This window comes from Lactuca virosa, chromosome 2 (assembly GCF_052849685.1).
Source record: "Lactuca virosa cultivar CGN04683 chromosome 2, Lactuca_virosa_CGN04683_v6, whole genome shotgun sequence".
Classification (NCBI taxonomy): domain Eukaryota; kingdom Viridiplantae; phylum Streptophyta; class Magnoliopsida; order Asterales; family Asteraceae; genus Lactuca; species Lactuca virosa.
The window spans coordinates 198759317-198830711 of NC_136427.1; the positions used below are offsets into that span (position 1 = coordinate 198759317).

The 71395-nt window shown below is 35.8% G+C and overlaps 6 protein-coding genes across 8 annotated transcripts; 4 read left to right on the forward strand and 2 right to left on the reverse strand.

The window, feature by feature from the left end:
* Positions 1-8561: 8561 nt before the first annotated feature.
* Positions 8562-10266, forward strand: NIC1 (nicotinamidase 1). The gene is made up of 5 exons (XM_079079045.1): positions 8562-8749; positions 9093-9276; positions 9339-9472; positions 9540-9725; positions 10003-10266. The coding sequence occupies exons 1-5, from the start codon at positions 8606-8608 to the stop codon at positions 10090-10092; spliced, it is 738 nt and encodes a 245-aa protein (XP_078935171.1). The 5' UTR covers positions 8562-8605; the 3' UTR covers positions 10093-10266.
* On the reverse strand, positions 10237-12796 carry LOC145159990 (protein NETWORKED 2C-like). The gene is made up of 2 exons (XM_079079043.1): positions 12447-12796; positions 10237-12347 (listed from the first exon to the last, which is right to left on the reverse strand). Exons 1-2 carry the CDS (start codon positions 12538-12540, stop codon positions 10237-10239), a joined length of 2205 nt encoding a protein of 734 aa, XP_078935169.1. The 5' UTR covers positions 12541-12796.
* Positions 12797-15919: 3123 nt separating this feature from the next.
* Positions 15920-18789, forward strand: LOC145159992 (basic helix loop helix (bHLH) DNA-binding superfamily protein). Its single transcript, XM_079079046.1, has 2 exons — positions 15920-16048; positions 16626-18789. The coding sequence occupies exon 2, from the start codon at positions 16647-16649 to the stop codon at positions 18630-18632; it is 1986 nt and encodes a 661-aa protein (XP_078935172.1). The 5' UTR covers positions 15920-16048; positions 16626-16646; the 3' UTR covers positions 18633-18789.
* Positions 18790-26060: 7271 nt separating this feature from the next.
* On the forward strand, positions 26061-30679 carry LOC145159993 (mechanosensitive ion channel protein 2, chloroplastic-like). 2 transcript variants are annotated; one of them, XM_079079047.1, is made up of 14 exons: positions 26061-26218; positions 26740-26919; positions 27012-27071; positions 27171-27328; positions 27420-27534; positions 27624-27721; positions 27810-27923; positions 28006-28066; positions 28168-28317; positions 28404-28514; positions 28605-28772; positions 28856-28969; positions 29062-29118; positions 29892-30679. In XM_079079047.1, exons 2-14 carry the CDS (start codon positions 26839-26841, stop codon positions 30474-30476), a joined length of 1872 nt encoding a protein of 623 aa, XP_078935173.1. In that variant the 5' UTR covers positions 26061-26218; positions 26740-26838; the 3' UTR covers positions 30477-30679. The 2 variants fall into 2 exon arrangements, with proteins under 2 accessions (XP_078935173.1, XP_078935174.1); XM_079079048.1 differs by lacking the exon at positions 27012-27071.
* A 1990-nt stretch (positions 30680-32669) lies between these two features.
* LOC145159994 (O-fucosyltransferase 31-like) lies at positions 32670-36091 on the reverse strand. Of its 2 annotated transcripts, XM_079079050.1 has the most exons (10): positions 35890-36091; positions 35650-35805; positions 34848-34910; positions 34641-34722; positions 34476-34546; positions 34301-34389; positions 34020-34223; positions 33673-33916; positions 33171-33596; positions 32670-33082 (listed from the first exon to the last, which is right to left on the reverse strand). In XM_079079050.1, exons 2-10 carry the CDS (start codon positions 35770-35772, stop codon positions 32855-32857), a joined length of 1530 nt encoding a protein of 509 aa, XP_078935176.1. In that variant the 5' UTR covers positions 35773-35805; positions 35890-36091; the 3' UTR covers positions 32670-32854. The 2 variants fall into 2 exon arrangements, with proteins under 2 accessions (XP_078935176.1, XP_078935175.1); XM_079079049.1 differs by having other exon boundaries at positions 35650-36091.
* A 4053-nt stretch (positions 36092-40144) lies between these two features.
* On the forward strand, positions 40145-50603 carry LOC145158127 (uncharacterized). The gene is made up of 8 exons (XM_079077063.1): positions 40145-40798; positions 45723-45752; positions 45804-45816; positions 45885-45897; positions 45978-46265; positions 46364-47090; positions 47198-47796; positions 49907-50603. The coding sequence occupies exons 1-8, from the start codon at positions 40145-40147 to the stop codon at positions 50601-50603; spliced, it is 3021 nt and encodes a 1006-aa protein (XP_078933189.1).
* Positions 50604-71395: the final 20792 nt, after the last annotated feature.

Below are 71395 nucleotides of genomic sequence, written 5' to 3' on the forward strand. Positions count from 1 at the left end.
CAAATTTATTATTTATTAAGATGAGTATCTATGCTTGTAAGTTACATAAAAATATTCATTATTAAATTAAAATGTCATAAGTATGACATTATTAGAGTTTAATGGACACTTTAATGTTTTGAGCATAAATGTGGTTGGTCACAAGGTACAAAGATACACAAACATTTTATGTACAATCTTGATCACCATCAACTAATATTAGTTAAAGAAATACTAAGAGTCTTTGTTGAGGAAGATCATCAAAAAGTTCTAATTCGTCATCAAACTTCCACATAAGGATGGGGTAAGAAACGAGGGTGCGGGACGCCGACTCTAACACCATGTAACTTTTCTAAAAGGCCCCTTAGAGATAGAATGAGGAATCTTGTTATTGTATCTCAAATCGGTGCAACACAGTCTTATACATCTTTATGTATGTCGGAGGATCCCTTCTCGCCATAAAGGTTGTTTTGGATAGTAAAACACTAAAACCTATAACTCCAGTTATATCTTACATGGTATCATAGTCGACGTTTAGCACCCAATGATTTAACACATCATTGTCTATCCTCGTTGAGCCTCATCTTAGGGGCAGTGTTAGTGATCCCACGTTGGTGCTACATGATCTTATATGTCACTATATATATATATATATATATATATATATATATATATATATATATATATATATATATATATATATATATATATATATATATGTGTGTGTGTGTGTGTGTATGTGTGTTGGAATATCCTTCTCTCCATAAAGGCTCTTTTGGAGAGTAAACTAAAGATTCCACATATATCTTACAACTCCAATATATACATAAGATTGTCATATCGACATGACTATCTTTACACTAGAAGAATATACCGAAACTTAATTCCAATTGATAGTCTACATTGCATGAAATAATATATAAGGAGGTCAATGAAGTTTGGAAATTTTTTGTTAACAAACCATTCAACCAAAAAGATCAAATTTGGTATGAAATTATAAATGAAACCAATTTTAAAATTTATGATATTCTTGTTCTTTTTTAAATTCGGCAAATTATTTGGAATTTTTTATAAACTTTGAGAGAACTTCAAAAAGGTGATTATTTGTACACATAATTTTTTTAGCCATACACTAGAATTTATGTTATATATAATTATAAAGTGCACTCATCTAAAACATAAATTGTTGTATATGAATCACTCATCTTCAAAAAAACACTACAAAAATTCAAGACGAATATATATTTTGGAAAACAAAAGGTCAAAAACTAATAAGACGTGCTTTTATAAAAGTTGATTAATATTCGTTAATCTTTCTAGTGATATACAAGAATATATCGAATCCTGAAAATATCTCAATTTGAAATTAAGTGTTCTTGCATATGATAACACCAAAATGTCCAATTTTGATACAACTACATGGAAAATCCAACATCAAATTATTAGTAGCATATCAATTTGGGTGTGTTGTTATTCATTCTACATCAAACACATTATATTAAACATTTGACATGAAACCAACATATCACTACAAAATATCATCAAATGTTTTAAATTGAGTTCGATATAAAACATAATATATATATATATATAATTTGTCACGTTTCAAAACCTAACATTTTCTACATTAAGAAAATAACAAATTACATGTTATAAATGTTACTATAATTTAATAAAATAGAATAATAATAATAATAATAATAATAATAATAATAATAATAATAATAGTAACATAATAATAATAGTAACATAATAATAATAGAGTAAATTCGGCAAATGACCATAATTTAGGATGACTTTGAAGAAAATGACCACAAAAATGAATATTTCAGAAAATGGCCAAAGGTTCCGCAGAGGAGGTTCTGCGGAACCATAAACTCCTCTGCGGAACCATTAACTGTTCCGCGGATCGATAAAAACGCCGAAGAAAAGCCATTCCTCATTACTCGACTGCGGAAGGAAGGTAGGGAGCTGATGCGGACGTCGTCTGTGATTGAAGCGGACAAAAAAATGTCAAGGCGAACTCGATTTGTGGAGCAACTGCACTCCGATGTGTTATCAGATGGATATGGAACTCAAGTAAATTTTTTTCCTAATTTTTGTATAAGAACTCAAGTAATCTTTGTAGAAGTCGATTATATGATTTGGAAATTGATTGGTTAAATGTTATTTATAAACATATATGTTTGTTAGGGTGTAAGAATTGGAAATAAGAAATCAATTTATGCAGAGGAGCCCTTCTTTTCGTCATGAACAGATCCGCAGAGGTCCTCTGCTCAAGAACAGATCCGCAGAGGAGCCCTCTACGGAACGATAACCGCCTCTGCGGATCTCTTTTTTTTCCCTGATTTTCTATAATTATTATCTCTTAAATGGACCATTGAATATTGAGATCATTTTATGTTGATTATATCTCATATTAAAATTGATTTCCAATTATTTGTGTAATTAAAAAAAAAACATTGAAAATTGAAAATTTCTATAATTATTATTAAAATGGACCATTTATGTAAATTTTATAATATATATGAGACCATTTATGTAAAATTCTGTAAATTTGTTATAAAAAAGGGACAACTTATTTTGAAAGATAATTATTCACGTAGAGTATTGTATAAATACTTATAGAATAAAAACGATATTTTTATTGCATAAAATTGTTAAAAAACAATATATCAATATTATTTTGTTTAATTTTTGGCATATATGTTTAATCTTTTGCAGCATAGTTTTCGTGGATGACCTGCAGAATGTACTTTTAGAGGGGCGTTTGGGACTGTGTTGAAAAAGTACATTACAAAACTAAATAGTAGGCGACTTGAATTATATCTAGAGACAGCTTTTGGGATCTTCATTGGTATGCCCACCCCGAATGGTGACCCGATGCTCTGTCATTTGATGAAGTTGCATGAGGTTCGTGATGTAGAGGTAGTCAGGGCTGGGAGGTTTCGGTTCGAGTTACAAGGCAGGGTGGTTGAATATGGTGAAACATAATTTTGTTTGATTAGTGGTTTGAGATTTGGACCGTATGTTGATATAATAAATACAAAAGTCAGCAGAAGTTCAGCATTAAGGAATCGGTTGTTCCCTAATGTGAGAGATGAAGATTTACGGCTGAAAGATTTAGAAGACTACGTAAAAGGGCCAGAATTCTCGACGTGTAGCGATGAGGATGCAGTAATGGTTATGCAAATGATATTTTTGTTGAGGGGTCTCATAGGACGAGACGGCAATATGTGCATTCCGTCAGCAGTGTATGAGCTAGCCGATAGTCAATATAATTGGAACAGGTATTAAATTTATTATTTATTATTTATGTATAAATACTTGATGATTTATATTATTTATTAATGAGTACGACAGGTTTGCATGGGGTACGTATTTGTGGAGGTATAGTGAAACACAATTACGATTATGGTTTGGTAAAATCTCTAGATATTTACGAGATAATGACGGTGAGGGTTACACAAAGAGGATGAAGTATACTGTTTTAGGTTTTCAGTTTCCGTTTAAGGTTAGGTTTTCTGGTCGTCCCTGTTCAAGGAAATAAGTCCGTCGAATGGTAGGTGGACGATTATTAATCTTGAAGGCACGAATTTGGAACCTGGGAAACAACATTATTTGAGGCGTATAGCAGTCGGGATGGTTGATGGACCACATTGGAAGGATATTGATCGGGTAAGTGACCATATATGGACAACATTATTAGATATTTGAGGCGTATATATCTAATAACTTATAATTTTTTTGAAGGTTTTAATTCCAATCAACATATCGCAACTGCATTGGTATTTGGCTGATTTGGATCTCCTTACATGGAAAGTGACCATATATGATTCAGCTGAATGGTGTGGTTTCTTTAAAATATATGCGGGTGACAGTAGTTTCAAATCGTTGGGAGATAGTATATTAAGTGAACTAGACCACATATCATATTGGGCCCATTTTCCCAATAGACAGAAACCTACTGAGGTGAAATTCGTTAAATCTAAACATGTGCCGCAGCAGGAAAAAGTAGAAGAAGGAGAAAGACGAGATTATGGAGTTTTTGTGTGCATGTTCATGGAAATGCTTACATCGGGTGTACCAGTGGAGACACGTCAATCACCTAGAGATACGGGATTTACTTACTGTAATCGGATGGCAGAAATTATTTGGAATAGTAGATTTTGGTTGTGTTATTTGGAATAGTAGACTTTGATTGTGTTATTTGGAATACTGGCTTTTGATTGTGTTATTTACATACAACTACACCTATTAAAACAAAACAAACATGAGATACCCAACAATTAGAACAACTACCAACAGCTTGTACATACGTATGCTCTTCTTGGAATCACACATCCCTTTCTCCATGCTTGCCACTAGACTCTTCTCCTTACTCAGGAGAAACTCCAACTCAGCATTCTTAGTCCTCAAGTTTTTTATGACACCAAGATCCTCTTTGGAATCCAAGTGTTGCTTCATGGAATAGATGAGGTTTTTGTAGTAACCATCTTCAAGTGCAACATCTTTCCATTCAAAGTAATCACATTTCCTCAGTCTTGTCTGTATCAAACCCACATGAATAAAACATCAAAACACAATGACTAATCACCCAAGATGTATTTTAAACAATCGTTATTGTACATGTATTTTTAGAAACGAAGCTTACCAAGCTGTTGTTGCAGTTCCAAAAACGTCTGTTGGGGTTAGTGAGTTTCCAACATGTTCGTTCCTTAGTTGGAACATCGCAATCACAATTGTTAACATCGTCTTTAACAAACACACGAGCAACTTGGAGGCGGTTTCTTGCATTGGATGAGCTCATAGACATTGTGTTGAAGAATCGAAGTGGTAAGAAAGAAATAAATGAGGTCCAAATTGGGGTTTTTGACACATCACTTAAGAACTGTTTTCTGCGGATCAGTGCACACCTCTGCGGATCAGTGCACACCTCTAAGGAGCAGTGTGCACCTCTGCGGACCAGTGTACACCTCTGCGGATTACCAAACAACTCTGCGGAATAAGTAATATAAAATCACTTTACCATGCGTATCCTTTCATCGATTCTGTACCATTTCTTCTTGATTTCATTTTTTTAAAAAAATTAACCCTTATATTTTCCGCCATAATGGCTTCCATACCATGGAGCGCTGAGGATAACCTCCGTCTAACTCGTGCATATATTAATATCCACGAGACCACCAGGGTGAATGATCCAAGTTATTGGACGCGTTTAACTTATGCCTTCAACGCTGACCCTCAAACTGCCCCAGAAAACTACCGCAACACTGTTGACATCACAACAAAATTGTATGAATTAAAAACAGAAGTCTTGGTTTTCAACAATCTTTATACCAAAATTGATCACGCACGTCTGAATGAAGATGAAGAAGTCATCCTGTACGCGGCTAAAGCGGAATACATATCCATTAGGACGTGTTAGAATTCGAGTTTGAAGGCCCTTGGAATCTATTAAAAGATCTCCCGTATTTTTAATTTGTATTGCGTTTGTAGAATGATATTTTAATGTAGTTTGTTTTTATTAGGTTATTTATATGCACCAGTTTGTATTACGTTATTTATATGTATTTGGTTTGTATTATGTTATTTACGAAACTAGTTGAGTTAACTTCTACTTTATTCCATAGAACATAAAATATAAAACAGTACAAATACATGGAAAACATACATCAGTAGCAAACATATTACATAAAACATTTCACATAAAAAACCATTCTACATGAAATACTGGTGGTTCTTAACTAGATTCCAAACGTCCACATACTCGAAGTCTTTTCCCTCATGCTCGAAAATGTAATGATCTAAAATCATTTCTACAAGAGCTTCCTCGTTTGAGTAATAATAATTACTACAATTTTTAAGATGATGATACCATCGATTGAACCATGTGATTTCGTTCTTTAACTCCATCCACTTACTAAGAATATTTACTTGTACCCGATATTCTCCTTGTCCAAACGAGAGGTTGAACATACTTGTTATGCGGGTCCATTCATCACCTCCAAGGTAATCAGGGGTAACTATTGTTGTTTCACCTTCAAAAATGTTCAACCAACATCGTCTTATAACCATCACCTCTATTGTCGTCCATGGACGTGGAGTATCGGACGACGATGTTGCATTCGTAGAAGTTGATGCATTGGAGGTCATTTCTATATTTTTCAATACTGGGGTAAGTTGATACAATATTTAACCGGTATGACAATTTATACACTGATCCGTATAGGTGTACACTGATCCGCAGAGGTGTACACTGATCCGCTGATAACAGTTCTTTAGATTCTCAAACAGTTATGTGGATTAATATAAAACATAAGTTCATTATTTTTAACATTTTTTTGTCAAATTATTTACATAATCACATAAGGTATTAGTGTGTTTAAAAAAATTAATATTAATAAACGAAAATGAACGAAAAAAAAATTAAAAAATCAAAAAACAGCAATTCCGCAGAGCTGTAGCGGATCCGTAGAGCATCTAATGGATCCGTAGAGGGTGCTCTGCGGATCCTTTGGTCATTTTACAAAATATGTTTTTCATTGGTTATTTTCTTAAACCAACCTACTTTTTTGGTTATTGTCCGAATTTTCTCGTAATAGTAATAATAATAATAATAATAATAATAATAATAAGATAGTTACTTGATTATTGCAACATTCAGTCATTCAGAAATATGTTCTAGGATCATGACAAAAGAGAAGTAACTAGTAATAAGCTGGTCGGTTGGGAGAATCTCTTGAAATGGGAAAGCATTGGGGCCTACCTTGATTCTATGAAGTTGTGGTCCTCGTAATAAGCTGTAGATGTCATTTGAGTCCCTGTTATTTTTAGAAATTGCTCTTATAACCCTATACTAAGACACAGTAGCTGTCACTCATTACAAGAATACAATAATGTTTTTCTAACTTTACTTATTAATTGTTGACTCGATCTGCTTTTAGTGGAAAAAGTCATTTCGTATAAAAGATTATGTTCTCATATTCGGATTTATATAGCTTTTTATCAAGTTCTAATCAAATTGCTAAATATAAAACATTATTGGTGGTTGCAAAGATGAATAACTTTTTTTTCCCAACAAAATGTTACTTTTTTATTCTATTATCCTTATGTTGGTTGATTCTACTAATCTAAATAATGAAAGTTCAATGATCAATTTATTTATTTAGCAGATAATAATATGTTTTGTCTCCCTCTTGTCATGATCGATGAAGATATTTATGTTAAGTACAAGGGAATAAGAGATCACTATATGACAATGTTTCGATCGTAATAACGAATCTCTTATATTCTTGTATGCTTCTTGAACAAAAGGATTTTCAGTCAATGATATAAAACAATGTATTTGTCATAGGAAACTTTATAAAAATTATGTTAATTTTCTGTGAATACTTTGCTTTTCTTGTGATAGATTGAAGTAATTTTGTACTTTTATCCTTGTGGGACAAACAAATAACAAAAGTAAAAGTTTTATCCCACACCACTAACTTAGACAAGAAAATGATGGGGAAGACTTTATATATAAAAAAATTATTCTTTTTGTCCCATTTTCATATTGTGACCCGACTCAACACTATTGAGGTCCACTCAAGTCCATTGTTTAGTATGGTTAATTATATGTTTACACTAGATTCCATTATCAACGTGGTTGATATATAATTGTTTTTTTTTATTACCATATTGAATTTGATTTTTTTTTTTGTCAATATAAAGGAAAATGAAAGAGTTAGATATGTACTTTCATCCATACGAGACAAACATAGAACAAAAGTAAACGTCTGATCTTATATTGCACTTCTTACAAAATAAAATGAGGTAGATAACTTTATATAAAAGAATTCTTCCCTAAAAACTATATTCACATCTCTTTGTTGTTCCTTTGAGATTAAACTTTTTTTTGGGTTGGAGACATGTTTATTTTTCTATTTTCCAAGTTGGATTAATAGAGACCATTGGTAAAATCTAGTATATGAATGACAAACATCTTTCCCTTTAACTATATAAAACGACACCTTACAAAAAAAAAGCCACTACAATATAACTTATTTTCTTTTTCAGCACAACATTATTTTTTGGTAAAAAAAACCATCACTTGGTTCCATTTTTTTGTAAAGGTGACCATTTAGCATCTTATGTAGTCAATTTCCAGGTTACAAACTGATGAGTTGACATATTTACTGACATGATATTTATATGAGATGATCAATTGACATTATCTGATATATTATGTTTTGGTTTGGTAAATAAGAAATCTGATATATTATGTTTTGGTTTGGTAAATAAGAAAACTAACCCAAAATATATTGGATTCAAACCTCAACCTCCACCACCTCCTTCATTGACTTAACAAACACACATTGACCACTCGGATATAGGCATATAGCCATTTTCATGTCGATAATTTATAAAAATAGCAAAAAAGGACCATTCAAAATATTTTTCAAATCCTTAGGGGTGCCAATTATAAAATAAATCCCGTAAAAAACAATCTAAAAAAGGTGAGATATATTATTTAATTAATTAAAAAATCCAACACAGATTTGGTCCAATTGAATTGGTGTGTATACTATATATATATTGCGTTGAATGCGTTGAGTTGAAAATCGATCTCTGATCGGCGAAAATGGCGTCCGGAAAGGCAATAGATCTGGTGAAGAACGAGCTACCCGTGAATGAGGAGTCGGTGGTGTTTTCCGGTGACCTCCGTACCGGTCTTGTCCTCGTCGATATCGTTAACGGCTTCTGTACCGTTGGCGCTGGAAATCTGGTAAAACTTTCCCTCTCATTTAAATTTTCGCAATTTCATCTCTAATCTCTCTCTCAATTGTGCAATCGATCGCATATGTGCAGTAACACGTTATAATCCTCCAATCTTCTCTCATCTCCTTCAAATTCATATGTTGTACTACCATTAATGAATAGCAAGCAGAGTTCCTATCTAGCTCTGAACTAAATTTTTTATAGGTCATGGAAGTGGTTTCGACTTTTAACCTAAAATTGATCTTATCTGCTTTTCAATCGAACACATTACACTCAGTTTAACTGTTTAATCGATGAATGCGATGCTAAATTATGCTAGTTTTCTAATGCGTATCATGATCTTGTTTCAGGCTCCAAGAGTACCTGATAAGCAAATATCTGGAATGGTTGATGAATCAATACAACTTGCGAAAGTGTTTTGTGAAAAGAAATGGCCTGTGTTTGCTTTCCTTGATTCTCATCATCCAGATGTCCTTGAACCCCCATATCCTCCTCACTGTATAATCGGGACAGATGAATCAAATTTGGTTCCTGGTAAATTTGACTTTTCTTCATCCAAAACTACTTTTTTCTGTTCTAATTTTGACCTTTTGTAGACTTACAATGGTTGGAAAATGAGTCGAATGTGACACTTAGACGAAAAGACTGCATTGATGGATTTCTTGGTTCTTTTGAGAATGATGGATCAAATGTGTTTGTAGATTGGGTGAAAACACACCAAATTGAAGTTGTAAGCATTGTGTTTGTATATAGTGCAATCAAATAAAGAGTAATTTATATCCACTTTTTTTTTTCAGATTGTGGTTGTAGGGATATGCACAGATGTATGTGTATTGGATTTTGTTTGTTCTACGCTCTCTGCAAGAAACCGTGGTTATCTTAAGCCTCTAAAGGATGTGATCGTGTATTCTGGTGGATGTGCAACTTTTGATCTTCCACTACATGTTGCCAAAGACATCCCTGGTGCTCTTGCTCACCCTCAGGTACCCGTGTCTTCATTGTGTCAGTGTCCCACATCAGCTAGACACAGTCACATCTGTTCTCATTAAGAAAAATCTCCTATTGTGGTGGACCCCGTTGGTTTTCAACCAATTGTAAACAATAAAATAATAAAAACAAAATTAGTGGGTCCCATAAATAATCAAAGCTCCTACCAAGTCCACTTTGTCTTTGTATATGTTGGAGTCTGTCATCTCTCCTATTTTGGAGAGAAACTCATTATTTACCATTTTGCCACTTAACTTTAAATCTCACTAACAGGAACTAATGCACCATGTTGGGCTATACATGGCAAAAAGCAGGGGAGCTATTGTGGTGTCAGAAGTGTCATTTACACCATCAAAGAAGTGATCTTCCCATTCCCATTCCCATGTTTATGATATTTAAAAAGCTATTAGAATCACAATTCACAAATGATGTCACTTTTTTTTTCTTTGTATATATGTTCCATTTTTTTAAACTCAGATACATTTTTGTACAATGGTTTTTATATATTTATATGGACATACATCCACCTTTCTTTGATCTTGATTTCTTAGGGCTGCTCATACAAGAAAAAAAGGAAGACTTTTGCGTCTTTGACTTAACCCCAAAAAGGAATGACTTCAAGGGTATTATCGACTTGCTGGAAGATAATTTCCCCTTCTGTTGTTGATTCGGATTCTTCAAAAGCCCAAATTCCTTTTCTACCCTTTCCAAAGTCTTCTCCAACTCAAGTTTTATAGCAACCACATGATCTAAACTTGCTTCAAGTTCTTTCCTAATTTCATTGTGTTCTTGTTTCTTTTTCATAATTTCACCTTGGAACTTTGCAGCATCTTCATGGCTACTGAACTTAATTCCCTCCTCGATATTCGATAAATACGTGAATCTCATCCTTAATTCATCTTTTAGCATAATACTTTCCTCCAACCATATTGTAAGTTTACTCTTTATATCTTTAAGATTTTTATATATCAACTTAATATCTGACCTTGATTTCGCCTTTTTAATCTCATCATTTAGATCTTCAATCTGGGTTTTGAATTTGTGTACCTGATGGAAAGCAGTGCTGAATTTCAACCAGAAGTTAACATTCTCATCAAGAATCATATCCATGGCAGAAAAAGCTTGAGCTTCTTCATCAATGGTGGTCTCACTCTCATCTTCATGAGGTATGTTTTCTTGAACAAGTCTCAACTTCTGTTTTAATCCTTGGTTTATTTTCTGTTCTTCACTCAATTTCTTCTTAGTATCCTTGTAGTGTCTCAAGATCGTGATGTACTCTTCTAGAATGATCTTATCTTTGTCTTCAATCCCATTCAACAACATCGATTGCCAACTAATGTCAATGTTCTTTTCTTCTGATTTTGATTCAACAACTGGTTCGTTGCATACACAAGTATGATCACTTTCTTTTGGTAGTTCGTCTTCTATTTTTTGAATTCGTGTTTGTAGATCATCTTCCATTTTTTGAATCTGTGTTTGAAATTCGTCTTCCATTTTTTGAATCTGTGTTTGAAGCTCGTCTTCCATTTTTTGAGTTTGCGTTTGAAGATCGTCTTCAAATTTTTGAGCTTGTGTTTTCATATCGTCTTCCATTTTTCGAATTTGTGATTGAAGATCATCTGCTTCTTTTCTTAACATGTCTGCAAGAACAGTTTGGGATGAAATCGAGGATTCTAAAGTAATCACCATGTTCACAAGCGTATCAATCGTATCTGCCAATTCTGTAATTTTTTCTGGATTCTTCGATACGCCTTCCAAGCTTTGATTTGAGACGTTTCTGATTTCTTGTTCGTGTTCTTGTTCTTGTTCTAGATCTGATTCCGAATTATATTTCTGCTTGATTGATTTGAGTTTTTGTTTAGCTTGATCGAATCTCTTGTGCTCTAATTTAACATCGTAGCGCAATTTCTTTTGATGATCTTGTAACATAGCTAAGGTCTCTTGGCATGACTTCAAAGCTTCTTCCGCCATTAAAGTACCTTTATCGTCTTCTTCGATTTTCTTACATATTTCATATTCATCTTCTAATCTGCAAATCCTCTGTTGATTTTCGATTATTTGGGTTTCCGCATCCCAGTACTCAGCAAGGCTGTTCTCGTAATAATTCTTCATGGAATCCTTCATCATTTCCATCTCGAGGATTTGCTTTTGAAGATTATCAATCTCTTCGAGAGCATCGTCTTTCGTCAATCCAGATTTCGGAGGACTTTGATTTTCCTTTTCTTCGCTCGTCTTTGTTGCTTCGATCATCTTTGATGCATTGTTGAGAACACGATTCACGTCTTTGTTAACAGGTTTTGGGGATTTAGGGATTTTGATTCGATTTTGACGATTGAGTTTAGGTGTTTTCGGAGAATCGTAGTTGAAATCATCGTCGTCTTCATCGAGGCTTAAATCGACTTTTTCCGGACAAATTGAAGCAATGGTGGTGTTTGCTTTCTGCAAATCGCCCGATAATTTATCATATCGTTCAGCTAATGCTCGATAAGCACGAAGAGTTTCCTCGATGAAGCTTATAACATCCGGCCGGTGTCTATAATACATCTCCGCCCTTCTAGCGAATGAATCGCCATCGTTTTGAATCAAATTCAGAACGTGATCCACCTTCATATCCATATCTGCAAACAATCATACAAAAACTTGTTACATTTCCGATGATATTTCCAAATTTGGATAATTAATCAATCAATCGATCGACGATCGGAGTGATGAATCACCTTGGAGATTTAGTTCGAGCCATTTGGACTGCTTAGTTCGAATGTGACTAGCCCACCACCACGAATGCCCGCCGCCTGTTGCTTTCTGTAACATCTTCTCCAATCAATGACGTCCGTCAGATCTGCTTTCCTTCCTCTTGTTTTACTCCGTCGTGTTTTCTCTCCCCCTCCAGTTTAACGCCGGAAAATCCACACAGAGGGGAGAGAGAATGAAGAAGAGGAAGGGAAGTTGGAGAGAAAATTGTGTAGCAAACCAGACAAAGAGCAAAAGGGTAAATGGGATAATTAGGCAACACTAACAACAACAAAAATTGTTTTTTTTGAGGCAAATTAGGAAGCATTGAGGGTGATGGGGAATGTTATGAAGAGAATTTGGCGCTCAAAATAGAAATGATAATAAAATGTTGAGAGGTTATTTAGCGCCAAAATCTTTGCACCACCTACAAATATATGGAGGTTGGGAAAATGGATTTTTTTTATGCCACATGTATAATCTCTTAAATAAAATAATAAATCATATTTATGATATTTTATAAACATACCATGTTATTGAGAAATTTTAAGTAGTTAAGTTCATTGGTATACATAATTTCTATAAACCCTAAACCCTAAATCACGAGATTGATTAGATATTTAATTTGAGTAATTTACATTTTACACCCGTCCTATAAAAAGGGATGGGTGTGAACATGAAGACATCTCGAAAACAATAAACTTCTCTTTTTATTAAACCCTACAAACTTTTATGTTATATTGATACATTTGTCTTCCTAATTTAAGGGGTTTATATATATACAATAGCTACCTTTTTTGTTTTTTATTATTTAAAAAACTAGCCAAAATTAACAAATTTCTACCGATAACCATGTATTTCATAGGACACATTGTTTTTGACATTTTAACCATGTATTTCATAAGACGCCTTTTGAAATTGGCCTAAATTTACACATTGTTTTTGGCATTTTAACCATGTATTTCATAGGACACCTTTTGAAATTGGCCTAAATTTACATTGTTTTTGGCATTTCGCAATGTCCATAAATATATTGAGGGTGCATTGCGAAATATGCCTGCCCACTGTAAAATGGGTTGTCATGGGTCGGATGTGGTCCCTATATTTAAGTGGATTTTTCTATGAAAACTCAAATTTTCTCTGACATTTTGCAAAACTAAGGAACACTATGAGCTCGTATAGACTAAAGAGGAACATAGGCTTATTCAAGTCGGTTTTTCTTATGTAATAGTTTATATTCACATATATAAGGTTTTTTTCTATTATGTTTATTTGTATTTTTAAAGATACTAACATCTCACACGGGATAAACATTTTGCATTTTGCATTTAGTAAAGAACCATACAAAATGTTTATAGGCGTTGCGAAATGCCAAAACAATGTCATTTTGGCATTTCACAATACCTATAAGCATTTTGCAGAGTACATGCGATATGAAATGCATGGTTATTCATGGAAAATATTAGCTTTTTGCTAAATTTTGATAAACTTAAGAAAAATTGCCATATTTGTCGGTTTCTATTTTTTTTTTCTCATTTTGAAAGACCCACCATTATAACGGAATATTTTTATATTTATTCAAACTTAGTCTTCCTACACTTTAGTATCACATCAAGTTGAATGTTATTTTTACAAGTTAAAACGAGCATCTTTACAATTATTATATAAATAAAACCTCTTATAGCTTCACATTCTTATGACACTCCTTGGAAGTGGCACAATCATCATACACTGAAGGGAGGGACAGAAGATTGAGGTGGTATAGACATGTCCAAAGAAAATTACCATCATCAACGGTATGGAAGGTAAAAGGAGGAGATGACATCCTAAAAAGAATTGAGAAGATGGCATGAGGATTGACATGTAGGATTTTGTTCTTTCCTAAGACATGACCTTAGATAGAAAGATAGGAATGTAATGAGGCTAAACATCAAGATAGATAGGTAGCATTATCACATTGTATTGTTTGTTTTATCATCCTTATTGTTCATACATGCTTATTGCTCATATGTACATTGATTTATTCATGTTTTGGTTTACTACTGACATTGACTTACTCCTTTTGTAGGTGTTTGGATGCGTTTGATTTATTCATATTTTGTTTTACTGCTCACATTGACTTAGTTCCTTTGTTTCCCCAAGTGCTTGGAAAGATGTGTATGGTTGTATTATTATTATTATTTACCCGTTTCTATGTCTTACTGCTCACTCATTCTGATTACTTTCACCTTGTTTCTCTCATTTACAAGTTATTATTTGCACATGGTGAATATCATTTGCAACACAATCGCTCTATATTCTTTTTGAGACATTACTGTCAGCATCTACCTCCCCATATCATATCCCATTTTAATATAAGGGTTTATCTCTTCTTAAACAAACATTTTAAGTATTGTTGATTTGGTAATAAAAATATATATATTAACATGTAATGTGAGATTATATTTGATTCTCTGTCAATTTTATTTTATTTTTGATGCGGGAATTTTTGATGTCCATTTTTGTATATATATGACAACAAATCCGTATCCCACGGATTTAGTCTACCAAATATCGAGATTTTTTTTTTCCAAAAAGAGTTGAGCTCTACATTTTAGAAGCAAATAATTCTTTTTTAGGTTGTAACAAAATGTCAGATTTCATCAAATATTTTTGTGAGCCAAAGAATTTTAAAACGTGTACGAGTCTTATGGAATGAAAGTTGTGTATAAATTCATGTCAAGATAAATATTATATTTATTATTAGTTCCTAATGGCCTTAAGAATAGTAAAGTTTTTATGTTTTAGATTTTTGTCATATTCCTTTGTCTGTTTTAACAGTTTTAGTTCCTAAAATAAAAAAATTTCCTTTTTTCCCCAACATGTGTCAACTTCCGACTACGTGGCTGACTCGTCCGTCTTTTTTTTTTTTAATCTCAATTTGCTTAGTCATCCACTTTTATCTACTTTTGCTCACATTTCTTTGCTTGTTTTGCCCCCAACATTTTACAAAACAACCAATAATTAGCAAAAAAAAAAATCATTGATCTTAAAACTTGCATGTTATGGTTTCCCGACACATTAAACCGTTTCAAACCGGCAACGTAGTTCGGAGGTTTTTTGCTAGTTAGACAAATTTGATTATTTTATCCCTAGTTTTTCTAATATTAAAAAAAAAAGAAAAAAAAGTGAAATGAAGACAAGATCATTGGTCCAATATCAGATTTCTTTTAATGATTTTCGGTTTATCGGTTATATATTAAACAAAACTACTTATATATTTATTACATAATATATATATTATTTAAATAACTAAGAAACCCAATGATGAGTTTACTTTTTTTTTCATGGGGCAATACCAAAAGGTGGAGATAAGAAATAAAACTAATAAACGACGCCGTACGGAAGGTAAACGGTAACTTAGTTGGGAGCAATTTAAAATAAGGTATGGTTCAGAGTTCAGTTACAACGGCTACCTGCAACAAGATTTCCTCCCCCATTTTTTTTCCACTCGTAGAACTCCTAACACTCTTCAATAAACCGATCACATCCAACAATCTCTCGATTGTCGCTGTGTTGTTAATGGGTTAATCTTGACTCCGAACACCAGGTACACTTTTGTTTCTCCTTCTCTCTCATTCCACAAACAAATTATCAAAACCCTAAGCCATTAACTTGTTCGTATTCTTTATGTGGTTGCTGTAATCGATTGAATTCGGGTGAGGGGTGAAATATTTCTAAATTCGAACCTTTAGCATTCCAATTTGAAATTTGACACAGGGTTGTATATATATTTTAGTTTAAACATGTCTAGGTATCCAAATATGATGTTTGATTTTAATATATTCATTATTTTGTGATGTAAACAAAACCGATCTTGCCCAAATCGTTATATCCAGGAATTTGGGACCTCTTCACTTGTAAAATGCTAGTTCGTTTGTTCATAAACATAGTAGTTAGTTCTTTTATTCCTGTTTTATATCCAGAAAGAGGTAGGATTGAATTTGGAAATCAAATAGTATCTCTGAGATTCTACTAATTCTTTGAAATTGTGATGAATTTAGTATCTTAGGTTTTCAATGACTGATAGTTTAGTTGTTCATGGCAAATAAGCTTCATATTGCTAATTTTACGATAATGACTTTTGGTCAATGTTGATTTTCCATTTTCTCCTGTGATTGTCACAGGTTATATACAAAACAGTGAACATGACTGAAAAAGTTTATGAAGAGTTGGATAAGGCAAAAGCTGAAATTGAAAAGCTCAGGTCAGAATATCATGTGAAATCCAATCTGTGTAACAGCTTGAAGAGATCACATGATGATCAAATCAAAAGAATCCAAGAACTCAATCTGAAACTCGAGCAACAATCACAGGAAGTAGAAGCAAAAACAGATGAAATCCATGCTGCAAATCAATCACTCAAAGAACTCCAATCCAAACTTAAAGATAAAGAGAATATCATCAAGAGTTTCACTTCTACCAATGATAAGCTTCGTATTGATTTCAATTCAAAACTTCAGGAAACCGAAGAGGAGAAAATCAACCTTCTTTCTTCATTAGATGAAGCCAATATGAAAATCTCAGATCTAGAGCAAAAAAACCGTGATTTTATGGACAAGATTGAGGTTCTGAAAGAAGGGATTGTGTCTGTTTCACAGAAGAAATGTGCAAGTGAAAGCAAAGTGGCTAAAGCCTCCAAACAAATGAGAGAAAGAGGAGATATGTTTGAAAAGCTGGAAGAGGAAAAAGTGAAGCTTGAAGAACAGATTAAATGGAAGAATGAACAATTCAAGCACTTAGAAGAAGCCCATGAAAAACTTAGAGATAAACTTCGCACCAAAGAAAAAGAATGGGATATGGAAAAAAGTTCTTTTTTTGATGAAATATCCACATTGGAAACAAAGTTAGATTCTCAAATCACGCTTTCTGAAGATCTAAAAAGACGATTAGAGGCATCCAATCAAGATCTTGCTCATGAAAAGAATCAAAGAAAGATTCAGATTCAAGAAGCGAATAACTCATCTTCTATTGCAAAGCTTCAAAAAAAGCTTAAGACTTTGGAACAGATTCATAGTAAATGTTCTGGTCAAATTGAAGTCAAAGAAGCTGAATGGAGATCTCAAATGGAAAAAGTTGTTTCAGACTTGAATTCTTGCAGAAAAGAGATAGAAAAGAAAGATTCACATTTGAAGAAGATTACGAAAGAGTTAGATGGTTACAACTCTTTAATGTTAAAGTCAACAATGGAGAAAGAAGAGTCTGAAGTCATGATAGTGACATTAAAGTCAACCCTTTTGGAGGCCAAATTAAAGATTCATGATCTTGTTAAATTTCAAGAAAGTATGAAAGAACAAGATGCAGAAATGGAGTCATTGAAAAAAGAGATGAAGAAAGTATGTGATTTGTTAGATATGGCAAATGAAGAAGTAGCTGAGAAATGTTGTGAAGTAAATGAAGTTGAATTTGAGCTCCAAATATGGAAATCGATTGCTGAAAATCTAAAAGTCAACTTAGAAGTCAACCATCAAATGAGACGTGAAGTGGAAGCTTCTTTATTATCTCAAGTCGCCATTGAAGTAAACCTAAAAGAAGAAAATGAAGAAAAGGGTAAGAGAATCAATGATCTTGAACAACAACTTGAAGAATTAAAGAAAAAAATGGAAATGCATACCCTTTTGAGATTTAGTAAAGAAAAGCAAAGTCTTGATAAGATCGTAGAAGAGAAAGATGAGAGGATTAAGAATCTTCAAAAGATTATGGAATCTTTGGAGGAAGAATTTAATGATTCGAGTGTTTGTTTTTCTTCTCAATTATCAAAAATGCAAAGTGAGGTGAATCTTTTTCATGAAGCTTGGGAGAAGATAAGAACAAGCGTGGTGATGAAGGAGATTGAAGTGGAATTAAGGGATTTGATGATTGTGGAAATGGAAAAAGATTTAGAGAAGATATTTTTAGAGAAGGAAAAGTTGATGGAGATTATTGGAGGTGTTTCTGAAAGGATTAATAAGTTATCAAGAGAAGATGGACAAATGATGGGAACTTTGAGAAGTATAGTGATGAGTTTTGATGATGAAAAAGACCGTTTTGACCCTGTGAAAGAAAACACAAATGTGTTTCAGTCTCCTAAAAGGAGGACTATGGTGGAAAGTGGTCATGATCTTCGGTCACCGTTGAGAGCTCTCAACAATTAGTTTTTTTTTTTTTTTAATTACATATAACCATGTATTTTGTTTTTATTTTTTTGATTCTTTAGTTTGTAATTTGTATGAATCCATTTGCTAAAAATAACATAACTAAAGATTTAATGAGAAGGCTATTTTTTCAATTCTTTCTCAATGAAATCTTGAATGTTTTGTATCTTCATATTGTGTTCTTGATTTGATCATTCCTTGATAATTCTTATCTCTAATTCTGCATTTATGTCGTTGATTGTGTTTGAGATTTTACATACAAACTGATAATATTGAAACAGAAAAACTGCAACATTGATTAACAAAAGTGACACATAACAACCATCAAAATTGACACAAATTAAACAAGTGTTCAAAATATGTTTCAAACTCCACATGCCATTCAACATACTCTTTAGTATTCTCCTCAACATTCTTTCAACCTTTTCAACCTATAATTATGTTAGTTGTATTCTAATTTAATGCTAAGGAAAGTGAAATGTACTTATCTTTTGTCTCTTTTTCACTTTTAGTTTAGGTTTTGGTTGTCCTTTTTTACATATAGTCTTGTTATGGCTATCATATCAACAAATTTTGCATAGAACTTGTTTTCCATCTAATTAAACAACTTGGCAACACTTGCCAATGCCTAATAATAATAAATGATGGAAGAGTTAATGGAAATGAGAACGAATAACACACATTTCACTTTTAGGGAAACCGTTGAGACTTTGGGATTTATTATAAATGGTTGCATGTTGGATTTAAAGAGAACATGAACATATATCCATGGGCTTTCTCTCTTTGTATTATTCATAGTGTAGCTAACCTCGGAAGCTCTAGTACCCTTTTCGGTTTCAATCATATGCCAAAAATATACCTCATTCCAAGCAAAATTGTTGAAAATTTCATCTTCCAAGAGTTTATTATAGTAAGCAAGTTCATCTTCCTAACCTCCAACTGAATATGAAGGAGTAAATCAATACCGAAGGATTTACACAATGTAATAAAGAATGGAAGCAACAAATCAAACTCTTTTGCAATTATGAACACAATCTATTAAATTACCAATATACTAAAAATATATAATAATCATAAGAAATTTATAAAAATGTTAGAAATTATTATCACCAAGAATAGCAATGTATTTTCAAAAAAATATATTATTAAAGCATCATACTTTCATTACTTTGTTAAATGCAATAAATAACAATGTCCTTTCTAATTTTTCTTTATGTTCTTTCTTTTGAATATCGTTTGCAACTATGTCGTCATAATATGTTTAGTTAAAGAATTATCATCCTCGTCTTTATTCTTCTTGGTCTTTGTTGTGAAAAGTAAGACATATTCAACAAATCTAACATCTCTTGAAGTGATAATCTTGTTGTTGTCAATGTCGAATACTTTGTAACCTTTTTGGCCTTGCGGGTATCCAACAAAAACACCTAAACACCTGGTCCCCTTACTCCGAACGTATCTCCCTTACTTCGAACGTATCTCCCTTCGTTTCCGTGTTTCTCACATATATGAGACAACCAAATACCCTCATATGCTCATAGTCGGGTACTTTTCCGAATAAGATTTCATAAGGCGTTTTAAAACCTATTACCTTGAAAGGTAATCTATTTATTATGTAGGCAGCCGTCATGATGCATTATCCTCATAACTTGGTTGGGAAGTTTGCCTCAAATTCCTATCGTTCTTGTTGTTTAAGCAAATGCCTACGTTTTCTTTCTACATCCCCCATTTTGTTGTGGAGTATGAGGGCATGAGCTTTCAAGCATGGTCATTTGTTGAGCATAAAAATCAATCATTGAGACGGATGTGAACTCATCTCCATTGTCACTCTTTATTTTATTTATGTTCTTTCCATCAATGTTTTGGCCATATTGTAAAAATCCATTAGACAATTGCTTGCTTCATATTTGTGTTTAATAAGAAATACCCATACTCCTCTACTAAAGTCGTTCATAATTGTGAGAAAGTAACGTGCTCCAGATAAAGATGGTGTACGATAGCTTCCCCATATGTCATAATGTAAAAGATCAAAGCACTCACTAGATTTAATAGAGCTATCGGAAAAAGATAAACGAGTATGTATTTCTTTTACACATGAGTCACAAACTTTATTCTTTAATTCAAATGTAAAATTAACTAAAAAAAATCTACGTGATGTAACTTGCTTCAGAAGTGTGTCCCGAGAAGTGTGTCCCGATCTTTTATGCCAAACAGAAACATCACAACTTTTTTTGTTGTCAAAATCATTCGACTAAGACCTTTGTCACATTGCCCCTCCATCAATCAAGCTCCTCGTCTGCAAGTCATATAGTATTTTTTTTAAGGACCGTATTAGAATAAATAGTATTAGCCTTAAATTTCCTTGAAATTGGGATAAAAGTTCCTTCAACTACTTATCATCAAGAATCTTGAAGTACAAAACAAAACTCAGTCCATGACCTTCGATTTCACCTGTAGAGAATATATTATAATCAGACTCGAGCCTAGCTCCATGTTTCCAACAAATTCTCCTACATCATACAAACAAAATGGATCATCTACTTGTAAAAAATTACTTTCTTCCATGTCCAAGCATTCAAAATTCATAGTATATTGACACTAAAACTAACCTTCAAAGTTCATATGAAATATGAACAAAAAAAAAGACAAAACTACAAGATTGGTCCCTATGGTATTCAAAAAACTTTGGATAGGGTCCAAAAAGTTTCCGACTTGCATGGAAGGTCCAAATCAAGGTTTTTCTGGGTTATTGGTCCCTGATACACTTGAAAAGTCGATTTTACCCTTTTCATTTCTTTTTTCTATTTTATTTATTTTTTTTGGTATTTAAATAATTAAAAAAATAAAAAATAAAATCTCTCTCTCTCTCTCTCTCTCTCTCTCTCTCTCTCTCTCTCTCTCTCTCTCTCTCTCTCTCTGCGATGACATCCATCCCCACACTTCAAAAAATAAGTCAAATCGAGATTTAAATGTGGGATGTTTGTGTTTGATCTCTTAAAAAAACAACAGTTTCGTTCTTGAAGGTGGGGGGCTTTTCCGATAAATTGAGATCTGTAACATCTCCTCCACCCTCCCGTTCTAACCTCTCAGTTGTAATTCAGCCATCACCGGTTCACCAGCTTATCACCGATTCCTCTGCATCCCATAGACATCATCAAGGTTTTCTGGGGCGACTTCTGGAAAATCGAGATTTAGGAAAACCTTGCAAACCCATTTCTTCTTTCCTTCCTTCATCATAGTGCTTTAATGGCGAGAGAGAGAAAAAGAGAGAGGGAGAGAGAGAGAGAGAATGATTTGTTGACTTGTTTGTCTCTTCCCTTACGGCCTTTCTCCTTCTATCTACCAAATCAATGTGGGATTTTCCTACAACAACTCTAGTTGTCTTTTTTGCTTTCGACTATCACTTCCTCCATCGCCCAAAAAAAAACACAGACCATTTAGGGCTCATGGGAGATTAATCGATTAATTTACAATCGAACGTAATGCAGATTCAAGCCAGTATCATTGTTAGCACACAAGTAAATGAAAGATTCTGGTTTCAGTTATCTAGCTTATTGTGATTTTGTAACGCTCAGTTTCGAATCGCTTCATTATTCGGGGTCGTGGCCCGATCATCAGTTATCATAAGGCTTAGGGACTTGGAGAAGATACGATTTGGCCGTCTTTGGATGTGGGTGTATATTCTAAGTGATCTGAGTGTTCATTTGTGTTTTGGAGCTTGGTCGAGTACACATGGCATACTCACCAAGTACGCGGGGCGTAGTGCCTGTCCAGATCGCGATTGTGCCTTGAGTTCGCTAGGCGTACTAAGGGGAACGCGGGGCTTACTCCCTTCAGCACCAAACCCTAATTTTGGGGTTTTACCCCTATATAAGCATCATTTTAACCTTCCTTTGGGCATTTTAAGTCAGCCTCCATCCCCTTTAGTATTCATTGAAACCCTAAAGTGCCTTGAGTGAGTTATGGAGCTTAGAAGAGGGTTTATGGTGGCTTGTGTAAGAGGAGAAGAAGGTTGAAGAATCATTTCGTGGAGAGGAGCTTGTAGATCCAGAAGTTTCTCGTCTTTTGCAATCTAATGAAGGTAAAAAGCTTTGATCATGTCATCTCTTTGGTTAGATCTTCTTTTGGGTTGTTTATGGCCATTTTAGCCTCTCTTGGTTGGTCCTTGTGAGCTAAGGCTATTTCAGAGGCTTGATCTTATAAATTTGATGTTAAACTTGTTTTGAAAACTACAATGTAAACAATTATGATTTTTGGTTGGTTTGAAAAAAGTTTAATTTTTTATGAAAATTTTATGGATGTTACACAAAGCTTAGCGAGCTCCCCAAAATACCACATACCATACATATCAAACATATAGTGGGCCCCGCCCGTCATCGGGTCCCGCCCGGTATCGGGCCTCACTCGGAACATATCTGTCAATCATCAGGCCCTGCCTGGTATACATATAAACATATAAACATATAATCATATAACACATGTAATAATCACAAAGATAAATAACATACATGATAGTCATTGGGCCCCACCCGATAAACATATAAACACATAACACATACAAGAGTCACGCAGACAACTAGCATCCTAAGAATAACAAACCATAGGCCGACATTGGTGCCTTCGACCCGCTAAACATTTTTTTTGAAAAATCCACCAAACCCTTAGTTTGAGTTCAGACACACCCGAGAGTATGCTTGAATCCCTTAAACTAAGGCTCTAATACCAACTTGTAACGTCCCAAAAATTAAGACTAAAAATTTCGATTTTTAATTAATAAAACCATTATCCAAAACAACATCATAGAAACCAAGGTGAATCAAAGTGTATCAATAACATCCAAATACATCAGAGTAATATAAAATGTGAAATGATGTGGTGTATGCACTGCAATCATCCCAAGCTCTTCCCATTCGAACTAGAAGTATTCGAAACATAAACTGAAAACCATAAGGACAAAGCTTAGCGAGTTCCCCCAAATACCACATACCATGCATATCAAACATATAATGGGCCCCGCCCAACATCAGGCCTCGTTCGGAACATATCTATCAGTCATCAGGCCCCGCCTGGCATCGGGCCCCACCCGGTATACATATAAACATATAAACATATAAACATATAATTATATAACACATACAATAATCACAAAGATAAATAGCATAGTCATCGGGCCCCACCCGGTAAACATATTAATACATAACACATGCAAGAGTCACGCAGACAACTAGAATCCTAAACATAACAACCCATGGGTCGGCATTAGTGCCTTCAACCCACTAAACACAGTGAGGAAATTCACCTCTAGTTGCTGAATCTCTCAAATAAATATCAGTCAGCTGGTCCAGAAAATCCCTACGCTAACATCATCAAATAATATCCAATTAATAATTGGATGTCGACCCATAATCAAGAATCTAAGCTACTTGTCCGATATCCAGGGTAAAAGATCATTTTACCCTTTTTTTACTTGGCCCAAAACCAAGGCCCAACCCATTTGTTCAAAAGGCCCAAATTCCTAAATGGCATCACAAGGCCCAATAAGGCCCAACTTCCAAATTGGGCCCAAAAATCATCATGGACTTAATCCCAAGAAAGTCCATAGTTTATCCATGGCCCAAAGTCAGAAGTCCAATGGCCCAATAAGGCCCAACCCCTAAAGCCCAAAATATGGCCCAAACCCGAGGAAGTCAAACTGAAAGTCAATCTGCTGAGTACGCAGGCGTACTCAGCTCGTACGCTTAACGTACTCCTTCCGGGGCCAGTACGCACAACGTACCAACTAGGTACGCCCCATGTACTCCCCAAATTACCAATCCATTCCATTATGCACTTATTCGGTTAAGACAACATGCCAAACTCTCATATCTGATTCTAGAAGGTGGCTTAACACGTAAAGTTGACAACTTTACACCCATTAATGACTTAATGGGGCCCAACACTCAAAAAGAAGCTTAATAAGAACCTTAACACTTGCATGGACCTACATCTTACATAAAGTTTACATTTTTATGGACAAGGGACCTCAATGGAGTTAAGATCTAACATCTATGGCTTATGGAGTAGATCATAAGCTCAACTTTAACTTAAAAGACCCAAAAATGCATAAATAGCACCCTAAGTTGGATCTAGAACATAGAATCATCAAGATGAGAGCTTTTTACCTCAAATGACCTGTTAAGATGAAGATGACCCTGGATCAACAAGCCCAAGCTACTCCCAAGCAACCACCAAGTGTTATTCTTCTTCCTTTTCTTTTTCTTTTTCTTCTTCTTCTTCTTCTTCTTCTTCACTAGAAACACCGTCAAATCTCACTTTCAAGCTCAAAACTCACCAAAAGCACTTAGGGTTTCGTTTTTAGGGTAGAGAGTGATGGAGGCAGATCAATAGAATGTCCAAAGGTGGTATAAGTTGCTTAAATAGGGTGCAAACCCTAAAAATTAGGGTTTGCCCCTACACCACGTACGCCATGCGTACTCTACGTACGCCCCATGTACGTGGATGAATCCCGCGTACAGAAAAGAGCTAGTACGCTAAGCGTACTCATAGAGTACTCCCCGCGTACTAGCTAGGGACCAAAAAGGTAAAGATTTTACATTAAGGGATGGAGGGAAACATACCAAATTACGAATGTTACACAATTTGTTACTTTGATTCTATGGATTTTACTTGAAAACAATACTTGACGATCATGTGTTTTTTTTTGTGAAAATGCTTTATAAAATGAAAAATTTTATCATGATTTTGGGATGTTACAAATAGCACAATAATACAGTTGCTCAGGATGTTGATAAGACAAACTGAGTTTTGATTCATCGGGAATACCTTTCACCTAATGAACAAATTCAACGAATGTGGTGCTCTCGTAAAATTCAACACCGTAGCAAAACATTCTCACAATGTATCCCGATGACCATACATATAATAGTTGGGAAATAACAAATTCTCATCTTCCATCAGTGATAAGCAATACGGAATACTCACAACTTATACTATAATTTTTGAGAGAAAACAAGATCAAAAACACTAACCTTTATCTAAAAACGATATTCATTGTAGTATATACTAGGTACGATATAGTAGTCAAAATTCATAAATTATTAGTCAACTTCTACCAAATAGTAGTTAAATAACCAAAAAGAAAAAAAAGACACCAAAACCGTAGACCATGGCCGAAACAGTAGACCATTTATGGTATACGGTTTGGGATATATTATTCGACTGAATGGATACCGTAGACCATAAAATGGTCTACGATTGTGTTTTGCAAAAATGAAAAAAAAATCTTAAATACATAACTCGAAACCATAGACAATTTAAACGAAATAGTAGACGATTTTAATGGCCTACGGTTTTGATAATTATTTTGGGACAAAACCTAATTTTTGACTAAAATAAAGATGTTCTAAGAAGTTGTCACAACTCACACATGAATCAGCAAATAAATTTTGGAAGAAAGGGAGGGCTAAAAGACGAAGGAGCTTCAAAGTTGACGACGAAGGAAAAAGGCGCACGTCCTTCCGGAAAAACAACCATCGTTCCTCTCTTCTTTGGATAACCAGCCAATATTGCTCCGATTTCTTGCTGTAGAGGTTATCACTTTCCTCTTATTAATGTAGTCTGTTAATGCTTTCCTGATTTTACTCTCAAATTCTTCCCTCAATGAATCAATAACACCTCAGCGTTTCCCTAAATTTCGATTTATTGTTTACATAATTCGATGTGTATATGGATGCTATCGAGCTATTACTAAGCAAACGTATTTCAATGTTATTATTTCTTCCACCGTCATCAATTTGTGATTGCTTTCTAGAAAAAAGTAATCCCAAAAATATAAACAATTGGTACTTTAGGGTTCGAGAGGTTTCTTTGAGTCTAATCGAGATCCTAGTCCTGTTTTCGATTTGATACTTACTTATTAAGTCTGCGAATAATCCGTGACTGAGAAAATTGGTGAATTATTGCCAGTTTGAATATCTAGTTGTCTGAAATGGTGAATCGTTGATGCTTTACAAGGTTTTGTTTGTTTGTTTTTCTAATGTAAACTTCATTTTTGTACTTCACATTTTGATGCATTCCATATTGACATTGCTCCTAATTCCTAAATTTTCAGGTCTCTTTCTAAAGGCGTGGTGGAAGCCAAAGCAGTGTTGTTGAATGTCGAGTTCCATTCTTATCTTATGCTGAATGTTGGTAACTGCATCCTCATCAGATGATGGCTATGACTGGTTCTTTGAATTTTTCTCACAAATGGGGAATTTGCAAGAAGCAGCACTACAACAAGCAGTTTCAGGTATGAATCTATTCTCCTTTATTTCCAATAATCATATTAACCCTTCTCAAAGCTAATAACATCTTTCACAAAATGTCATGTGTACTCCACAGGGCATAACTAGAAGTAACAAATTACATACACTACCCTCCAGTCTCTCATCACTTGCTTCAGTATGGTTCTTTTCATCATGAATAGAATCTAGAAGTGAAAATTTACTTACATAAATCATAAAAATAAGTAAATAACCCTTTAATATCTCTTTCTTTCAGCAACACGATTCCTTGAGCATCAACCTTTCTATTCGATTACAGAAACCATTAACCACTGCTCCTAACAGATTCAATCTACTACAATGCAATTGTGTTCTGAATCCAACCCAATCTTTTGGGGGTTCTGCAATCAAGAACAATGCTCTTGCCTTGTCAAAGTGAGATCTTAATCTCTCTTTTTTTCAAAAACTACATGTTCTTGAACATTCAGATATTATCAATATGAACATTGATCAAAACTTCTTTCAGTGCTTTGCAAGGTAAACCTATTATACTCAAGCTACTTCCAGCAGTGGGTATTATTGTTTTTGCTGTATGGGGTCTTGGGCCACTAATGAGACAAAGCAGAAACATCTTTCTCCATGTTTGTGTCTTTTTCTTATCTCCATCTCATTTTTTCTTCCCCTTTTTCTTTCTTTTTTTGTTAACATTGTATTCATATTTTTTTTTCAGAAAAGTGATGGGAGTTGGGGAAAGAGTAGCACAAATTTTGTCATGACCTCTTACCTTCAACCTTTGATGCTATGGACAGGGGCAATACTTATTTGCAGGTTTAAAACTTATAATAAATTAGGGGATGATTTGGGTTTGAAATTCTTGACTCTAATTTCAGACTAATAACATCTAACTTTCTTTCAGTGCATTGGATCCAATTGTTCTTCCATCAGAAGCTAGCCAAATTGTTATAAAACGCCTCTTAACTTTTGTAAAATCATTGTCTACTGTTGTTGCACTTGCTTACTGTTTATCCAGGTGAGTAATGAGTTATGAAAAATATGTTTTGACTATAATTTATTTATATAACTAATTCTTTATCTTTAAATCATCTATGCAGTGCAATTCAACAAACACAAAACTTTTTACTGGAGAAAAATGATGCTACTGATACAAGAAACGTACGATTTCCTCATTTTCTGATTTTCAATTTCCTTCCTCTTTCTACACACATATATAATCTTTTTAGTAATTTATAAATTTAATTATTGTTTTTTCACAGATGGGGTTTCAATTTGCTGGAAAAGCTGTATACACAGCTGTATGGGTTGCTGCTGTATCACTTTTCATGGAGTTACTCGGTTTTTCTACTCAAAAATGGCTTACTGCAGGAGGCCTTGGGACAGTTTTATTGACACTTGCTGGACGTGAGGTGTAAATATTTTCCTATTTCTCAAATCTTTAATCAAATATTTAAATATTTAATTAAGTTAATCTTTATATATTATATATATCTAGATATTCACGAATTTTCTCTCAAGTGCAATGATTCATGCAACAAGGCCATTTGTTGTGAATGAGTGGATTAAAGCAAAGATTGAAGGCTATGAAGTTTCTGGAACTGTAGAGGTTTGTTTTTTTTTTTTTTTTTTTTTTTTTTAATTAATGATAAAAAAAATTATATATTTTTATGGTTTTTTAAAAAATTTGAAATTGCAGCATGTTGGATGGTGGTCTCCTACAATTATAAGAGGTGAAGATCGTGAAGCTATTCACATTCCAAACCATAAGTTTACAATGAATGTTGTGAGAAATATGACTCAAAAGACTCATTGGCGAATTAAAACTCATTTAGCTATTAGTCATTTAGATGTCAACAAGATTAATGTAAGTTATGTAAACTATAAAACTTTTTTATATATTATATATTTTATTAGACCAAAATTTTAAGATTTAACTGTTAATTACAGAGTATTGTGGCTGATATGCGAAAAGTATTGGCAAAGAATCCTCAAGTAGAACAACAAAGATTGCATAGAAGGGTATTTCTGGAAAATGTGGATCCTGAAAATCAAGCTCTTTTGGTTGGTGTTAATCTTATTTTATATTTAATAGCAAGTTATGTACTTTTTGATTTGTTTCCATTTTTACTTATTTTAATGTCTCTGTTGTGCAGATTCTGATATCATGCTTTGTGAAAACTTCTCATTTTGAAGAGTACTTATGTGTAAAGGTAATAATATTATAAATTTATACTCATAATAAATTTGTATGAAGAACATTAGTATCTACAAAATTCAAAAAAAAAAAGGGAACTAAAAGTGCCGTGGGCCAAGGACAGAATGGTCATTTTGCATGTGAATTAGTTTAAAAACTTGTATTTTTCAAGACAAGTAAAAATAGAATACGTTATAATTTAGAAAATAGATTGATAATAAAATTAAGTGATATTTACGATATTGGTCTCTATGGTTTACTGTTTTTTTTCCCAGTTTTGGTCCAAGGGCAAAATGGTCATTTTAAAAAATTAAAAGCTGAGTAGTTAAATTCAAGAGTAAATTACATTTTCAGTCCCTAAGTTTAGCTGATTTTTTTTTTTAAATATTGGTCCCAAAAAGTTTTCTTTTGCAATTTTAATTCTTATTTGAGGTTTTTGTAACATTTTTGGTCCCTATTTTAAGTAAAATGGCTATATATTTTTTGGGCCAAAGTTGTAAAAACCAGCTAAACTGAGGGACCAAAAATAGTCAGTTTACTTTGAGCCAGGATAAAAAAAAAACGTTACAAAAACCTCAATTAAGAACCAAAACCGCAAAAACCAGCTATTCCCAGGGACCGAAAATGTAATTTACTCTAAATTCAACGATCCTGCTGCCAAAATCGTTATGGAACATCAAAATAAGGACCAGAATATCAAACCGATTTTTTTTGGACCAAAACCGAAAAAGGTGGTAAACTCAGGGGCTAAAATTGTAATTTACTTTTTATTTATATGAACGAAAACAGGAAGGGATCTTGTTGGATCTTCTGAGAGTGATTAGTCACCACCGGGCCCGACTTGCAACTCCAATCCGTACAGTTCAAAAGATATACAACGACGCTGACCTGGACGGCTTCCCCTTTGCTGACTCAGCCTTCGCCCGTGGGCGGGCCCCTTCCAACCGCCCCTTGCTCTTAATGGAACCCAACTACAAAGTCAACTCAGAAGACAAGTCAAAAAGTCAAACCAACAACAACAAGTCTTCAGTCAAGTCAAACACCAAGACACCCGACTCCAAAACCAAAGACACACCAGTAGCTGCTGATGTTAAGAACATTAATAAAGAAGTGTCTGTAACAGATAAGAAGCCTAATTCAGATGCCACGTCATCATCAACTGTAACAGAACAAAAGGGGTCAAGGGTTGTTACAAATAATAATAATACAATGGAAGAGAATATTGTACTTGGTGTTGCTTTGGACGGATCCAAGAGAACTCTTCCTATTGAAGATGAAGAAATGGAGAGTGGTGGTGAAGTCAAGGAGCTTACTAAAACTGTGAGTACCAAGGATAAGAAAGACGGAAGTACCCCTGGCTCTACGGGTGGTTGATAAGTAAAGAAGTTAATCTAGTTGACTCCACTCCTGAGGTTTTATAATTGGGGGTGATGGATAGGTTTTTGATTTATATTTGATTGAATTGTGATGCAGTGTTTGCATGTTAGATATGTGAATACGTTGGATGCTTCATTTTTCGCTTTAATTAGGCATATGCTAAATATAAATACAAACAAAAAATATATTATATTTATATCTTTTCGGATTCCTTTAGGGCATGTTTGGATATTTTTAATTTTTGTTATGTCAAATAATACATTATCTAACATATTTAAGCATAAGATGAAACAAAAGTTTGATATAAGAATTAACATAAAATTCAACTATGATTCAACATAAACATTTCTTATAAGACAGTTTTTACTATTTTAATGGTATGAAGATATGAATTTTTTTATGGTTAAGATGGCATTTAAAATTGAGAATATATATGACAAACCAATAGAGAATTACTATGATGCAAGTTTATGAAAACATAAACAAAATTAAATTTCAAAGAGTGATTTGTTTGCTCGTGCTAAAAAACCATCTTGTTTGGAACACTAATCTGCAAATTGGCACTCTATATAAAGAAAAATTTAAGTTTTTTTTTTTGGAAAAGGAACTTCCATAATGAGGGTTCTGAGTCAGCTTTCGCGCACCGACTAATCTCAAGTTGCAAATATGAGGTTATGTCTCATGCTCTGGAGTCACTGCAGGCGAACATTTATGACTATAAGGGTTGAATAGTGTCAGGATTTGAACATGAGTTAATAGGTTATTCACTGTATTACTCCACATACCTTACCAAATACCAAGTCACATATAACTACTCAAAAATGCAAAATATTAAAAAAAAAAAAAACCTCAAAACTCGAATGTGATTTAAGAGTTTTTTCTTTATAAACTCATATTAAAGCTAACTATATAAATATAAATAAAATAACAAGTTACTATGTAATAAAACTAAGCCCGTATCCTTAAAATCGAATTGTTTAATTGGACAATTTTGATTGAACTATTTGATTAAGGTATTTAGATTGATTTTGACAAAAGCCAAATTATTATTTTATGATTTCAATTTGGTTTTAGTTAATGATACAAAAACCGAATAATCAAAACAAATCAATGACAATTATTTATTTATAGTTTTTGTAATATATGTTTAGTTATTTGTTAATCTATTATAATAGTTTTAAAATTAAATTAGAAAGGATGTCCTAAATAAAAAAAGAAAAACTCTTAATTAATATAAATTTTGATTCACGGTTAAGTCATTTGTTTTATTATTATCTAAAAACTAATCCAACCGAATTATATTAAGTTGGTTCAAATCGAACCTTAATTTAGTTTGAACTATTCACGACTAAATTTTAAAAAACAAAATCAATTTGGATTCATAATTAAACATTCAAACAAATAACTTATCTCTAACCATGAATATAGTCTTATGTTAAAGTAGGAACTACGTGGCTTTAACATATGTGCAAGCAAACATATAATAAAACAATTAACTTATATTTTTGTAGTGAAAAGCGAAAAGCATTGAAAAGCGAAAAGCATTGAAAGAAAGATAAAGACAAGACAAGAAAGCCTTTATAGACTACAAAGCTTTTCTTTATTCATTACTTATTATATTATTATCTTAATTTACTTCCTTTTTCATTTGCCTTTTGTGACCGTTGCATCCTTTTCCCTTTTTTATTTTCTTTCTTTTGGCTTGTTTCTATATTGATTTTTTTTACCGTTGGAAACCTGATAAAATATTTATTATATAAAAATAAAACCTATATTTAGGGGTATTTTGGAAAAGACATATGGTTAATTTAAAAGATGCTTTTAAATTAGATTTGCCTTACTCAAGATTCAATTTCACAGGACCATCTTGTTTACTCTATTCATTTAGGGATTTGATATTTCCACTTATGTTTTTATCTATCCATTTAAAATAAAAGATGTTTTGACATTTATACCCTCATTACATTCCCTCTCTTCATTTGAAATGAAAGGTATAGAAGTCAAAATATATGAATAAAAAATATACATGTAAATATCACCTCACATTCAAAAAGATCATGTAACTGATTATTTGTCTACAATTCCCATTTTTCTAACATTTTTCTCCACCTCATTTTATTCATCACATAATATCGCATATACTTTTATAAGCAACTCCAATCTCTCTAACATGATGAAACAATATACAAATGTTGCAATACACTACTCATTATAACCATATATATTATCATCCATCCTTGTAATAATACCTACAACAACATGACACACTTGACACTACTTTCTACAACTACAACATACTTCACAATCACATCAAACAACAACCACCAACTTATTTCAGTCATTACAAACTACACAACACAAATGAAAAGATGATGTCACTCATCATTTTCAACCTTGTTGATACACACACAATCAGGAACAGGATACGTGTAAATCGACTGTTTCTCTTTCCTTACCTTAATCTCCCCAAACCTATTTTTTTGTCCTTCCACCACTGCTTCTTGAAAATCCACCCAACTCATGCTCTTATTCATGAAAATCTGCCCCAATAATACCATATTTGGCCTTATCGTCTTCAAATTCAGGTATGCACGATGTCCCACCTGTCAAAATTCAAGATTTAGAGTAAGTTACATTTTTAGTCCCAGGGTATATCTAATTTTTGCAATTTTGGTCCCTGTATATACATACCATTGCATTGTGCATATTTCCAGGAGAAGCCGAAACAAAAATGTCACTATGCATGCTGACATAGTAATCAACCGCAGCCGATAAAGAAGCTTTCCCTGTAATTTGTGCCCTTTCTGCTGACGTGGCGAGGCTCTTTTTGTCTTCGATTTGTGGAAATAGCTTCCGTAAGGCGGAGATCCGCCCTTCACCGCCATATACCTTGTGGGAAGCTAGGTATAAGCGCGTATTGTTAACGAACCCTAAAGCCACCAACAACAAACCAATTTCTTCAGGTGTCAAAGGGCAACGACCTTGATTCCTCAATTCTTCATCTGTAAATCGAGAATTCAACACACGTCCTTGCCAAATCGCCTTACGGTATCTAGCCAGAGCCACCTTCTCCGCCTTTCCTCCGCCAAAGTCACACGCAGAGTGGGCCGCCATATCCTAAAACTCCAAAATTATAACCAAAAATGGCAAATGTACTTTGAGTTTGACTTTTTAGGGTCAATGTATTATGTACCTTGTCAAACCGAAGGTGTAAAGCAACGAACTTTCCTATTCCTTTTTTGCCCTTTGTCTCGACTACTTGTTGAAGGTGGTTAGGATACCGAAGTCGATTAACTAGCGTATCTCCAAGATTTCTAACGTGAGGAACAAAAGTCAATGCTTGAAAGTTGACTTTGCATCTCAACCGTTGGATGTCAATGGACATGTTGTTGAAAGCTAGCCGATGGGAAAACGGGGAAATTGCAGCAATTCCATAGCTAAAAAAGGTAAAATTAGGGTTTTAGATGATTTGAAAAATCGAATGTTTTTTATAACAAGCGTCGAAGTAGAATGTATTAAAAGATATGTATGTATTCGAACCTTTCTAACACTGGAGACACGTTTTCAAGATACCAATTTGCAGAAGCGTGAAGGGGTGCGTTTTTAACTCGAGTGGATCTAATGGCAGAAGCGTAATATTCCCTTGTGCTCCATGTGTATTCATCGGGCAATTCCCTAACTATTGATATATCATTCTTTAATACATTCATAAAGTGATCCACATCAAAAATATCCTCGAAAGAACTGCAAATAAGCATATGAATTAGATTAAAGATTATAATATATTAAGTATGAAAATGTAAATTGTAAAAAGTAAGAACCTTGTGTCTTTCCAAACGGGATTCACTTCAAGATATGGAATTACAAGAGTGGCATTGAGTATTTTGGCTACAGCAACTGCATCACAAATCTAATCAAAGAAATAATAGAAAAATTAATATTTAAAAAAAAAAAGATCTTTTATGGAATTTTTGGTTTGATATTTATGTAACGTACCCCCATCCTTTGTTGGTTTAATCCTCCATCAAGGAATACTTGGATGTATCCGGAAGATTCCGGTAATGATGCTTTAAATTAGACATGAAACCATTAAAATGTGATTGAAATTAAAAAAAAAAAATTACTTTTTTTTGTGTAGAGATTCAAATTTACATTACTTACAAGAAGAGGAAGTAGAATTGATACAAGGTTTCCATCCTTGGTTAGCTAAAGGGGTCCAAAGATCCGATTGTTGTTCATTCAACTATACAAAAAACAAAGAAAGTGAATATAAAATAATGACTTAATGGGGACATGACTTAATCTAGTAAGCTATATATCGATGTTTCTTTTTGACTTAATACAGAAAGAATGACTTAACAGACTTACAGTTTGGTGTTGTAATGCACTCTTGAGTAAACGTGAGTGCCTCAACTTTGGAACACTTGAATCCTGCATAAAAGGGTTTGAAGAAGCATGAGATATTTGCAAACACTAATGATAATCCACAATGAAGGGATAGAGAAATTTTACCACATGATAATCTACTAGAAGCCCCAAAAGGATTATTCATTTGCTCATGCTTTTATTTATCGATGATAGTATTACATTTAGAGCAAATGAATCTACAAGTACACAATTGCATGAAAAGATTAGAAAGTTATTATATTGTCAATCATGGAACATTTGGCTGTGTAGATGCCTTTATTTGCCTCAAAACCTTAAACTTTGAATTTCGACTTCCTCAATCTCAAAAAGACTTCATCTTTCTTTATTAGATTAAAAGACACAAATAGGTCAAGATATTTCGGTTCCATTTGCATGATTGACCCAAACATGCATTCCTCATTTCATCTATTAGACATCTTTTAAATGTTCTTTACATTTTAATTTAGATGAATCTAGTTTATATGCATCTTCACGAAGTGTAATTACTAATTATGTTATTTCAAGAAAGGAATCACACCCAAAGGCCAAAAGTAACAATAAAATAAAAACAAATGTTAGCAAGACAACAAAAGATCGATCTTTTATTCCACAATCATGGAGAAATTCTCTTTACCAAAACCAGCTAAACTTTATTGACAGAAAAAATAAAAATCTAAAAAACACCCACCTGAGAATGCACTTTACACACAAGAAAATAAATCTTAACAACAATGTATGATTGAATTGCGAAAAAGAATCTCACCGAAAGAACCGAAGGCGATGCATAACCAAATTGAGCGAAAAGAGAAGTGAACAAGGCGGGCAAAAGAATCACTAACAGGCCACAAAGGGACCGGAAGCGGCGACGGGAGTTGTGGAGCTTCATCCTGCCGCCGTAAAAAGCCGGAAAGCGGTGGTGCTGTAAATCAAGAACAAGAAGATGAAGAAGAAGAGGAAGAAGAAGAAGCGAAACCCTTTTGAGTATTGGGGCAAAAACCAGAACCTCAAATCATAATAAGTGAGATGTAAATGAAGAGAGATGTGTTATTGGGTCCATGAGTTGAAGCTTTAAATCATCTCACATGGCAGAACCAATCTTTCTCTCACACATTCACATGGTACAATAGAGTAGCTGCAACGAATTGATTTGCAGTGAGAGAGAGAGAGTGCGTGTGTCGTTTTCTTGAAAGATCAGGAGATGAAAAAAGCCACCGTTTGATGTGATTTACGTGTCATCAAATGGAAAATTTTAGCATTAAATATTTGATGGAATTTATTAGAATACATCCATTTTTTAACAAACTTATCCGATCCAACCTCCAACATTTAAAATGTTTATACCAATTTTGGCACCATTTAATAATATATAGTATTTTTATTTGAAAAGCTGAGGTTTATAGTTGGAATGTTTTTAATGGTATAAAACAAATAACTATAGATTTAAATATTTTATTATATATTATAGTATATTATAATAATTGGTAAATGAGTACACTGTACACTGCTAATACCAATAAATAAGTGCCAACATTTTTTATAATGGAGAAGAATACTTTCTGTTTGAAAAGGGAATAATAACTTGACAAATAAGTTTAACTAGTACATATAATTGTTAATCATTAATGTGGAATTCCAAAAAAAAAAAAAATCTAATGCATTTATTCAAAATATAGAATATAAAAGTTGGAATATTATGATTTTACAGAAAATATAGAAAATTGTATAATGAATTATGAAAAAACAGATAAATTACATATTTAATATATTAACTATAAAAACGGGTAAATTGCATCCTATAAACAACTTGTTATAGAACTGTGGTGGGTAGATCACAATTCACAAAGCATTTACAATATTTAAAAAATACATTCTTTAGCAAAGGTTGAAACTTATGAATTTTTTTTTATGGAATTATATGTCCCAATCGTTAAGCTATCATTGTTGGGACTAAAATCATTGAGAATATTTAATATATATATATATATTTGTTCTTATTTGGTACTCAATTATTACGTACTAATGAAATCTATTACAATTAACCCCAATTATACATGAACCCCGTGGATAAATCCTTTGATTTTGTTTAATAAAGTTGAAATTGTTCTTTAAAATGTTGATTAAATCACTTACACACAACATTTCTCACATAATATTATCATCTAAACATCTAAACCGCCAAACACTAACTCTAACTTAACATGGATGGTCAAAAGATAAGCAATAGGTGTTTATATCTTCAATTTGGAGTGACAAACTTATAAAAAAAATACTTACTAAATACCGAAGGAATCCGCCTCCTAGCCTATATATATTCGCTTGACTTCACAATAACGTTTCCAAACTAATAATAGTGTGAAATAAATATTTCCCCATGACTTGACTTTTTTAATGAGCTGGTCAACAAAGTTACTCATAGTACACACATGAGCATCAATGGTAATTCCTATGCAAAGTCATGAAAGTTGAGATAGTACTTTTTGTTTTTATGTCAGGAGGTACACAACCGTGTCTTCTTTCCTGCAAAGTTGTGTATCTTACAAAGTCGTGTGTATTGATCAAGGAGTACACGGTTGTGTGATTACTTTGCATGGTCGCATGGTTTGATCAATTTACATTCATTCCTACTATCATGCCATGACTTTGCATTATGCAATCTTTTGATACATTAAAATACGTGTAACCATAATTCATGGTTTCTAAAAACTAAACACATTGCCTAGAAGATTCAACTATGGAAACAAAATGGGTTAAATACAAGCAAAGAGATAAAAACAGAATGTCCTAAACTTAAGCCACAAGATACAGAAATAATAATAAATTAATGTTTAAAATCCAATACTCTCCCTCAAGTTGGAGCATAGAGATCACGAGAGTCAAACTTGTCAAGTAAGAAACAAAGTTGTTGATCTCCTAACCCTTTTGTAAGAAGATCAACAATCTGCATGTTGGAGTCAATGTGGCACGGATGAATCTCTTTGGAGTCGACACATTTACGAACAAAAAAACAATCCAGTTCAATGTGTTTGGTCCGTTTATGAAACACAAAGTTATTTGCAATGTGACGAGAAATCTGATTATCAAAAAATAGTGGGGTCGGTCCAGCGGAAGCAATGTTGAGTTCTTGAAGAAGCCATCTGACCTAGAGAACTTCACTAACAGTCACACGCACGTGCGTCGCACGTAGCTTGCGCGCGAAGTCAGCCACGTAGCCCCACCCAGATCATGCCACGTGTTGGCAACCCAACGGATCGACGTCAACCTTATGTGAGGTGTGTTAGGTGCAATTTGTGCACCTTTTTGCACACCTTTTAGTCCCATTTCATGCATCTATTTAGCATAATTGTCCTTCATTTGTCTTGCATTTCATCATATTTCATGTTAGTCTCTAGAACAACCTTAGTTGCACATTTTCATGTCTTTTTCAGGTAAACCGGAGGTTGGAACACGCTTTGGGAAGTGTCGGGAAGCATTGGTGAAGATTTCGGGATGATCGGGCGAAGAACGAAAAAGTTGGAAAAATCAAGTTTGGATTCGGAGTCAGAGGGGTACACGGGCCGTGTTGGATTTACACTGAAAAATCAACACGGGCCGTGTTGACCAAAATGGGAGCTGTTGACCATGCTGAACACGGGCCGTGTCAGTTTTACTCTATGTCCAACACGGGCCGTGTTGACCAAAATGGGAGCTGTTGACCATGATGAACACGGGCCGTGTTAGTTTTACTCTATGTCCAACACGGGCCGTGTTCGACCCAGAAACCAACTTTTGGCAGTTTTTCCTATCTTTCATATTACGGGTTAAGGGCCATTTTTACAGACAAAACAACATATCAGAGCACATTTTGAGAAGGATTTTCGAAGGTTTTTGCAAGGGTTTGATTTGCAATCATTTGGAAACATTATTTCTAGTATTTGTAAGTTGTAATTGCATACATTTCCATCTTTTAAACTTGTGATCTAGTTCTAGCCATGTGTGGCTAGAACCCTAGTTTCTCCAACTTCATGTCTTGACTTCTTAGTTGTGATTTCAATCATATGACTTGATGTTTGCTTTTAATTTCTATCTAGTGAATTTGATTTTGATTTAATCGAATGTTTGATTCTAATTGTGATTCTTATTGGCCATTTGCATTAGGGTTAGGTCATTCAAGTTATCTCTTTTACAAAATCCGTAATTGTTTTGTGAAATTGAACAAGTAACAAGCACTAAACTGATTTCCATTGAATGAATTTAGTGTAAATCTTATTCACACACTCTTACGCTCCCGAGCTTGTGAGGAGTATTGGGTGTTGTTGGGAACATTCACATAAAGTTTAATGCAATCTTTCAATCTAATTCTAAGAGCGTGTTTAGATTAGGTTAGTAAGGTTAGGGTTAACCAAAGAGCTTGTTTTGGTTAATTAATGTGGTGAATGGGAAGTGTTAGAGCTTGTTAACACTTTCAAGTACCAATTCAGATAGAATTGAGCAAATATCATGTTATCTTGGAATCACATTGCTAAGTTTTCATACATGAGGTTGGAGTCCTTACCATTTCTGAATTTAATTCACGCATTTAGTTGATTACTTATGTTTTAGTTGTTTGTTTAATCATAACATTCTAAACCCCCCTCTTTACTGTTGGTGACCATAGTACCTTGCGCAAAGAGGTATAGACTAATTATCCCGTGTCTCTGTGGATCGACCCTGCTTGCCTTGTACTACCTTTTAGTGCAATATAGTGGGATTCTTTTGGAGTATATCGTACCCCTTTATTTGTTGGGTCTGACACGCCTAACAAATTGGCATCGTTGCCGGGGACACGGTGTTACTAATTGTTTATGTCAAGATTTTTGTGAGCAGGTACATCTCTATCTAAAAAAAAACAAAACAAAAAAAAGAAAAAAAAGTGTGGCTTGGAGATGAACACTCCTTACATTAAAGACCAGCTTTCTGAACTAGCCCAGATAGTTATGATGCTTGAAAATGACCAAAGTGTGCATCCCACACCCATTCCTTGTGATTTTTGCACTCAAAATGGACATCACACCAACATGTGTCCATATTCACAAGGGGAATGGGAGGAAGTGCATGAAACGAGAAGCTACGACTGGCCAAACCAATGGAGTTATGATCAACCTCAACATGATCAATGGTGGGACAACAACCAAGTTTGGGGAAACAACCATTACCAAGCTTGGGGATATGACCAATACCAACCAACTCCACAGTTCCAACAACCATATCCTCCACCTCCCCAACAAACTGAAACTTCGAGCATGTCCTTGGAAGACATTGTGAAAAGCTTTGCCACTACTACCCAAATCTTCCAAGAAACAACCAAAGCTAGCCTCAAAAGCTTAGAGCAACAAATTGCACAACTTACTCAATCTGTGAGTATATTGGAAACTCAAGGAAAATTACCATCGCAGACCGAAGAGGACCCAAGACATACTGTTTCTGCCATCACCTTGAACGATGGGAAAATTTTTGATGACCCAAGATTGCAATTTGAAGATGGAGAAGAGGAGGAAGAAGTAGAAGTGGAAAAGGCTGACCAGGAAGAAGTAGAAATTAAGAATGCTGACATGGAAGTTGTAGAGGAGGTGTTGGAGGTTGACAAAAAAGAGGCTGAGCCACCCACTACCAATGAGAAACTCCTTTCACCGGTAGACCAACCACAAGAGCCGAAAATGATAAATTTGTTGGACCCTTCAAAGGATATGTACCCCGAGAAGGAAGACACCCAACCGGTCATCAAATCGACCACCTTATCAAAGAAGGAAGATTTGGCCACCTTACTGGACAAGTACAAGAAAGGGGTCGGCTGGACGATTGTTGTCATTAAGGGTCTAAGTCCAACATGGTTCCCACACAAAAAGAAAGTCAAGTATAAGATAAGTGTTCCATTGAAGGAGGTGGCGAAAAGTTTAGTGAGTTGGAGAGCCCCACATACTTAGATTTATGCATATTCAGGGGTCATGTCGAGCTAACAACTTAAAACAAGGGCGGCTAACCGGGAGGCAACCCGGGGGTATTTTTGTCTTTTCCTTCAAAACATTTTCGTTTCTTTGAAGTTTTTAGTTTTTAATGTTCCAAATGTGTTGCAACATGTTTTTATACCTAGAAAATGAATCTCGGGCTCCAAAAATATTTCACGGATAGCTTGGGGAAGATGAAGAGGAGGTTCTCACCACAATTGCAAGGTTCCAAGAACGATTTGGTAAATTCTTTCCAAATCTTTAATCGTCCATATTTTGCTTAAAAATTCAATTTGTGTGCACTTGTGATTGTTTGGACTTTTACCCAACCGGGCACCACCCGTCTCCTCCTCCGTAATAGGTTGTTCCGCCCTCTCCGAGCATCGGGGACGATGCTTATCTTTAAGCTTGGGGAGGGGTAGAGTTGTACATTAGATGCATTTTCATATTTCATATTCATGCATGCATTGTTTTTTTTTTAAAAAAAAAACTTCTTTCTTATTTTCATTTTCCTTGCATTCTGCATTTATAAAACCCAAAAATATTTTTCTTTCCATCATTTTCATACATTGTTAAAAAAAATAAAAAAAATAAAAATAAAAAAAAAAGAAAAAACTTTATACAAGATGATGTCACTCTTTACATACAATAGCTCCATGAAGTGGGAAATCGAGAGCTCAAATGAGAAAAAAAATACTGAAGTGACCGGATAGTTGCCGGAAGTGTAGAATCAACTATCATAACTAGGGGACCCAAACACCGTAATTCAAGACCCCAACCTTAGATAATAAAAAAAATGAAATACTGAAACGTTTTTGTGGGCGGTAATAACAGCTTTAGGATGATTTGCTTCTGAATGTTTAAAAAGAATCTTTATCGGCAACTCTGGACCCACAGAACGCGGACCTATTTGTTGACACGCGTTACCCTCGCGGTAACAGAGAGCTTAAGTATCAGATCCACACAGCCAAGAAAGAAGAAAGGGTACAACTGTCACATCCAGTACCCCAATCATAAATTCAAGTGCCAAAACGAAGAAACTTTCAAAAAGTCAAAAGTTGATTGAAGAATTCAAAGCTCAAAATGAAGATACAAATCCAAGTTCAATCAAAATCAAAAGCTGCCTCAAATTCAAATCTGACGAATGAAGAACTGTGTGATATGATACTTGTGGCTCTCGAAAAAGTGAAAGCATAGGAGCTGGGCCCCTTCGGGTGGGCTCACTGTTTCAGCGAAAGCTGATTCGCCGTGACGGGTTCTTAAGGATGCGTCGATTCTGATTCTTGGCCATCTAGTCTTAAAGAAATGAGATCCGGACTGTGTTATTTTCGCCCATAAAGCTAATTAAGGTATGAAGTTTAAATAAAATTATGGTTGGATTATTGGGTTACACCGTTTAGGGTCTTCCTCACTTTGGGAGTCTATGATATGTGGAAGGTAGCAGGATGGTCGCTGAGGTATTAATGATTGGAGCCCCACTGATGTAAGGTCTGATCGTATATGTCCATATTTATAAAAAAAATAAAAAATTAAAAAAAAATTAAAAAAAAAATACTTATGTTCTTAATTTTTTTTTCTTTGGTTCATTTTTGTCCTTAAGTATCCTTTATACATATGTTTCTTTCTCATGGTTTTCATTACATGCATTCATTCCTAGCCTTTAGGATCCTTCTGTCCCTTTTTGCTCTATGTTTCTTTTTGCCATCTAGAAATCGTCCTGTTTTGTTTGATTCTTGCTCTTTCTTGGGGACAAGAAAGGTCTAAGCTTGGGGAGAGTTGTTAGGTGCAATTTGTGCACCTTTTTGCACACCTTTTAGTCCCATTTCATGCATCTATTTAGCATAATTGTCCTTCATTTGTCTTGCATTTCATCATATTTCATGTTAGTCTCTAGAACAACCTTAGTTGCACATTTTCATGTCTTTTTCAGGTAAACCGGAGGTTGGAACACGCTTTGGGAAGTGTCGGGAAGCATTGGTGAAGATTTCGGGATGATCGGGCGAAGAACGAAAAAGTTGGAAAAATCAAGTTTGGATTCGGAGTCAGAGGGGTACACGGGCCGTGTTGGATTTACACTGAAAAATCAACACGGGCCGTGTTGACCAAAATGGGAGCTGTTGACCATGCTGAACACGGGCCGTGTCAGTTTTACTCTATGTCCAACACGGGCCGTGTTGACCAAAATGGGAGCTGTTGACCATGCTGAACACGGGCCGTGTCAGTTTTACTCTATGTTCAACACGGGCCGTGTTCGACCCAGAAACCAACTTTTGGCAGTTTTTCCTATCTTTCATATTACGGGTTAAGGGCCATTTTTACAGACAAAACAACATATCAGAGCACATTTTGAGAAGGATTTTTGAAGGTTTTTGCAAGGGTTTGATTTGCAATCATTTGGAAACATTATTTATAGTATTTGTAAGTTGTAATTGCATACATTTCCATCTTTTAAACTTGTGATCTAGTTCTAGCCATGTGTGGCTAGAACCCTAGTTTCTCTAACTTCATGTCTTGACTTCTTAGTTGTGATTTCAATCATATGACTTGATGTTTGCTTTTAATTTCTATCTAGTGAATTTGATTTTGATTTAATCGAATGTTTGATTCTAATTGTGATTCTTATTGGCCATTTGAATTAGGGTTAGGTCATTCAAGTTATCTCTTTTACAAAATCCGTAATTGTTTTGTGAAATTGAACAAGTAACAAGCACTAAACTGATTTCCATTGAATGAATTTAGTGTAAATCTTATTCACACACTCTTACGCTCCCGAGCTTGTGAGGAGTATTGGGTGTTGTTGGGAACATTCACATAAAGTTTAATGCAATCTTTCAATCTAATTCTAAGAGCGTGTTTAGATTGGGTTAGTAAGGTTAGGGTTAACCAAAGAGCTTGTTTTGGTTAATTAATGTGGTGAATGGGAAGTGTTAGAGCTTGTTAACACTTTCAAGTACCAATTTAGATAGAATTGAGCAAATATCATGTTATCTTGGAATCACATTGCTAAGTTTTCATACATGAGGTTGGAGTCCTTACCATTTCTGAATTTAATTCACGCATTTAGTTGATTACTTATGTTTTAGTTGTTTGTTTAATCATAACATTCTAAACCCCCCTCTTTACTGTTGGTGACCATAGTACCTTGCGTAAGAGGTATAGACTAATTATCCCGTGTCTCTGTGGATCGACCCTCCTTGCCTTGTACTACCTTTTAGTGCAATATAGTGGGATTCTTTTGGAGTATATCATAAACTAGAGTACTAGAAATCTAAGTTAAAAACAGAAACTAACTCAGGATATGAGAATTGAGATTTCAGATTTGTAAATTCTAATTTCTGATTCTACTATTCCAATTTCAAGAAGAGATGAATCCGAGAGATTGAGAGAACGGGAGAACAAGAGAAGAACAGGAGCATTACATACCTGATTTCCGGTGACAGCTGTTGCGGTGATGAATGGCGAGACCAACGGGCATCGACTAAGCAAGGTACGGAGGTAGCGACTAGCGACGATGGGGGAGGAACTGGGTAAGATACGAATCGATTTTAACTTCTTGTCGCTAGGTTTGGAAATCGGACTGAAATCCGGAGGGGCCACAGCCCAATTTCTACACTAACAGACATATAATTAAAATTTTAGAAGATGTATTTGCTATATCTAGCCCAAATATCTGGGGGGCCAAAGCCCCTCCTGGCCCTATACATAATCCGCCCATGCTCCCGACTGTCCTGCCTGGATGATCCATACTTATTTGATCTTGAAGTAGACTTTGGAATTGTCGAGGAATCTAAACTCTTAAGATAATAGTTCCACGTAGTATGAAACTAGACTAAGACGTAACATTATGTACATCTAGGTCTTTCGAGAAAGGTGTAAGGTGAAGCTCTGTCTGATTCACCAATCGCCAGACACTTTGTCAACAGGGGCGGTCCTAGCTAGGTGCCCTGTGTGGCACCGACAACACCTAGCTTCCGCGCACGTAGTAGAAAAAATTTTGTTTTTTAAAAATTTTACCTATTGTGCCACTACGTAAAAAAAATCGTGCAACTACTAAAAATTTTTTGTGCAACTACATAAAAAAATATTGTCACTCTATCGGGAATTACCAAACGAAAAAAAATAATAACGAGCCCAAATGCCCAATGTTTTAATCAATTATTGTCTAATAGTCCAATTGCCCAAAGCCCAAAATAAAACTTAATTGGATAAATTAGCAATTGGGCTAATTGCTTGTAAAAAAGATAGTCCAATCCTAATTAATTGAGTGTTTAATTGTGTATTATCGGTACAAGGGAAAAAAGATTACGATTATAGAATCGACATCGACTACTCGACTTCCTGATCCTGCGTCCAAAATTCCTTCGATCGTACCTTGGCTACTGTCGCCTGTCGGACTCGTGAACTCACAATCCTTCATCCTTGATCGATTTCATTGTTGGATCGATCACAATCCTTGATCGATTTCAACAATACTCAATCACTCAATGTTTCAATCTATCGTTCTCTTGAAGACTTGAAGCAAGTATCGATCAACTTCTGTCTTCTTTCAATTTCTATTGTTTTGGTTTATTGATTAACAAATAACAAAATCCACTTCAAAGTTCAAACTTCAAAGCCCTACACTACAATGAAACAAGTAAGTTTTACTACCAATTCATTTAGATATTTGAAATTGATATGTTTTTTTTGAAGTTATTGATTGACTTGGGTGAAATTGATATGTTTTTTTTTTGAAGTTATTGATTGACTTGGGTAAAATTGATTTGTTTTTTGAAGTTATATTGTTTGCTTAGGTTATATTGCTATGTGTTTTATTGAATTGATTGTTTGATTAGGTGTAATTTTTATGTTTTTATTGAATTTATTGTTTGATTAGGTGAAAGCAACTTGTTTTATTGAAGTCATTGTTTGATTAGGTGTAATTGTTATGTTTTTATTGAACTTATTGTTTGATTAGGTGAAAGCAACTTGTTTTATTGAAGTCATTGTTTGATTAGGTGTAATTGTTATGTTTTTATTGAACTTATTGTTTGATTAGGTGAAAGTAACTTGTTTTATTGAAGTCATTGTTTGATTAGGTGTAATTGTTATGTTTTTATAGGTTAAACTAAGTGGTTTTTTTTACCAAAAGCCAAAGACCTAATCCTAATGAAAGTGGTGAAGAATGTTCCCAAATACCAATCACCAATCAATCGATCCCTTCCGTTTCTAATCCTAATGCAACTCCACAAACACCAATCACCAATCAATCAATCCCTTCGGTTTCTAATGCAACTCCACAAACACCATGCTCTAACCAACCTAATGATAATGTTGACTTGAAAGATCTTCCAAAGGACCAGACAGATAGGCCATTGATTACAAGTTATAAACCAAATATAAGAGATGATGTAAGAACAACATATTTGCTTCAAGGACCGTGTCAAGTAAGGGCACATAAGTTTCCTAAAAAATAGGTGATAGATTTAGAAGATTTGTTCCTTCATGGTTTGATGAATTTGATTGGTTGGAATATAGTGTGAAAAAGAAGAGTGCATATTGTTTATATTGTTACTTGTGTGGGGACCTCATGGGACAAAAAGGAGGGAGAGATGCATTTGTTTCCCAAGGTTTTGATAATTGGAATAAAAAAGATGCATTTTGGACTCATGTGGGTGGTGTTGATAGTTTTCACAACAAAGCAAAAGAAAAGTGTGAGTTTTTGATGAGGGAAAAACAAGCTATTAATGTAGTCTTGAGGAGGCAAACCGAAGCAGAGGACCATAAATATAAAGCTCGATTACGTGTTTCTATTATTGTTGTTAGACTTTTATTGAAAACCAGTTTACCGTTTCATGGTCATGACGAGTCGGTTAACTCGGAAAATAGAGGGCTTTACATTGAAGTGTTAAAAGCCATTCGAGAGACTAGTGAAGATATTTTCAACAATACTTTAGAAAATGCTCCTAAAAACAATCAACTAATTTCCCCTAAAATTCAAAAAGAACTTGTGCAATGTTTTGCACAAGAAGTACTTTTGAGTATTCGTGAAGAGATTGGTCAAGATGTTTTTGTTTTACTAGTTGATGAATCTAGTGATGTTTCAAAAAAGGAACAAATGGCTATTGTTTTGCGTTATGTTGATAGTTTTGGCTTTGTGAAAGAAAGATTCATAGGACTAGTGCACGTGAAGGATACATCTTCTTTGACACTCAAAAATGCCATAAATGAAGTACTTACAAGTAATAAGTTGAGTTTTAGTCAGGTAATTTATTCTTTACTTTTTTGTTATTTCAATTTAATTTAATATATATATATATATATATATATATATATATATATATATAAATTAATTGTTTTAAATTTTAATAGATAAGAGGACAAGGTTACGATGGGGCTAGCAATATGCGAGGGGAATTCAATGGTTTGAAAGCTTTGATATTACAAGAGAATGACACGGCTTTTTATGTACATTGCGTTGCACACCAACTTCAATTAGTAGTTGTGGCTGTAGCAAAGAAGCATGATGGTGTTAGTGACTTTTTTGAGCAAAATTCATTGGTGGTTAATGTTGTTTGTGCCTCGTGGGTGCAAAAAGGCTTGTGTAGTGGTGAACTTGAAACCGGAAGAGGGTTAAATCAAGAGACTACACTTGTTCGAGTGGGAGAAACAAGATGGGGTTCACATTTCAACACACTCACAAGTTTGATGAAGTTGTTTGCGGATGTTCTTGTAGTTTTAGATTTTGTGAAAGAGGAGGGAGGGTCATTGGCAAACCGTCAACAAGCATCTAGAATCTTAGCATATTTTAAATCATATGAGTTCGTGTTTTACTTACATATGATGTATGACATTTTACACCTCATGGGTACATTGTCAAAGCAACTTCAAAGAAAAGATCTAGACATTTTAGAAGCGGCTTCAATGGTTAGAGGGACAATGGAGGCATTGCAATCTTTTAGAAACATAGGGTTTGTGAAACATCCCAAAAATACAACCCAAAAATTTTTGTTTTAACATCAACTAAAAACATAATTTCGAATATCATATAATCAAGCCATATGTCGTGTATCTCAAAAAGTCATAACAATGTATCAAATCAAAACTGATATCATGAACATGTGGAAAATATCTGAATAAAACTCCCAGGATAAACTGAAACTGTGGTGGGTGCCATGCCATCATCCTGAGCTCTTCCCTTTACTAGCTGAAGTACCTGAAACCAAAAACTGAAACTGTAAGCACAAAGCTTAGTGAGCTCCCCCAACCTACCACATACCATACAATAGCATATAAAGCAACTACTGGGCCTTGCCCACTGCATCAGACCGAAGTCCGGAAACTGCATTGGACCGAAGTCCGGAAACTGCATCGGACCGAAGTCCGGAACTAACCAGGGCCTTGCCCTCTGCATCGGACCGAAGTCCGGAAACTGCATCGGACCGAAGTCCGGAACTAACCAGGGTCTTGCCCTCTGCATCGGACCGAAGTCCGGAAACTGACTGAACATAGCATAACATAATCATAACTACTAGCATAAACACATATATTGCATACTGCATCGGACCGAAGTCCGGAACACATAACACAAAACATGCTTGAATCACAAAGACATCAAGCACACTGAACTACTGCATCGGACCGAAGTCCGGAAACTACTGCTGACTAAACGGGCAGGCATTGTGGCCGTAGGCCCGTTCCTATTGGAAGGAAACTCACCTCGTAACGCTGGCTGCTGAAGTGCTAAATCTGAAACTGTCTGACTGCTGCTCCGGAAGTCCCCGACTACAAATCCCATAAACACTAAATCAGATACTGATAACTAATCTCAGGGTAAAATGACTATTCTACCCCTAGTCAAAGTCAACTTCCTGGTCAAAGTCAACTGCCAGTTGACCTGACTCGTCGAGTTGGGCCGTCAACTCGCCGAGTCCCTATCCTTTCTTCTATTCCCCAACCCGACTCTACTCGTCGAGTTTGGTAAAGACTCGACGAGTTTTCCTTTTATAAAACATCGAGTCAACCTTCATCTGACTCGCCGAGTTGTATGAACAACTCGTCGAGTCCTCCTTCATCATATGAACACGTCCAGTCTACGACTCACCGAGTTGTATGAACAACTCGTCGAGTCTGTTCTTGCGGGTAAGAAGATTGCCTTGGACTCGCCGAGCCAGGGCGTTGACTCACCGAGTCCCTCCATTACTAGATCTGTGACTCAACTCACCGAGTCCAAAACCCACTCACTGATTCCACTCCTAAATTCTCAACGGGGAAAAATCGGGGACTCGCGACTCGACTCGCTGAGTCTGAAGAACAACTCGCCGAGTCCCATGTATGTCATCACTATACAGACGATTTTGCTCGATTCCAATGCATCCAAAAGATAGATCTGGGTTCCTAGGGTTGGTTTTACACGTAAGTTTCCAACTTTACGTGCATGCATGACATTATGAAGCTTAAATACCCAAAATGAGCTAAAAATGGAGATCTAGGTTTGGAATGGGATTTTAGCTCAACAAAGGTGGCAACCTTGAGATTAAGGAGCTCTGAAATGCTTAGATCTGAAGCCCATTTATCTTAACTACCCTTAAATCGACCTCAATGTCTAGAAATGGCTCAACAACAACAATAGCAAGCTTATAAGGAGATCTAAATGATAATAAGCAAAGATTCAAGCTTTATACCTCAATGGGAACTGAAATGACACCAGAAACTCGAATCTTCTTTGCTCCTCTTGAAAGCTCCTCCCCTCTCTTCTTCTTCTAACTCCAATATGCAACAAAATACTTCACAAGGTGAGAAACACTCCAAAAATGCTCAAGGGAAGGCTAGGGTTTAGCAAGGGACGTTCTGTGGGTGATGGAGGTTGGTTAGGGCGCATAAAGTTGTTTAAATAGGGTGCAAACCCTTGAAATTAGGGTTTCATCCAGACTGGCAGACTCGCCGAGTCCGAGAATATGGACTCGTCGAGTCGCCAACTTAAACCGCGTGCAAATTCCGTCTCTACTCGACGAGTCGGGCTACTGACTCGTCGAGTACCCCTTAAGAAATGAAAATTGCTTTATTTAAATCACATACCAGAAATAGGGCGTTACAGTTTGCTAGCATTTTGCCAAAAGTATCCTCTTTTTGTCAAACACACGAAATTGATACTTTAGATATGGAAGAGTTGTATATTGGTCCGAGAAACCGTAGGACTACAAAGACTAATAGGTTTAATTTTGAGGTTGAAATCTTCAACACGGAGGTAGATATGCAACTTACAGAATATTGGGATCGATTTAGTGAAACAAGCACCCAGTTACTAGAATACATGGGTGCTTTGATCCCTTGTGATTCATTTGCACAATTTGACAAATCAAAGTTATTGAAGTTGGGTAAGTTATACAAGTATGACTTTTATGATTCAGATATGATAGACCTTGAAGGACAACTTGAAATATTTTATCACTCTTGCATCAAATATGAGCGCTTCACTAGTTTGAAAGGAATTTCCGACCATTCTCATTTGATGGTTAGTACGGGGAAGCATCAGTCTTATCGTTTGGTTTATATGATTTTAAAGTTGGCTTTGATATTACCCGTAGCGACCGCAAGTGTAGAAATATGTTTTTCAAAGATGAAGCTCTTGAAGACCGACTTGCGTAGCAAAATTGGCGATGAATTTTTGAACGACACATTGCTTTGTAATGTCGAGACTGAAGCAATTGCGAAAGTTGAGAATGAAAAAGTAATGGAGCGGTTTCAAAAGATGTCTGCACGAAGAGGACAAATTTAAATTCTAATAGATCGTTGTTATATTATGTTTAACCAGAAAAAAAATTGTATTAGATGTTTTATATTATGTTTGACCAGAATTTTTTTTAATGTTTTATATTATGTTTGACCGGAAAAAAATTGTGCAACCCCTACTACTAATTCCTGCATTCGCCCCTGTTTGTCAAGTGAGTGCGTAGTTATTATCAAGAACATAATCTTAACTTAAAATATCCATATAATAAATGTTGCTTGTATTATCTGGGTTATGTGCTATTTGTAAAGATAAGATAGTAACATTTGGATTAGGAATTTTTATAGAAATCAATTGCCTTTAGATATAGGTCTTGCCTTAGATTAGGAATAAGACTTATAAAGGATTGCTTAGTGTCGAATATCCTTGACATCGATTAGGTCTCATAGTTGGGTTAGAGTGTGGGACCAGATCGGAGTGTAATCTTCCCCATCATGGGATGACCACAAATGGTGGGTCCCGATCAGACAACTGGACGGTATGTCTAGGTCATCGACCATAGTAGATGACCAACACTTGGCTATTCTAGGCGGTCTTGTAAATTACATTGCTAACATGGCTTTATAACCCATGGACGTAGATGAAGTGGAAAGCCATATTCATCAAAATCTCTGAACATTGGTTGCCTTATATGACTTACACTAGTCAAGGACTCCCCTAGCAGGTGTAGTCAAACAGTTGCTTAGACAGTTCATCCGGTAAGGTGATTCTTCCAGATGATTGTCAAATTAGGATATGTGAGGATCGGTTGAGATTAGGTAGATGGTCTTAGGTCAGGTTATATATATATATATATATATATATATATATATATATATATATATATATATATATATATATATATGTTTTGCAAGAATGATATTTTATCATTAAAATGTTATGGGCTTGAAAACCCAACGTATCTCACCAGGTTTCCCAAACCCGACCCACTCATTTTATTGCATCACAAGTAGTGGAGCCAAAGTTGAAATTGCCTAGTTAGGATGTTGAGTGGAATAAAGGATAGGCTTGCATTAGTTATTTCAAGACCTTTTTATTTACGATGTAACGTATGTTCGAATATAAACGAATGACATCCCGAAGCTTTTAATAAAATAAATTTTGTTATTTAAAAAATGTTTATCTAACTGGGAACTTCCGAATTTTCAATACTTAAAAGCGTAATGGAAAATTTTAAATCAGTTCTGAAAAATGGGGGATGTCACAGTTGGTATCAGAGCATTAGTTTAAGCGAACTAGGAATTTAGGAAAAATTCTAGACTTAAACTCAGATACTAAGTATGATCAGTAAGATGTGTGATAGATGCCTTAGTTGCTTTAGACACTTGCCTTAGGACACTATATGAAGATGCCTTATCTATGTGCTAAATATATGTGGTAGATAGTCTATCTTCTTTATCCTAAAATTCTCGCCTCTACGACTTTAGTACTCGAACGCCATGACCATCACAAGGAGTGGTAGAGCTGTCATGAAAGAAGGAGGTCCAACACCTTAAAACGTCGGAGCAGCTATTGTGTAAAACCCGGTGAACGAAGCTCGGGCGATGATGCAAGAAATGCTCAATCAGCAACAACGTGAGTTTAGGGAGTTATTAGATCAGGAGCTAGCTAATATTAGAGGAAGAGCGTCATTAGTCAACGAGCTGGTAGTTGTTGAACATGTCAACAACGAACCAATTCCTTCACATGCTACAATGGTCCAAGAATGAAATAATGATGTCTCAGAGAGTTATCAGGGACTGGAGGAACCTAAAGTTCAGAGAAATGATGAACTTAGAGGCTACTGCAAGCATAAGGATTTTATGATTTGCAAGCCATCATCATTTAACGGGAAGGAAGATCCTGTATGAGTCATGGGTTGGATATTGGAGATGGAGTCGGCTTTCCTGATGTGTGGATGCAAAAGAAGGCTACAAACTACCTACGTTGTGAAGCAGTTCAAGGGTAAGGCGATGCGTTGGTGGAACACATTGGGGAAGATTTTGAGCCCCAATAAGCCGTTACAACTGACTTGGGATGAATTTTTGACCCATTTCAAGAGGAAGTTCTGTTCGGTTGAGAAGATGTTGGAATTGGAGAATCAATTCATGGCTTTGACAAAAGGAAGCATGTCGGTGGAAGAGTACACCGATTCCTTCACTGTTAAAATGGAGTTTTGTAACATCCCGATGTCAAGGTAATTTCAATCTCGACCCTATGTTTGAATAATGACGTATTTTAGCCCTTGGAATTGGAAAAGATTGCATGAATGGCCCTTAGCGGCATTGTGGTAATTTGGGCGTTGGTTTAGTACGTTGGGTGTATGAAGCGTACGCTGAGCGTACTAGGGCAGACCCTAGTATGTTGGGCGTACACCTAGTAAGCAGGGCTTACGCGCAGGATGTCCAAACCCTAATTTTTAGGGTTTTGGCCCTATATAAATGTCATTATAACCTCATGTCCCATTCCTTCTTTAGCCTCCCTCTGTAAGAACGACCCCAATCAAACCCTAAGTGAAAGAGTGCCTTTATTGAAGCCTATTTGAGTGTTTAGAAGTGTTCTTGAAGGAGAAGAGTGTGGTGTGAAGAGCTTGGAATTGGGAAGCACCTTGGATCTATGATTTCTTCTTTGATAGCAACCTCCAGAAGGTGAAAATTTAGCATCTTGTTCACTCCATCTTGTAGATCTATACTTTTGCTCTTTTAAGACACTTTTGGTCCCAAAGTGGTGATTCTTGAGCATAGCATGTTCTTGACCCAATAATACGTCCTTTCAGACCTTAGGAAAGGTCTTGAGTCATATAAATTGGGTCTTAATGGTTGGTTTTTCTTCATGCATTTTTTAGAAGGTCTCAATGTATTAAGATGTTGAGTTAAGCACTTAATGGACATGCAAAGTCTTAAGGTTGGAAACTTTATGACTCTCTATGGTATTTTAGCCTTAGATCTGGAAGTTGGACGTGAGAACTTAACACATTAAGCTCTTAATGTGTTTTTGGGAAAACTGGGCGTACGCCCTGTGTAATTTGAGTATGCAACGCGTACGTGGTCAACCTCCTCGACGGTGATCAATGCTCGAGTACGCCCCGCGTACGCGCCCTAAGTTAACTCAGCTAGGTTGACTCAGTTGACTTGTTGATTTTAACTAGTTTAACTTTAACTTTGACCAAGGGTGACCAAGTTTGACTTAAGGGTATTTTAGGTATTTTGGATTGTGGTTAAGAATTGGTCATTTGGATGAATATGTGACGAATATAACATAGATTCAGAGTTGGGACCTCATCAGCTATTGTTCAGATTGAGAGGTGAGTTTTCCTCACTGTACTTACGGGTCGAAGGCACCAAAGCCTCTTCATTTTCGTAGGGACCCCCTCGAAAATATCAGAGACCCTAAGAAAATGGGAAAAACGATGTTGTTTTCGTTGGGTCCTTATGAAAATAGTGGCTATTTATATATATTATTTAAATTTTGGCTAAATCTTGGAACAAGCTTATGAGATTTGTCTAAATTTGTTGTTTTCTCAAAAATAGAACATTATACTAGAAGTTGAAGAGTTGTGGTACTCAAATAATTAAGAAGTTAAATATAGTTAATCCAAAGTTTTCAAATTAATATGGATCAAAATAAATATTTACTTGTTTTTCACCCACTTTTATCGTATACACCAATGAATGGTGTTAACTCAATATTTATCTTTGAAATTTCCCGATGAATAGAATATGTAGGTGGTGTTTTTTTTTCGAAATGCTCTTTTTTCCTATTATGTGTGCAGGCATGGAGACATTTGGGGAAAGTTTGATTGTTTTTCAGAGGACAAAATAAAAAGGACTTTTTGATATATTTTTTCAGAAAACAAAAAAGAATAGTTTTTATTATTTTAGAAAACATTTTCGAACTTCTAACAACAGTATGATGTTTAATTTAATGTTTGTAATCACGAAGTGTTATATGCCTTTATTTATAAATATTGTAAATTTTATGAATTCTAAATAATGTTGTAAAATTGTAAATTTCATAAATGCTCTATTAAAATTCGTACAAGATACCCTACCCACTGGTTGCGTGAACAGTATGGACGAAATTAGCCGTACAATTGAAGTTGGGAAACTAATTGGGATAGGAATCGATAGGAACAATGAGGTTCTATTGGAAGACCTGGGTGTTAATGGTGTGAGAATCATTTCCCAATGAATCTTCTATCAATATATTATAGAGGTATGGGCGAAGACTCAAAATTGGAGTGGATACAAAGGGTCAGGAAGGAAAATAAGGCGAATATTGTAGATATACAAGAAACTCAATTGGTGGATTCCTCTTCAGTTAATTTTAGTAAATGTTGGGGCAATAATAATTTTGCATGTGAATGGATTAATGCCGATGGTAGGTCTGGGGGAAATGTATCAATCCGGGATGCAAATTTCTTCAAGGTGTAACGCCCGCAAATTCAGGCTAGTCAATTTAGAGACGATGAACATCAAAAATGAGTTTTTGATGGAAGATTATTCAGAAGGAGTAATCTTAACCAAGTTGTAGAATATGTCACAAGGGTTCCGTACATATAAAGAATGCCGAAATCCGAGTTATAACGAAGAAGTTATGGCCCGTCGAAGTTTCGCGACGGAACCGACACGACACTGTGCAACGTAAATAGTGAATTTACGATTAGCATTAGTAACCTAAAAAAAAGTTGTAGTATATGTTAAACCGAGAGCGTGCATAAAAAGAACGCCCAAATCTGACTTCGTATGAGGAAGTTATGATTTTTCTAAGATTTGGCATAGCAGTGCACGACCCGAAAGTCGAATTTTAGATCGAGCGGTTTTTGGCCAACACGACCTAAATAAGAATTGAAGATCTCATTAATAGGAACTCAACGACAAAAATTCAGACGAAAACGGAGTCCATATGAAGAAGTTACGAATTTTACGCAGACATTTAACAGTGTAATCTCCTCATACTGTTAAATTTAAGATCGGTCGAGAATTAGCCGACGGAGTCAAAAGTAAAGTTGTAGATCTTATTTTTACCTACGCATGGATATAAATAACGTCGATAACAGAGATCATATGCAAAAGTTACGGGGTTTAGAAGTCGGCAGGATGCTGCTGCAAAAGGGGTGACGTGGCACAATCTTGGTCATTGTTTTCTCCCCAAGGCTTGCCACTAGATGGTGACATGTGGCACCAACTTCAGCCATACTTCACCCTATAAATACAACCCCTTCCACCCTCATTTCTTCACACCTCCACCCTTCTCTCTCTACTCTCTCTCTAAACCTCCCAAAACTCCCCTAGCGCTAGAAGAAAGCCCTGGAGCGCTCGACGGCTCCGAGAAGAAGAGCTTTCGGCTCGGAAGTCCTGCCCCTGCAGAGCCTGGCTTCTAGCCAAACCCCCTCGTAGGTAAGATACGCCTACCGAATTTTTAATATAGCTTTTATTTAAATATAGTAACGTTATTAGGACCTTATAATAATTATTTGAGCTATTATTATGGGTTATATAAGTGTCGTTATAATATCTTTTTAACCACTTGCGGTAAGGGGAATCCGGTTTGAAGGGCCGCCTGGGTTGTTGGATTTCAAAAGTGCTATATGCCAAAATGATCCTGCCCTCCGGTGTTTTATGTCTGGCCCCTGTCTGTACATAGTGGTTGGAAAATATTTTTTAAACGGTTATATAATAATAATAATAAGACTAATAATTAGTCACGGTAAATATTAGACTAAAATCTAGTGGTAATGATACTAGGTTTCGTCGAAGGAAATTATTTTAAAGTAAACGAAGCGCTGTCCGAGTACGGAGTCACCACCTTATCAGGTGAGTGCATAGTCCATTTCATGAACATGATTTTAATACAAGTATTGATTGAAGTATTAACTATATGTTTATGTGCGAGTTAATTGATGTTGCCTGAAATACGTGTTAAAGAACATACCTGATTATATATGATGATTTAGGATAAAGAGTAAACCTAAATTAATTATGAGGAATATTGGGCAGTATTTTCTTACGAGTACGAGTGAGTTATACTCAGAGAATAGAACTTTAGTATATGTCATTGATCCAGGAGCATGGATTAGACATAGTCATTGTCCCTAGTCCGAGAGTATGGATTGGACATAACCAACTGTCATTAATCTGGGAGTATGGATTAAGACATAATCAGTTGTCCTTAGTCCGGGAGTATGGATTAAGACACAGTCAGTCGTCCTCAGTCCGGGAGTATGGATAAGACATAGTCATTCGTTGTTAATCCGGGAGAATGGATTTCACATAGACACTTGTCCCTAATCCGAGAGTATGGAATGGGCACAATTATTGATCCGAGAGCATGAATTAGATCCGAGAGTATGGGTTAAGTAATAGGTAAAATTTAAGGTCCGAGAGTATGGATAGTCTCGTTGTAAGGATTAACGTGGTGGGGTAAGAGTTGTAAAATTTAAGGCCCATTCCATACTCTCGGATCTAATTCATGCTCTCGGATCAATAGTTGTATATTTTGTGAGTTCTAAATTATATATATGATATAACATTGTGGGATTGAAATCCCTATGTACTCACCAGGTTTCCCAACCTGACCCACTCAAGCTTATTTGTATCACAGGTGTCGATACGAAGTTACATTACACTGAGAGATTAAAGAGATGTAGATCACTAGTGTAAACGAATGTAAGTTTTGTTTATGCTTATGTTTCTGTATTGACGATGACATCCCAAATGTTTTAAAATAAATAAAAATACATTTCTTTCGGAAATGCTTTGATAACGTATTTATCATGTTTTACTGGGAACAAATTCCGCAGCATTTTTATTAAAAGAGGTACTTTGATTTTTATAAAGCATAAACAAAATCGGTCTTTTCTGGCCGTGAAAATGGGGATGTCACACAAGGTGTCGGATGTCATAAAATCAAAACAATTTCTAGTACTTTTTGGTGAATGTTTGGGTGTTGATGGGGTGGTTGTTGTGGTAAATGTCTATGGTCCAAAGTCCCATTGTAACATACACGTTTTGAAATCATGTTTTATAATAAATAATATTGTGAAATACTATGTGAATTTGAGTATTGGAAGTCTTATGAGATTCCAATTAAAAGCCAAATAGTGAAAATATAAAATTTGAAATAAGTAGAATTTTATTATTGAAAGTTGTAGATAATCTCGTTAGAAACTTATAGACGAAAACCTCGTCGAAATTCGAGTTATAACGAAGAAGTTATGACCAATCAAAGATCCGCGACAAAACCGGCACGACGCCAAATGACGTAAAAAGTAAGTTTTTGATAAACTACTTTTTAGCCTTAGTGATCTAAATATTGTTTTTATGAATATGCAAATAGCATGTTTTGGAGTAACTATATTGTCAAGTATGAAAGTTTGGGTCTTTCAGAAATACGAAAGTTTAGAAAGGGGTTCTTTCAATCATGGTATTAGAGCAGTAGTTTAAGCGAACTAAATGCCACGGATTGGTATTTAGACTTAAACTATTGGAAGTTCAATATATGAACTGAATCATTATAAGTATATGGATACAAACCATAGGAAAGACTTAAGTGAAGTATTAGGTTATAATAAATCCTAATATTCTAAAATACAATGTTACTCCATATTACAGAGCGATGGCTGAACAAGTAAGTAGTCATACCCCTGAGGTTGGTGAAGGCCCTCAACCTGAGGAAGTAAATACTCCAGTATCTCCTCGTGAGGAGCGACTCTTGGGTAAACTTACCGGTGTTATTCGACAGACTCTCAAAGAACACAAAAAGAATGGTGATAAAGGAAAAGAGAAAGTCACTGGAGAATCTTCAGGAGAGAAGGCGAGACATCCCTCATTCAAGACTTTCAAGAGTAGTGGTGCTACAGAGTTTTCTGGTGTCCTTAATCCCATAGTTGTTCTAACTTGGATTCAGAACACCGAGAAAGTATTTCGTGTCTCTCATGTGGATAATGAAGACAAGGCTATCTATGCTTCTGCAATGCTCATCGGAGAAGCCTTGGTTTGGTGGGAAGCAACATATGAAGCTCTCAACGGGTATGACCAGGAGAATTTATCCTGGGAGTTGTTCAAAACTCGTGTGCTAGAGAAGTATTGTCCTCTAGATATGAGGAGAAGATTGGAGAAGGAATTCCTCGAGCTTAAACAGGGAGGAATGACTGTGAATGAGTATGAAACTCAGTTCAATCAAAAAGCACGATTTGCTGCAAAGTATATTCCAACTGAAGATGAGAAAATTCAGTTATTCTTAGAAGGACTACGACATGAAATCCATGATTTTGTAGCCAATCGGGATGTTCTGTCGTTTGATAAAGCTGTTGAGTATGCTCGAAGGCGTGAGCATGACTTAGAGATACATGGTGCCACTCTTACGGTTCCAAAGCATCCACGTACTAAAAGAACTGCTCCTGTTTCCACTATTCCACCAGCTCAATCTGTTTGAACTGATCCTAGCAAGCAAGCACAGTCTCAGAGTGCTTTTCGTGGCCGCGGCAGGTCACAATATTTTTCTATTCAATCGCCTTCATGTCGCATTTGTGGAAGGAATCATCCGGGCCAATGCAAAATAGACAAGGAATCCATTATCTGTTATGGATGTGGAGAAACTGGTCATATAAAGCCAGCTTGTCCAAGGAAGGATGTGACTTGCTATGCATGTGGTATTACTGGCCATAAGAAGCGTTTCTGCCCTACTCTTACCAGCCAAGTGACGGGAAGTCAAGCTTCTGTTCAACAACCAGCGAGAAACCAAGCTCCTGTTCAACAATCAAAGGGTACTCCAACCAAAAAGGAGGAGGTGCCAAAAGCTAAGGGTCGTGCATTTCAGATTACCACAGAGGAGGCACGCGAGGACTCGAATGTTGTGACGGGTACATTTCTTGTCAACTCCAGACCTGCTCACATCTTATTTGATTCTGGTGCCTCAGATTCTTTTGTGTCTTCTAAATTTGCGCATTTTTTTCAAACTACTTGCTATGGACTCACGCAACCATTTCACGTAGATACTGCAGGAAGTATATCATTACTTGCTGATAAAATCTATAGGGATTGTGTCATAGAAATAGAAGGCTATAATTTTCTTGCTAACCTAATCCCTATCTCCTTACCCAATTTTGATATTATTCTCGGCATGGATTGGTTGTCAAAGAACCACACAGAGCTCTTGTGTTACGAAAAGATGGTACGCATTCCTATTGAAGGGGAAGATCCTATTTATGTCTACGGTGAACAAAGAATCTTAAAAATAATTTCTTTCCTCAAAGCTCGTAAATTTATATCGAAGGGTTGCCCTATCTATCTAGCCTATACAGTTGATATCTCAAGAGAGGAGAATAAAACTGTGAATGATGTTCCCGTTGTTAACGAATATCCTGATGTTTTCCCTGATGAATTGCCTGGACTTCCTCCGGAAAGGCAAGTAGAATTCCGAATCGACCTTGTGCCTGGTGCTGCTCCAATTGCGAAGACTCCTTATCATCTTGCGCCAGCTGAAATGAAGGAAATGATGATCCAACTGCAGGAATTACTTGACAAAGGTTTTATTCGACCGAGTACCTCACCCTGGGGTGCTCCGGTATTGTTTGTCAAGAAGAAGGACGGGTCGATGCGAATGTGCATTGATTATCGTGAGCTGAATAAGGTGACTATCAAGAACAAGTACCCACTACCTCGCATTGATGATTTATTTGATCAACTTCAGGATGTTAGCTATTTCTCAAAGATTGATTTGAGATCTGGCTATCATCAGTTGAAAGTACAATAGCAGGATGTACCGAAGACTGCTTTCCGTACTCGTTATGGGCATTTTGAATTCCTTGTCATGCCATTCGGTCTGACAAATGCTCCTGCCGTATTCATGGATATGATGAATCGGGTATGCCGCCCAATGCTCGATAAATCTGTCATCGTATTCATTGACGATATTCTAATCTATTCCAAGTCTGAAGCTGATCATGCTGTTCATATTCGTGAAATCTTAGAACTTCTTCGAAAGGAGAAACTTTATGCTAAATTCTCGAAATGTGAATTTTGGCTTTGCCAAGTTCAATTTCTCGACCATGTTATTTCTGGTGACGGTGTATCCGTAGATCCTACCAAAATCGAAGCCATTCAGAATTGGGAAGCGCCTCGCAATGCTTCCAAAATTCGTAGTTTCATGGGTCTTGCGGGTTATTACCGGAGATTCATTAAATACTTTTCTCGTATAGCTGTACCACTCACTAGTCTTACTCGAAAGGAAGAAAAGTTCGAATGGGGTGAAGCCCAAGAAAAAGCTTTCTCGGCTTTAAAAGATCTTTTGACTCATGCTCCAATCTTATCGCTTCCAAAAGGTGATAATGATTTCTCCGTATATATCGATGCTTCTGGGTTGGGACTCGGTTGTGTGTTGATGCAACGTGGTAAAGTGATAGTCTATGCCTCAAGAAAACTGAAAGATTATGAAAAGAATTATCCCACCCATGATCTCGAACTCGCTGCCATGGTATTTGCCTTGAAACTTTGGAGGCATTACCTTTTTGGTACAAAATGCCAACTTTTTACCGACCACAAGAGTCTCAAGTATATATTCAGTCAGCAAACTCTGAATATGAGATAGCAACGAGCCATGGAGCTGATCAAAGACTATGACTGCGAAATCCTGTACCATCCTGGAAAGGCCAATGTGGTTGCCGTTGCACTTAGCAGGAAGGTTTATCGAAATAATATGTGTTATACTATTACTCACACTACGGTGAAGTTCATTATCATAGATGAACTAGAGAAGTGGCAAGTTGAGGCCTTAAAGCCAGAAAATGTGAAGAAGGAAGGGATGGTACATTATGTTGATGTTTTACTTGATGATCCACGAGGATTAAAGGTATTTAAGAACCGGCTATGGATTCCAAAGATTGGTGGATTAAGACAGAAGATTTTAGATGAAGCTCATAAGTCTAAGCTATCAATACATCCTGGTACAAGTAAAATGTACTATGATGTAAGAGTTGATTATTGGTGGCCTGGACTAAAGAGAGACATTGGAAGATATGTACATGAATGCTTAATATGTTTACAAGTTAAAACAGAGCACCAAAAACCATACGGAACCCCAGAAAGTCTTAGTGTTCCTGTATGGAAATGGGAAGAGCTGTCCATGGATTTTATTACCAAATTGCCAAAGACTGCTAGACAGCATGATAGCATTTGGGTAATCGTTGACCGCCTGACTAAGAGTGCACATTTGCTCGCCATGCGTGAAACGGCTCCAATGGAGAAATACGCACAAGTATACTTGGATGAAATTGTTGCAAGACATGGTGTGCCGCTAAAGATCATTTCCGATTGCGATACTCGCTTCACTTCTCACTTTTGGGCGAGTATGCAACGTGAATTATGATCTCGAGTTGCCCTCAGCACAGCTTATCATCCTCAGACAGATGGTCAGACGGAGAGAACAATCCAAACAGTAGAAGATATGCTTCGTGCATGTGTCTTGGAGTTCGGTGGTAACTGGGACAAATACTTGCCTCTTGTCGAATTTTCATATAATAACAGTTACCACGCTTCAATCAAAATGCCACCATATAAAGCATTATATGGTCGCAAATGCCGTACGCCGTTATGTTGGCGTGATGTAGGACAAAAGATCCTTGGAGGTCCTGAAATGATTCAAGACACTACTGACAAGATTCAAATCGTACGAGAAAGAATGAAAGCAGCCCAGGATCGACAGAAGTCCTATACAGAAAAGAGGAGGCGACCCATAGAATTTCAAGTGGGTGATTTTGTAATGCTGAAGGTATCCCCATGGAAAGGCCTTATGAGATTTGGGAAGAAAGGAAAGTTGAGTCCCAAATTTGTTGGACCTTTCAAAATCATCCAGAGAATTGGAAAACAAGCATACCGCTTAGAACTGCCTGAAGATTTAGCAGGTATTCATGATGTGTTTCATGTGAGTTATCTGCGCAAATGCTTGAGCATCTATGATGAGACAGTTCCATTATCCGAGGTGAAATTGGATAATAAATTAAGATATGTCGAAGAGCCTGAAGAGATCGTGAAAGAAAGAACAACTAATCTACGCAACAAAGAAGTAAAATTGGTGCTTGTCAAGTGGAAACACCATCGAGGCCCAAATTATACTTGGGAAAATAAGAATTAGATAAAAGCAAAATATCCCCATTTGTTTTAATCAATGTAATTTCGGGGACGAAATCCTCAAAAGGAGGAGGTATTTGTAACATACACGTTTTGAAATCGTGTTTTATAATAAATAATATTGTGAAATACTATGTGAATTTGAGTATTGAATTCTAACAGATAGTTTTTAGTAGAAATGAAGTAAAACTATGTTTAGAATCACTCAGAAAATATTGGAAGTCTTATGAGATTCCAATTAAAAGCCAAATAGTGAAAATATAAAATTTTGAAATAAGTAGAATTTTATTATTGAAAGTTGTAGATAATCTCGTTAGAAACTTATAGGCGAAAACCTCGTCGAAATTCGAGTTATAACGAAGAAGTTATAACCAATCGAAGATCCGCGACAAAACCGGCACGGCGCCGAATGACGTAAAAAGTGAGTTTTTGATAAACTACTTTTTAGCCTTAGTGATCTAAATGAAAGTCGTAGTATTCGTTAAACCGAGAAGTTCGATAAAAAGAACGCCAAAATCTGACTTCGTATGAGGAAGTTATGATTTTTCTAAATTTCGGAATAGCAGTAGACAGCTAAAAACTCGAATTTTAGATCGAAAGATATTTAGCCAACACAACCTAAATGAGAATTGAAGGTCTCGTCATTTGTAGTACAACGGTAAAAAGTCTGACGAAAACGGATGTCGGATGAAGAAGTTATGAATTTTTAACGGATTTTCCTGTCCCGGTCTGTTAAAAATAATAATATTAAAATTAAAATCAAAATTAGCCGACGAAGTCTAAATGAAAGTTGTAGAGTATAATTTTAGCTACACGTGCATATAAAGAACGTCAAAAACGGAGTTCATATGCGAAAGTTATGAATTTCGGAAGAATTTGGCTCAAAATCCGAGAATTTCGGATAAACTCGCATGAATAGTACTAGCCACGCCACTCTTCTCGCGAATCCGACCCATGTCCACTCGTGCCCGTCGCTGATTGGTCCGAAGCTGAGGTCCATTAGGCATCTGACGCGCCTTTTGGCGTCCTAGGCGACGTCTAAGACGCCTCGCACCAGCTGCGTGTCTCTCTCCCTCGCTGCCACCTGCCTTCGCTGCTGACTCCCTTCTTGGCCGACTTCGGATTCCACCCTATAAAAGGGATGCCTGCGAGACCTTCCGACTAAATTCAAGAAATTGCCATTTTTGGCCCCACTTTCCATATTTTGACTATTTCCATATCCCCCGAAGCCCCGGTATTATTTTTAAAGCCCAGAATACGTCCCGAAGTGCCCGGAGAGCCCGAGAAATTTATCGTTTCGGTTTGAAGCTCTATCCTCGCAAGGCCTATTTTTCAATAAATCTCCCGGTTTTCAACGACGAAAGCTATTTATAGGAACGAAGTGCTGCCCAAATTACTATTTTGACCCCCGGTTAATTCAAGGTGAGTTCAATATATAGGAACAATTGTATGTTATGTGTTATATGTGCTATGTGCTTTTCAGTATTATTATTCCGGGTTATTTTTCCCGTGTTATTTTATTCGCTATTTTTATAGCAAAAGTAATACCTTTGACCATGTGATCAGTGAAAGGACTTAGATTCACATTGGTACTGGTACGTAGCCTCTGGCCATATAGAGCATGTCTCCGTAAGAGAATAACTTCTATTCTATGGCATTGGCAAATGGTTAGACAGGGCTATAAGCCTGAAATCTACCAAAATGTTAATCCAAAGTTGTATGTCTTCTGTGCCATTTGGGCCGAAGCTTTATTGATGTATATCAAGTATGGAAATTGTTATGTCTCATTGATTGTATATCTTTGAATCAAGTCATTGATTGATATGAAAAGTTTATCACATGATTCACATATTCCTTTGTTGTTCCTTGTTTCTCTTTGCTTCTGCCATATTGAAGTATATATATCGCATAACGTTATATTGTATCTATTATTGAACTCACTAAGCGTCTTCGCTTACCCTATTAATGTTTAACAATTACAGGAGATATGTAATCAGTATGATCGTATACTGTTCGAAGATTTATAATAGTTTGTAATTGTACTTTTGTACTTCAGTTTAGGTTTGTATAAATTACAATATCCTGGGTAGTTATGTAATATATAACACTTTGTAATAGTCGGTTTGTATCCAGTAGTTTGTAACCTCTTTATCAATGTAAAATATTGTTTTTATGAATATGCAAATAGCATGTTTTGGAGTAACTATATTGTCAAGTATGAAAGTTTGGGTCTTTCAGAAATACGAAAGTTTAGAAAGGGGTTCTTTCACCCATGTTGATAAGGCAAAAGTAAGGGAAGAATTACTCCATGTCAAAAGTAACAGGAATGCAATGTGGATTCTACTTGGTGACTTCAATGTGGTCAGACACCAGGACAAAAGAATCTATTCTCGTCTGTGCTTCTTCGGCTCATACTTTTAATCAGTTTCTTATTGAAGAAGAGCTTCATGATCTCCACATGGGTGGCCACAAATTTACATACTTCTGGCAAGAAGGGGCCAAGCTAAGTAAACTCAATAGATTCTTGGTATGTTCGAAATTTGTTAATATGTTCCCTGGTGCTTCCTTGACTGCATTACCCCGTGAGTTTTCGGACCATTGCCTGATCCTCCTCTGTACATCGTTCCTAGACTTTGGCCCTATGCCTTTTAAATTTTTTTAACTCTTGGCTTCTACGAGAAAGTTTTGACCAGATTGTGCATCAATGTTGTTCTCAATTTTGTGGTTATGGGGCCCCTGATGCAAGGTTGGCTGAAAAACTGAGATGCATTAAGGAAGGAATCAAAAAGTGGCGTGTTAGTGAATTCCCCAAGGAGTCAAATTCGATTTTGCTTGCAAAAAAAAGGATCGATGAGATTGATTTAATCGCTGAGTCTAGGCTGTTGTCGATGGAAGAACTGGACGAAAGAGCTTTGGAATTAAAAAAAATACACTGGACGAAAGAGCTTTGGATTTGCGTCAGAAGGCCAGGGTGAAGTGGGTTACGGGTGGAGACGAAAATACGAGATTTTTTCACGGTTTTGTTAGCAATAAAACCAGGAAAAATCACATTTATGGATTCAAAATCGATAACTGTTGGATTTCACAATCTGTTGATATCAAAGACGAGGTGCATAAATTCTTCTCGGCCAAGTTCATGGAATGTTGGCCCTCGAGACCGAAAATTAGAAGTTCGAGATTTCAGAAACTTTCGAACTTGAATAATGAAATGCTGGAAGCTGAAATCAGTATTGGGGAACTAAAGTCAGCCGTATGAGCTTGCGGTGATGATCGGACTCCCAGGCATGATACCTTCAAGTTATTGAAAAAATATTGGTTGGTGTTAAAAGATGATATTTTTGCCTTTGTAAAACAGTTCAAAAGTTGTGGCAAGTTCTCATGGGGAATCAATTCCTCGTGTATTTCGCTTGCGGCCAAGGTTAAAGATCCATTTAGCCTCTCTAACTATAGGCCAATTAGCTTGATCGTATCGATGTACACAATCGTTGCGAAAATCCTTGCAACTAGAATTAAAAGTGTCATTGGTAGTTTCAATGGGGAGGAACAATCTGCCTTTACTGAAGGGTGGGACATTCTTAAAGGACCATTAATTGTAAACGAGTTATGCACTTGGGTGAAGAAAAGGGGTAAACAAATGGTACTATTCAAGGTGGATTTCAATAAGGCGTTTGACTCGGTCAATTGGGAGTACCTTGACTCGATTATGGAACAAATGATGTTCGGGGCTAAATGGAGAGGGTGGATTAAAGGTTGCTTGGAATCCAAAAGAGCCTCGGTCATTGTAAACAGTAGTCCCACCGCAGAGTTCCAAATGTCAAAAGGGGTGAGACAAGGCAACCCGTTATCTCCATCTTATTCAACATTGCAATGGAGGGGATCAATATCGTAATGAATGAGGCGTTATCAAAGGTAATATTTTAAGGTATCTTGATTCCTAACACAAACATGGTTGTTGTCTCATTTATTTTACGCGGATGATGCCTTGTTCTTGGGTGAATGGTCAACGAGAAACATAACAAACCTTGCTAGAATTCTTAGACGCTTTCATGTGGCATCCAGTATCAAAGTAAACTTTGATAAGTCTTGGGTATTTGGTGTGGGTGCGAATGTAAATGAGGTTGAAAGTTGGGCTTTCCCCCTTGGACGTGAGTCGGCTTCCTTACCATTCACATATCTTGGGGTTCCCGTGGGCGCCAATATGAACCTCAAGAGATCCTGGAAGCCGATAATTGATAAAATAAAATCTATGCTTTCCCTGTGGAAAGCCAAGACTTTAAGCTTTGGTGGTCGTATAACATTGGCAAAATCGGTGCTTGGTAGTCTCCCAAATTTCTTCCTCCTAAATTTCTTGGCACTAATTGGGGTTGTGGAAGAAATCAATAAAATAAGGAGGTGTTTTATATGGAAAGTCTCTCAAAACAATAGAAGTATTCACTGGGAAAAAATCCTTGCTCCAAGAGATGTCGGTGGACTTGGATTAGGTTCTATTAGAGCTCCACACTTATCCTTGATGGCAAAATGGATTTGGAGACAAAGAAAATATCACAATTCACTATGGGCCCAGGTGGTTAGTGGGCTTCACAGTTTAAATCAAAACCATCCAGACAAAATATCGAACAAGGTTTTAAATGGTGTATGGTGGAATATCTCAAAAAGTATTCACGAATTGAGAAAACTAAGCATAAGCCCTTCACAGATCATCAGGTGGAACATATCTAATACTTGCTGGGACTCAGACTTTGCAGATAAAAAATCTTTTGTGGTGGTTGAATTGCGGAAAAGAATTGAACACACTCCCCATTTTATCTGTGACGGTGTTTTCTCATGGTTAAAGTTAACTCCATTCAAGGTGTTGTGTTTTGTGTGGCGTGCAAGGCTTGGAAAGATCCTGAGTGTTATGGAGTTAAGCAAAAGGGGGGGTGCATATTAACTCACTCAATTGTTTGGCGTGTGGTAATAATATGGAATGCTCTAACCACTTACTCGTTTCCTGCCCGATGGCGGAACAAGTGATAAATATGATTCTTAACTGGTGTGGCTAGGTGACTCAAAACTTCGATTCTGTGAAGGAGATCGTGGAATTTGCGTGTAAACGGGGACAAAATCGTAAGAAGAAAATGGTGTTATGTAGTATTATTTTTGGTGCTTTATGGTGCATTTGGAGAGCCCGTAATGAATTGGTATTCAAAGGAGTCAAGACCTCGCCGGCGGCTATTGTTGATATAACAAAATCTATGGTCTTCGTATGGTTGAAACATAGATCATCAAATGGGAGTTTAGATCGGAAGTATTGGATTTCTTCTCCTCTTAATTGCTTGTAAATATTTTTTATTTTTTGTTCTTGTATTCCTTGTTATCACTAGTTACTTGTTGATGGTAAATTTTTAATATATTTGTCGGTTCCAAAAAAAAAACTTGTAATTATATCTTTTATGTTTTTAAGTTTCTAAGGTTATTGAGAATGGTCACCTCCAAAAGTGCAGTAATATCATCGCCACATCACTACTACTTCTCGTTACAACCTTAATGAAATGGTTACAATTCTACGTCAGTAATAGAAATTTAATTTCTTATTTATTTTAATACAACATTTAATAAAACAATATTTACTTTCACAACATAAAATTAATTAAAATTAAAAATTACATAATTAAAAATAAAAATTACATAATAAAAAAATAAAAATTACATAATTTCGAAATACAAAATACATAATTAAAAATAACAATTACATAATTAAAAATACAATATAAATATATACTCATCGTTGTCCTCATCATCGTCACTGACGTCCATATACTATTATTGTCTTCTGTATATATGTTCTGCAAATCATGACGAATTTTGTTGTAACGACCCAATTTTTCAACAAAAAAAATTCATTTTTAAATTATCAAAAACATTGCAATTATCCATAAAATCTCAAGAACAATTGTTTTCAAATTCATACATCAACAAACGTTATCTCAAATATCAGAGTGTCCCATAAAAACGCCTGAGAGAGAGTGTGCATGTCGTGTCATCAAGCCTTGCCATTGCCCTTAGGCTCAGATGTACCTGAAACAAATCCACAAACTGTAAGCTAATCATTAGTGAGTCCCCCAGAGAATACCTCACACAATCCACATAATCACATAATCATATTAGCTATAAAAGCTACATAAACCACATAAGCCATGCATACCACATATAAGGATGCCATGGAAACCCTCCAAGGTCTTATACCTAGTGTCACTGGAACCCCCACATGGTCTTCACTAACTGTCATGGGAACCCCCACATGGTCATCACTACCAAGCAAATATCATACAAACTAAACATGCAAATATAATAGGATGTCATGGAAACCCTCCAAGGTCTTACACCAAATGCCATGGGAACCCCCATATGGTCTCACTCTACTGCCACGGGAACCCCGGGGTCTTCCATGCAAATGTCATACTAACATAACGCTTAATCAATCGACAATCCACATATCATAAAATGGGTCGGCCTTGGTGCCTTATACCCATTGGTATGGTGAGAAAACTCACCTCTCGCGAATCTTGAACTGACAAGCTAAAATCAGATAAGTCTCACGCACTGCTCCAACACAATTGTCTATAATCATCATGTGATTAACTTGTCACAATACCGAAATACCATAAATGCCCTCAAAGTCAACCCTGGTCAAAGTCAAGGTCAACATTCAACGTCAGCAGTCCATGTTGACCTCAACTCGTCGAGTGCATCTAGCAACTCGTCGAGTTACCTGAGTAACTCGTCAACTCGCCGAGTTACCTATGTAACTCGTCGAGTTCCTTAATGTCCAGAAGACCGAAAAATCATGCAGACCAAAAACTCTAATCCTTCACTGCACTCATTCAGAATCTCAAAAACAGGTAAACCCTACCCGACTCGTCGAGTTGGCTAAGGAACTCGACGAGTCCCTTCAGTCCTTTTTGTGTTCAGATGTTTTTAAGCTACTCCAAAGCTCCAGATTGCAGATCTAGCCTCCCAAGGCATGATTTCTGTGTAAAGTTGCAAAATTTACGTATAAATAAACTTACGAATTTAGTAGTAATGACTCGAATGTAATCTTGTGATTTGTTTTATGCCTGATCCACTCCTAAGATCACCCGATGTATACCAGTTGTATGCAATTAAGGTTTAATAGGCTGTTGAATTTAATGAGTCTGCCTAAGTCCACAACCAAACAAGGAACAGGACCTAAGGCGGACTCACCATTTCTAAGTCGATTGTCTCTTAATTACACATAATATTGAGGTATACATTAAGTAATCTTAGAGTTACCATAAGCAAATCGTTTGTAATACCAGGTTATGAAATATGTGGTAAACTCCCAATGAAATAAAATGCATGCCAATTTTATTGATATACTCTAGTACATAGAGTTCAGGAAAGTTTGACCTTATCTTAGGTCTATATTTTGTTAACGTAAGGAAAAACTTTGACGGTGACACAACCCCTTGAATGGCGTAGTCTCTTAATTTGAAGGGTCGAATTTATATATATGACGGGGAAGTGTTCAAACGCACGCCAGGAGTTTGAGTCTGTAATGATATGTCAGTAGTGTACACACTACTCGTGGCGGGTGATGTTTCGTGGGCCATAGAATGAAGACATGAAAGTCTGCATTGTCCTATCCTCTGCCCTGGCTTCTGTCATTTGATGTTCTTCTTTTACCACGTGTTTTCTCTAACGCTGTGTGACGTTCCCGATACTCCCTAATCTCGGCTCGAGTTGTGGTCACTTCCCTCTGAAGGCTTTTATGTGGTTTCTGATCTGTTCATGGCCTCCATCCAGGTGACGAAGGCGAATTGCGGTGATCTTGGTGGTAGTGCCAACCTCCATGATTTCGGCTGACCGATGCTCGTGTTTGTACACTCTAGGGAGTGATGCGGCGTACTATGACAAGGAGAGCCCTGTCTACTAATCCTCCTCTGTTGAGGTTGTAGAAGCCTCATCCATGTCATAGGGAGGGTGTTAACCTTGTTCCTAACCCCGTCCCTGTAAATCTACGGCTCATCGAGGTGTCGGACCATGGAAGCCTCGTTGGGGTCTTCTCACATTTCTTCTTTTCTTTTGTTTTCCTTCGGCTTCTCTTCCTCTCGCTCCTCTTCCGAACTGTCTTCGGGGTCTTCCTCTATTATTTCTTCAGGATCCTCTTCGAAATTCTCTCTGATCCAACCACCATTTTCCTGGTTAGGAAGAATAGGGTCTCTTGGTAGTTGAGCTCCCGTCACGTTGCTCGTGCGAGAATAGGGGCAGAAGAGATAATTAATAGACGTCTAATCCTATAATTACTTATAGGGGGGTGATCCTCATTAGTCACTTCTATAATCACGTTGTGCATACCAGTTATACATAATCTGAGATAGAATAGACCTTCGAATAAATGACTCTACTCTAAGTCCACAACCAAACAAGGAACAGGAAGTAGAGCAATAGTCATAGATTCTGAGTCTATAATATCTTTAATTATATATAACCTTAGTGTATGCACTCAGTCATTATAGGCCTACTAATAGGGGTCTTTAGTTTTCACATAAGTTGGTTATAGTATCACCAAATACTCCTATAGTATTTTAATGTTTGTCTTATGTTTTCAATGTTTCTTTGTAGATAGAGTCGGTAAGTTTTTAGACTTGTTGCAACACCACAACCATTCCC

What these genes read in the sequence shown, in the direction of transcription:
- NIC1 (XM_079079045.1), top strand. Translation starts at nt 8,606, where the DNA reads ATGGCGTCCGGAAAGGCAATAGATCTGGTGAAGAACGAGCTACCCGTG. An exon ending in AAACACACCAAATTGAAGTT is followed by an intron (nt 9,473 to 9,539) that starts GTAAGCATTGTG and finishes TTTTTTTTTCAG; the next exon opens with ATTGTGGTTGTAGGGATATG. An exon ending in GTGCTCTTGCTCACCCTCAG is followed by an intron (nt 9,726 to 10,002) that starts GTACCCGTGTCT and finishes TCTCACTAACAG; the next exon opens with GAACTAATGCACCATGTTGG.
- LOC145159990 (XM_079079043.1), bottom strand. Translation starts at nt 12,540, where the DNA reads ATGTTACAGAAAGCAACAGGCGGCGGGCATTCGTGGTGGTGGGCTAGT. An exon ending in GCTCGAACTAAATCTCCAAG is followed by an intron (nt 12,348 to 12,446) that starts GTGATTCATCAC and finishes GATTGTTTGCAG; the next exon opens with ATATGGATATGAAGGTGGAT.
- LOC145159992 (XM_079079046.1), top strand. Translation starts at nt 16,647, where the DNA reads ATGACTGAAAAAGTTTATGAAGAGTTGGATAAGGCAAAAGCTGAAATT.
- LOC145159993 (XM_079079047.1), top strand. Translation starts at nt 26,839, where the DNA reads ATGATGGCTATGACTGGTTCTTTGAATTTTTCTCACAAATGGGGAATT. An exon ending in ACTACAACAAGCAGTTTCAG is followed by an intron (nt 26,920 to 27,011) that starts GTATGAATCTAT and finishes TGTACTCCACAG; the next exon opens with GGCATAACTAGAAGTAACAA. An exon ending in GGGGCAATACTTATTTGCAG is followed by an intron (nt 27,722 to 27,809) that starts GTTTAAAACTTA and finishes ACTTTCTTTCAG; the next exon opens with TGCATTGGATCCAATTGTTC.
- LOC145159994 (XM_079079050.1), bottom strand. Translation starts at nt 35,772, where the DNA reads ATGAAGCTCCACAACTCCCGTCGCCGCTTCCGGTCCCTTTGTGGCCTG. An exon ending in CATCGCCTTCGGTTCTTTCG is followed by an intron (nt 34,911 to 35,649) that starts GTGAGATTCTTT and finishes CCTTTTATGCAG; the next exon opens with GATTCAAGTGTTCCAAAGTT. An exon ending in CAATTCTACTTCCTCTTCTT is followed by an intron (nt 34,547 to 34,640) that starts GTAAGTAATGTA and finishes TCTAATTTAAAG; the next exon opens with CATCATTACCGGAATCTTCC.
- LOC145158127 (XM_079077063.1), top strand. Translation starts at nt 40,145, where the DNA reads ATGTCCTTGGAAGACATTGTGAAAAGCTTTGCCACTACTACCCAAATC. An exon ending in ATAAGTTGAGTTTTAGTCAG is followed by an intron (nt 47,091 to 47,197) that starts GTAATTTATTCT and finishes AAATTTTAATAG; the next exon opens with ATAAGAGGACAAGGTTACGA. An exon ending in CAATCTTTTAGAAACATAGG is followed by an intron (nt 47,797 to 49,906) that starts GTTTGTGAAACA and finishes ATCACATACCAG; the next exon opens with AAATAGGGCGTTACAGTTTG.